At 44.0% G+C, this 67,430-nt stretch overlaps 3 protein-coding genes across 3 annotated transcripts; all 3 read right to left on the bottom strand.

The window, feature by feature from the left end:
* Window positions 1–6,980: 6,980 nt before the first annotated feature.
* LOC145352011 (putative G-protein coupled receptor 139) lies at window positions 6,981–14,050 on the bottom strand. Its single transcript, XM_080201882.1, has 2 exons — window positions 13,981–14,050; window positions 6,981–7,885 (listed from the first exon to the last, which is right to left on the bottom strand). The coding sequence occupies exons 1-2, from the start codon at window positions 14,048–14,050 to the stop codon at window positions 6,981–6,983; spliced, it is 975 nt and encodes a 324-aa protein (XP_080058008.1).
* A 7,360-nt stretch (window positions 14,051–21,410) lies between these two features.
* On the bottom strand, window positions 21,411–38,115 carry LOC145352009 (NACHT, LRR and PYD domains-containing protein 3-like). Its single transcript, XM_080201879.1, has 10 exons — window positions 38,052–38,115; window positions 37,245–37,411; window positions 33,194–33,365; window positions 33,034–33,099; window positions 26,208–27,999; window positions 25,611–25,697; window positions 25,222–25,392; window positions 23,837–24,007; window positions 21,653–21,820; window positions 21,411–21,513 (listed from the first exon to the last, which is right to left on the bottom strand). Exons 1-10 carry the CDS (start codon window positions 38,113–38,115, stop codon window positions 21,411–21,413), a joined length of 2,961 nt encoding a protein of 986 aa, XP_080058005.1.
* A 15,643-nt stretch (window positions 38,116–53,758) lies between these two features.
* Window positions 53,759–59,756, bottom strand: LOC145351392 (beta-1,3-galactosyl-O-glycosyl-glycoprotein beta-1,6-N-acetylglucosaminyltransferase 3-like). Its single transcript, XM_080201001.1, has 2 exons — window positions 58,989–59,756; window positions 53,759–54,325 (listed from the first exon to the last, which is right to left on the bottom strand). The coding sequence occupies exons 1-2, from the start codon at window positions 59,754–59,756 to the stop codon at window positions 53,759–53,761; spliced, it is 1,335 nt and encodes a 444-aa protein (XP_080057127.1).
* Between the last annotated feature and the right edge of the window lie 7,674 nt (window positions 59,757–67,430).

Here is a 67,430-nt window from a genome sequence, read left to right as displayed (position 1 = left end):
GAGGTATTTGACAAAAGATTTGTACTGACATGTGGGCACTAAATAAAATTAATTTTAACCAATGAAAGGTGGGGAATCTGATTGAGGAAATGTTCTGTTTTTACTGATAACTTCAGAACTGGATGCGTCTCCTTGAATAGGTGAGAATCGTCACATCACTACCCACAGTTAGGAAGGAGTTTTGCGTCCAGTCGCCGGATACATAAGCTGACCGATACATAAGAACATAAGAACATAAGAAATAGGAGCAGGAGTAGGCCATCTAGCCCTTCGAGCCTGCCCCGCCATTCAATAAGATCATGGCTGATCTGTTGTAGCTCAGTTCCACTTTCCCGCCCTCTCCCCATAACCCTTAATCCCCTCTCTTATCAAGAACCCATCAACCCGCTTCTTAAAAATATTTAGCGAGGCAGCCTCCACCACTTCAACGGGCAGAGAATTCCAGAGATTCACCACCCTTTGAGTGAAGAAGTTCCTCCTCAACTCCGTTCTAAACCGCCTCCCCTTTATCTTGAGGCTGTGCCCCCTAGTCCTACTGTCTTTTTTGAGCGGGAAGAGTCTCTCCACCTCTATCCTATCCATCCCATTCATCATCTTATACGTCTCAATGAGATCTCCCCTCATTCTTCTAAACTCTAACGAGTACAAGCCTAGTTTATTCAGCCTCTCCTCATAGCTCAATCCCCTCAACTCCGGTATCAGCCTAGTAAACCTCCTCTGCACTCCCTCCAGGGCCAAAATATCCTTGCGCAGGTGCGGCGCCCAAAACTGCACACAGTACTCCAGCTGCGGCCTCACCAATGCCCTATACAGCTGCAGCAAGACCTCCCTACTTTTATATTCAATCCCCCTCGCTATGAAGGCCAGCATCCCATTTGCCTTCCTGACCACCTGCTGCACCTGCAAGCTGGGTTTTTGCGACTCATGCGAATCTTTACACCTAACCTGCTGTTCAAGTCCTAAAGTGGCTGACAATGTGTGTGGAAGGAGCACTGATCACAGTTTAAAGAGATGTGTATTGTCTCCAGACAGTACAGTAAGTGAGGTTTTGCAAACCCAGGCAAGTCACGGGGGTTACAGATAGTGCGACATGAACCCAAGATCCCTGTTGAGACCGTCCTCATGTGTGCGGAACTTGGCTATCAGTCTCTGTTCAGCGACTCTGCGCTGTCGTGTGTCGTGAAGGCCACCTTGGAGAATGCTTACCCGAAGGTCAGAGGCTGAATGCTCGTGACCACTGAAGTGTTCGCCAACAGGAAGGGAACAGTCTTGCCTGGTGATTGTCGAGCGATGTTCATTCACCCGTTGTCGTAGCGTCTGCATGGTCTCATGTCACACTATTTGTAACCCCCGTGACTTGCCTGGGTTTGCAAAACCTCATTTACTGTACTGTCTGGGGACAATACATATCTCTTTAACCTGTGATCAGTGCTCCTTCCACACACATTGTCAGCCACTTCAGGACTTGAACAGCAGGTTAGGTGTAAAGATTCGCATTCTAATCAGTAATCTGTAAAATGTCTGTGTTTTATATAAGAACATAAGAACATAAGAAATAGGAGCAGGAGTAGGCCATCTAGCCCTTCGAGCCTGCCCCGCCATTCAATAAGATCATGGCTGATCTGTCGTGGCTCAGTTCCACTTTCCCGCCCTCTCCCCATAACCCTTAATCCCCTCGCTTATCAAAAACCCATCAACCCGCGTCTCTGAGGCCAGAACTCTCCATTCACCTGAAGAAGAGGGAAACCCCTCGAAAGCTAGTGAGTTTACTATCAAATAAATTGCTTGGACTAAAATCTGGTGTTGTCAGGCTTTTTACGTTGTAACCTTGACAGGCACAATGCGTAACCACCTTCAGAGAGGAACAGTAGATAAGCAGTTGGCCCCAGTGAAAACTCCTGAGGACGAGCTTAAAGCTGGGTCTTTTACCACCAGAATTTCTCAATTACGGTGACCATTCTGTACGTCCTGTGTGAGCTAATCTATGATATATCTGTGACAAGGTAGTTTGTTTTGCTTCTGGAACAATTATTTCCCCTTTCCCCTCCAAACGCCTTCCTGTCTTTTTTGCGCCCGCCCCCCCCGCTCCTCCTCACCCTTGCCTCCTCCCGTTCTGTTTTTCGTCATCTGAGGTCTGTTCTTGAATCTGTTTCACATCAATGTCTGCAATTTCATTGGCGCGTAATGCTGCTACCTGCCTGTTTTGGGTTGCACCCAATTCCTGTTCGAACAATCCTTTGGCCGCTTTGTCAACACCGGCGTTCCCTTATTGAGCCTGGCTCCTAAACTTCTTGTGTGACTGCGCTTTTATTACAAATGCCTCCAAGGGACTTTGAGCTGCTTGAATTTCATTTCTGATTAAATGCTCATGTTGGACATGACCACTGATGGAAGTGATAAAACCACGTCGGTCCCGAGCTGTCATATGGTCATGGACAACGCCAAAAACATATCGACTGTCTTTGTAAACAGTTATGTCGCTGGGTACTGGAACACATATCTATTCAGCTTGGCAGTGAGTCAAGGGAACCAACACTTTGACCTTTGCCTTACTGTAACGAGGCGACGGGCAAGTAGCTTTCGCCAAGAAGAGAGTTACGTCCGTGTTTTAATGGACGAATGAGAAACTATCATGCTGGAAAGCACAACGCAGTTGCCTGAGGTATTTGACAAGAATTGTATTGACATTTGGACACTTAACTAATAAAAGGCGGGAAATCTGATTAAGATAATGTATAGCTGTTCTGTTTTGACTGGCCGCTTCAGAATTTGTCCGAGCTGTCCGGGTATGTTTTTTCTGTGACTGTCGAGATAACTTCTCCCACTTACCACTTTTGTAAAAAAGTAAAGTTTAACCTTTATACTATGACCTTGCTTCCCTGAGTCTAATTGCCACCTTATCGAAAACTCCACGAACAGGAGTAAACTGGAGCAACCGCAGGGAACCCACGCAGACATGGGGAAAACGTGCCAAATGCAGTCACTCAATCGAAGGTCTCTGTGAGGCAACAGTGCTAACCACTATCCCACCGTACTGAGCGTTTTCTTCACTTTGAACATTTCGCCTTCGAATTCACAGTGAGAGTTTCCACCAGAGGGCGCACTTTCCTTCCTCACTCCTCACCTCACATACAGCCTTTCGCCTTCTCCAGTTCTTTCCTCCTCAGAGCCAATCTGTAATTGATTACATTTCCATTTGTCTGGTTTCAACGCGGTTCCTTTTCCCCAACAAAGGGCGTTTATAACCTAGTTTCTAAAACCAAGACCTTTCGATCTCTGGATGGTCGCACCCCCGTTGACAATCCCAGCAGGTAGTAGCGGACCACTCTGAGGTCCTGAGTGTATAGGAATTGCCTGGAGAATTGAAACTTCTGATAGTTGCTTAATCTGCACTTGGCGCTGTCAGAAAGAAGTCTCCAACTCCGAGTAAAAGTCAGAAACCTCGGATACTTCAACAGTTACCCAGGAAACGTTAGGAAGTTCTAGCTGCTGGGTAACCATATAACAGTCCTTCCAACTCACCTATCAATGATTTCCCCCGTTTCCACGCCCCACCACCGCTGACCACTGATCAGATGTTACGCACCACCCTACTACTTTACACATCAACCTTTCATCCTTACCATTCAGCCCATTTGTCAGCTACCCCTCACCCACCAACTTGCAATCCTAACCCTTAACCACATACCTGCCACTATACCACCTTCGGACTCCACAAGCCCTCAATCACAAAGCAGAAACAGGCAGCGGTTTCTATTCTGGAAGCACACTCCTATCACTTTGAAGTTAATTGCACAATTGCGCAATTGTGTGTCAGTTACATTTAATTATTTACTGTTAGCTCTGCCAGTGCCTGTATGCTGTTCTAAAGTCATAAGAACATAAGAACATAAGAAATAGGAGCAGGAGTAGGCCATCCAGCCCTTCGAGCCTGCCCCGCCATTCAATAAGATCATGGCTGATCTGTCGCTGCTCAGTTCCACTTTCCCGCCCTCTCCCCATAACCCTTAATCCCCTCTCCTATCAAAAACCTATCAACCCGCGTCTTAAAAATATTTAGCGAGGCAGCCTCCACCACTTCAACAGGCAGAGAATTCCAGAGATTCACCACCCTTTGAGTGAAGAAGTTCCTCCTCAACTCCATTCTAAACCGCCCCCCTTTTATCTTGAGGCTGTGCCCCCTAGTCCTATTGTCTTTTTTGAACGGGAAGAGTCTTTCCACCTCTATCCTATCCATCCCATTCATCATCTTATACGTCTCAAAGAGAAAGTCTAAGAGAAATGTAGAATAATCGCTTTCCTACTCCCCTTCTTGCCATTCGGCTAGTCCAAACTCCAGAAATGCAGCATTAGGAAATACACATGTGAAGTCATTAGATTAGTCAACCTTGATTGGGGATGAAGTCTTACACACAGATCCAGGGAAGAGTTACCGCAGAACATGTAACATAAACAGTTGGAAAAGCGCAAGATATTGGCGTCGACCTGAATGAATGGCAGCCAAGTCATCTGACCATTTCAAGACAGTGACGAGAGAGATGGTTGTCAGATAGAGCTGGGTATCAGTGCCAACTGAAGCATTAAAATTGTTCTATTGTTTTCAGATGATTTTGCTGAGATACAGAATGTAGATGCCCATTGGTGCATGCAGATCGCCATGTGTGCTTGAATTGTACAGGGAATATAAGAACATAAGAAGTAGGAGCAGGAGTAGGCCATCTAGCCCTTCGAGCCTGCCCCGCCATTCAATAAGATCATGGCTGATCTGTTATGGCTCAGTTCCACTTTCCCGCCCTCTCCCCATAACCCTTAATCCCCTCTCTTATCAAGAACCCATCAACCCGCTTCTTAAAAATATTTAGCGAGGCAGCCTCCACCACTTCAACGGGCAGAGAATTCCAGAGATTCACCACCCTTTGAGTGAAGAAGTTCCTCCTCAACTCCGTTCTAAACCGCCTCCCCTTTATCTTGAGGCTGTGCCCCCTAGTCCTACTGTCTTTTTTGAGCGGGAAGAGTCTCTCCACCTAAACCTGTGAAAGCAGGAAGAGAAAACATTACAGCTTTAGTATTGAATGCAAACAATTTTTTGCAGAGATATCTGGTGATTGTGGTAAGTTTATTGAGTTTTCACCGCTGTAGACGCCTACTTTTTTTAGTGTTCTAGACGAGAGGCACTAGTCACTAAGTAGGTGGTTCCTGCATTTCCAAACATAATTTGATTCAAGTCTGTCGAATTAAAAATTATTGCAACTACTAAATCTAAACTATTCCTATAACAATAAAAAAAAGAACGTTATTCAACCAGGGATATCAACTAAATCTTAGTAAGGCGGATATCCGTGCGTTCAGTTGTCAGATAATTTGTATCTAGTGCAGGACCCAGTCACCTCAAACATATGCTTTCCTACCCATGGATCTGTGTTAGCGGATGTTCTTCTGTGGATCTTCACACTTTCCACATTCTAAGTGAACTATCTTTGATAATTCTGATTCTCTTCAAGCAAAAGTGAATCTGTCTCCTCGGTATCTGCTCAAAGTAACGTTCTCCAACTGAGTTTCGCCCTCATTGGGCGAAAAGGTTCATTCATTTTCCGCGTCTCATCATTCCTTGGAAGAGAAGATCAGGATTTAGTCTCTAAGATGATTTCAAGAAATAAACAAAGAAACTACTTCAATTGTTCACCTTATTTATTAATGGCACGGATATTGGCATAACAGATCATGTAGCTAGATTTTCTCATGATACAAAATTAGGCGGCGTTGTGGACAGCATAAATGATAGCATAAAATTGCAACAGGATAGTTATAGGCTCGATGTATGGACAAAACGGTGGCAGATGGATTTCAACCTACCCAAGTATGAGATTTTTCGTTTTGGGTGAAAATAAGGATAGATCAGAGCACTTTCTAGATGATATGAAGTTAATTACAATAGGTGTCTCAAAAGACTTGCGTTTTCAGATGCGCAGAAATTTAATATGTCACAAATAAGTGCAGAAAGTAATCAAGAAGGCTAATAGAATGCTGAATTTTATATCCAGGGGACTTGGATGAAAGGATATATAAGTTATGTTGCAGTTATACAAAAGCCTGGTTAGACTCCACTTGGAGTATTGTGAACAGGTATGGACCCCACACCTTAGGAAGGGTATATTGCCCTTCGAAACAGTGCAGCAAAGGTTTACAAGAATGATACCTGGATTTCGGGGGTTTCATTATGAGGAGAGATCATACTAATTAGACCTGTTGTCTGTAGAATTTAGAACATTAAGAGGTGACTTGATCGAAGATTTCGGGATACTAACAGAAAAAGACCGGGCAGAGAAAGGTGTTACCTCAACTGGTTGGACATTCTAGAATATTGGAGCATCGTCTAAAAATTCGGACCCGATCGTTTAAGAGAGATGTTCGGAAGCACTTCTACACATAAAGGAGTTGCAGAGATTTGGAACTCGTTTCCACAAGCGGCAGTTGATGCTGGATCAGTTGCTATCTTAAATACAAGCTAAGTACATTTATTATTAAGCAAAAGTACTAACGGTTTGAGGCCAAAGGCCACAGATTTGTCAGGGTTTCATCAAGTGTCGGAACAAGTTCGATGGACTGAATGATCTATTCCCGTTCCTATGTTCCCTTTCATACAATCGCAATAATGATTCTTCCCTCTGGTATACATCGAAATGGAAGTTGCAATATTAACAATGAATAGCCGAGAGCGAGTGTTACTGTGCAACAGTTATTTTTAAATAAATTTACATTAACCTAATCCAATTCCGCTATCGGATCCTTACTGAAGCTGTTAAACAGGTGAACGCTGAAAATATTAATCCTTTTCATCAGAGTTCATTACAGTTTATTTCATATCATTTCCCAATATCTCCCTTTCAGATGATTAGAAATAAACATAAACACATACAGGGAATGAGTTACAATTCCGCTTTGGAGTCGAGATCATGCTTCGTTTGACTGGGCGTTTTTTTTCATTTTTTCACTAATTTGAGAAAAAGTGTCCAGGGATATTTTAGGATATTCTTCAGTTCGTCTCTGAATTTGGTCTGTGTAACTCCATAAATGCAGGCGTTTGTACAGGAACTCAAGTACATGAGCAGATATCCTGCTTCCGTGGCGATATATTCAGGATTAGAGTAGCCGCCCTGATAATAAACGGTGCTTGACAGCTTGGTGGCTGCAAAACTCCCAACTGCTGTTAACCACAAGAATATCAAACTGCCGGATATGCTGAAAAGTAAAATGATGGATTTCCTACGGTTCTTCAATTCTGGATCACTCTGACTCCCATTGTTCTTACCCTGCAGACCCTTCCGGGCTTTGTTAGCTATTAAAATACGCCGTACGGTCAAACAATTAAACAGTGCCATGAAAGCAAAGGGAATCGATGGGAGTGACAGAGATTGGACCCAGCTGTAGGCTGCCCACCCGGGCATTGTGAAAACATCAGCTTTTGTCCGGCAGCCCCATTGAGCATTGTTAATTATTTGCTCAGGTTCGTATGAAAACAAAGCTGGGATACCCTTCAAAAAAGTCAGAACAGACAGTGTTAATATAACTACGGTTGCGGTTTTCTTGGTGCAGTACTTCACTTTCAACTTCTGACAGCAGATCGCTACAAAGCGGTCAAATGCAAATGAGGCTGTGAACCACACTGACATATCCAAGTTGGTAAACGCTATGTACAGAATGAACCTACAGACGGCTGTGTAGGACAGAAAAGAATATGGAAATTGATAATTAATTATTAAATACAATATAACATTAAATAACATGACCAGTAGATCTGCAACTGCCATGGCCACCATGTAGACAGAGATACACTTGGAAAGACCACAGTTTTCTCGACAGAGGATCATAATTATCAGCACGTTTGCTGGAAGACATAAGAGAGAAGAGGAAAGTTAAAGGCCTGGAAAGGATTTGTTCTGCTGTATTTAAAAAGAAAATCATGATATGTGAATGTCGCCGGCTAAACCGGCGTTTATTGTGCCTCCATATATATATTTTTTAATTCATTCGTGGGACGTGGGCATCGCTGGCTGACCAGGATATTGCCCATCCTCAGTTGTACTCGGAGGGTATTTGAAAGTCAACCACATTGTTGTGACTCTAAAGTCACATGTAAGCCAGACAAGGTAAGGACGGCTGACTTGCTTCCCTAAAGGGCATGAATGAACCAGATGTGTTTTTTTTCCCGGTAAATTGACAGTGGTTTCACGGTCATCAGTAGATTCTTAATTCCAGATTTCTTTTTTACATTGAATTCAAATTCTACCATCTGCTGTGGTCGGGATTCGAACTTGAGCTGAGTTTCTAAATTACTAGCTTAACAATAATATCATTAGGCCATTACGTCCCCGAGAAACTTGCGCTTGAGGAAGTGGTGATGAGCTGGCCTCTTTAACCCGGAGGTGTAGGTACACCCACAATGCTGGTGGGAAGGGAGTTTCCGCGACATTGGAAGAACAGCGATATTGTTTCAAGTAACATAGAACATAGAACATAGAACATTACAGCGCAGAACAGGCCCTTCGGCCCACGATGTTACACCGACCAGTTAAAAAACAATGACCCACTAACCTAAACCAATCCCTTTTCGTCCATAAACCTATCCACGGATCTCTTAAACGCCCCCAAACTAGGCGCATTTACAACCGCAGCAGGCAGGGCATTCCAGTCCCTCACCACCCTCTGGGTAAAGAACCAACCCCTGACATCCGTCCTATAACTACCCCCCCCCCCTTAATTTAAAGCCATGCCCCCTCGTGCTAGCTTTCTCCATCCGAGGAAAAAGGCTATCACTGTCCACCCTATCTAAACCTCTAATCATCTTATATGTTTCAATAAGATCCCCTCTTAGCCGCCTTCTTTCCAGCGAAAACAACCCCAAATCCCTCAGTCTCTCCTCATAGGACCTCCCCTCCATACCAGGCAACATCCTGGTAAACCTCCTCTGCACCCTCTCCAAAGCCTCCACATCCTTCCTGTAATGTGGGGACCAGAACTGCACACAGTACTCCAAGTGCGGCCGCACCAGAGTCTTGTACAGTTGCAACATGACGCTGCGACTCCTAAATTCAATCCCCTACCAATAAACGCCAAGACACCGTATGCCTTCTTAACAACCCTATCTACTTGATTCCCAACTTTCAGGGATCTATGTACACATACACCTAGATCCCTCTGTTCATCCACACTATTCAAAGTCCTCCCGTTAGCCCTATACTCAACACAAGTAGGGATGCAGAGTACACTTGAGAGGAACTTCCAGATGGTGTTCTCGGGTATCTGCTACTCTTGTCCGAGGGGATGCTGGTCGTGTGTTTGGAAAGTGCTGCTTAAGGGTTTTTGTGAGTTCCTGCAGTGGTACGCATCGCTGGTGAATGCTTGTGGAAGTGGTTGTAACTAAGTGGGCTGCTTTGTCCTGGATGGTATCAAGCATCTTGAGTGTTGTTGGCGTTGCACTCAACCAGACAAGCGGTGACTACTCTATTACATTATATATGTGTGTGTCTCTATGTATGTTTGGGTCCCTGGCGCTGTGAGACAACAGTTGTACCTCTGTGCCACCGAGCCGTCCCTTCTGAATTTATTAAATATGATTTGCTGGGGCGACATCTCAATGGCGAGCTTAATGAGAAATATAAAATTAAGCACATGATAAAATGTAAACACATTGCCACGGGGAGCAAAAAGTGGCAACATTAGCGGGCTGCAAGGTGAGGATGACTAATAGACAGGCACTTATCTTTTCATACTCTTTCCCTCTTCCTCCAATTCATATACTCCTGCATAAGAGTCAGAAGCCCAACATATAAAGGCTTGGATATTGACACTTGTGTAATTTTCCTATATCACACACTGGCAAAATTGTATGTGATGGCGTAATTCTTTGGATTTAGAATATACTATTTGGAAAAGAGACCTATAAAATGTGAGCATCTGAAGCGTTACATCAAGTGGGCAGGAAGTGAGTGAATTGGTTCAGTTTTGAAATTCCAATCCATACACACAACGGGATAGATTAGACACAAATGATATTTTCCCCAGATGGAGGTGCAAAATAGCCCGTTTTGTTCAGTGCCTGAATTGAATTCGATTTCATGTTGTGCATTTCAACCCCCGTCGAATTTCTACACCACCATTTTGACACTGCAGACTGAAACCTTCATCTTGGCTTTACTCACGGTTTTTACAAATCCAGGCTGGTAAATTATGCACTGAACTGAGGTCCTAGTGAAGTGCTCGTTCGAAATATTAGTCCCATGTTGCCAAGAAGTGTTGATTTTTTGGTTGTTTTCTTCTGCTGCAGCACAGCGGACTCACCACTGCTTGAAGTGAGACAAAGGATAAATTGGAGCACTGGAGGCGCCAATGGATTATTTCCTGAAGTGAGGAGAAGGGGCAAATACTATCATAACTTATTATGGCTCCTGTTGTGCCCAAAACATCAACTATCTCCAGCAGTGAGGATGACGTGTAGAGGCTGCAGAATCAATCGTCTCTTGAGGAAGGACTTCTGGAAAAAAATTGTGCAGACACTATGGAGTGGCGATAGAGGTTTCATGTTCTGAATTTCAGAGCGTACGAGAAATCAGGGAACGTTAATGATATCATTGTCACCTATCGTGGAGAGTGTACTGGGGGGTCAGATGTATGTACGCTTGCATGAAGCACATTTAGCGTCGCAGGAAAGGCACAACGGAAGGCAGCATTGTGCCTGACGGAGCTTGATGGCCAACTATCACCACCTAACATGGAGGGCGAGGCAGAATATTGAGCGTGTTCAACACAGTGGACATTGATGGTAATTCCAAATGTTTAAGGAGAGACTTAATTTTGCTGAGCTCCCTATTGGGCTTCCTACACTGCGATCCACCAAGACAAGCTAACTTCAAGTATATAAATTTGAGAAGCTACCGTTCTCAAGTGAAGCTAAGCTGAATGTTATGCCCTGTGTACATCTTTGGTTGAAGTCATACTCGTCACACAAATTTCAGCTGGCCATACACAAAAAAAAAATCGCGGGAAGTCCAGACCACGATCTATTCTATAATGTGCAAGGGAATTTTAGGGCGGCATACAGACCCCTGAGAATCCCTTGGAGATAGTTTGCGTCAAGATTGTCAGTGCTTCAAAAAAATATTCCGCAATGTTCTTTGAAATTTACTTGAGCCGAAGTCTTCTGCTGTCCAATTAATGAACCACATCTTAGCTGTGCCGTATTGCAAGCAGATTCAGCCAAAGGTGCCGACTGGACTAACAGGTTAGCCGCCTTTTATCCCCAGCCTTACATATGTGAGGGTTCAGCTAATTCCATTCACTCTACGCTATTTAAAGAAACGATTGAAAACACGGTATACGCCAAAATCTGTGCGTCCTGACAACATCTTTTCATCCATCACAATGCACTGTACCAGAATATTGTAGCAAACACATTGAAGCAATTCACTAAGGCACTTTCAGTAGCACGTTTTATATCCAGGACATCTACCACCGAGAAATATAGGAGTAGCAGAGGCAATAAAACAAAAAGCTGTAATTTCTCTTTTAAGCTGCATATCATAAGAACATAAGAACATAGGAACATAAGAAATAGGAGCAGGAGTAGGCCATCTAGCCCTTCGAGCCTGCCCCGCCATTCAATAAGATCATGGCTGATCTGTCGTGGCTCAGTTCCACTTTCCCGCCCTCTCCCCATAACCCTTAATCCCCTCCCTTATCAAGAACCCATCAACCCACTTCTTAAAAATATTTAGCGAGGCAGCTTCCACCACATCAACGGGCAGAGAATTCCAGAGATTCACCACCCTTTGAGTGAAGAAGTTCCTCCTCAACTCCGTTCTAAACCGCCTCCACTTTATCTTGAGGCTGTGCCCCTTAGTCCTACTGTCTTTTTTGAGCGGGAAGAGTCTCTCCACCTCTATCCTATCCATCCCATTCATCATCTTATATGTCTCAATGAGATCTCCCCTCATTCTTCTAAACTCTAACGAGTACAAGCCTAGTTTATTCAGCCTCTCCTCATAGCTCAACCCCCTCAACTCCGGTATCAGCCTAGTAAACCTCCTCTGCACTCCCTCCAGGGCCAAAATATCCTTGCGCAGGTGCGGCGCCCAAAACTGCACACAGTACTCCAGCTGCGGCCTCACCAATGCCCTATACAGCTGCAGCAAGACCTCCCTACTTTTATATTCAATCCCCCTCGCTATGAAGGCCAGCATCCCATTGGCCTTCCTGACCACCTGCTGCACCTGCAAGCTGGGTTTTTGCGACTCATGCACAAGGACCCCGAGGTCCCTCTGCACCGTCGCCTGCAGTCATGCAGTCTTCCAATTCTATCGGCCTCTCTTCAATGCCCTTGCATTAAATTCTTCCGAACAGCGTCATGGATGTACCTGCAGGATTCGCACAATAGTAGTCTAAAGGGCAGCACTATGCCACCAGTTCCCCGCCGGCACTTAGAGATGAGCAACCACTGCTGCCCTTGCCAGCAATTCCTCAAACTAATAAAATAAGATGAATCAAAATCAGAGTCACAGTTACATTAGAGCCAATATGTAGTGAGAAACCTACTATGCTTTACTACCAGAGGGTTCAGTTCCTACGCTGCACTGAGTCTAAGAAGCGGGATGTCATGTTTCAGCTTTATAAAACTTTGATTAGGCCACACTTTGAGTATTGCGTTTAATTCTGGTCGCCACATTACAGGAAGGAGGTGGAGGTTTTGGAGAAGGTGCAGAAGAGGTTTACTAGGATGATTCCTGGATGAGAGGGTATGAACTATAAAGAGAGGCTGGAAAACTAGTGTTGTTTTCTCTGGAGCGGTGGAGGCTGAGGGAGCAGCCTGATATATGAACTTCTACAGATGCACCATATAAACTATTCATTCGGGTTGTATTGGAGCTTGGCGTGACTCCTTCTCTACCCACACAGGAAGTTTTATAGATGCGCCATAGAAAGCACTCTTTCTGGTTATATCATAAGTTGCTATGGCTCCTGTTGCGCCCAAGATCGCAATAAACTACAAAAGATTGTGAATGTAGCCGAATCCATCACACAGAACAGCCTCCCATCGGTTGACTCTGCCTACACTTGTCGCTGCCTCGGCAAAGCAGCCAGCACAATTAAGGATCCACGCAATCCGGACATTCTCACTTCCGCCTTCTTCTGTCAGGAAAAAGATATAACAGTCTAAGCACGCAGACCAACCGACTAAAGAACAGCTTCTTTAAACTTTTGAATGAACCTAACTCGCATTAAGTTGATTTTTCTCTATACCCTAGCTTTAACTGTTAACAGTACATTCTTCACTCTCTCGTTTCCTTCTCTATGAACGGTATGCTATAACGGTATAGCGCACAAGACACAATACTTTTCACTGTGTACTAATACATGTGACAATAATAAATCAAATCAAATAAAGATAAGTCTATAAAATAATGTGTGGCATCGATAACATTGACTTCTTTTTCCCAGGGTTGAAATGTCTGGTACTGGGGGACATGCACTTAACGTGAGAGGGGAAAATTTCAAACGAGATGTGAGAGATTTTTTTTTACACAGAGTGTGGTAGACACCTGAAACGCGCTGCCAGAGATGCTGGTGGAGACAGATACAATAGGGGCATTAAAGGGGCTTTTAGACTATCACATGAATATGCAAGAATGGAAGGATATAGAGCCAGAGCAGACAGAATAGTTTAATTTGGCACCATGCTCAGCATAACATTATGGGCTGAGGTGTCTGTTTCTGTGCTGCACTGTTCTGTGTTCAATGTCCTATTGCCAATGATTGGCATGGTCCCTCACCTGCCGCGGGTGGTGATCGGAATAAACTGAATGCTTACAGTCATATTCTCTGACTCTGTGATTTTACAATCGTGGTATGATTGGAATTTTATTTTCATTTTGATGAAAAGCCGACCAATTATCAATAAGAATTATTAAACACAATACTCTTACTTACCAGGAACGCCAAATGTTGCTAGAAGTGGATAGTAAACGTTCTTTACCAGTAAGATTGCTTCTTGCACCATGTTAAAAGAAACTGGCACTATCTACTCGCACTCGGAGTTTTCAAATTAACCTGAGTTTTATAGATGACCCCATCTTTATAAAGCGATGGGCAGTCAAGTAAGAAAACCACGTTACATCATATTTGCCATTAGATGCTGTCAATACACAATTCACGGGTGAGTTTCTGCTTCATTACAGAAAGGTGCTGCAAATGGAAAATTGTGCACCTCTACCCATGAATCTATTAAAATGAGCCAATCCCAAAGGAAATACTCTCTGGGTAAAATTTCCAATTATTCAAGCAAAAATCTCTCCGGATTTTTAAGATTAAGCATGTTTTTAACTGATTACAGAATGAGTACTAACTGTTAATTTTTATCGATAATTGGTAGAATTTTACACGTAGCTGCCCTGAAATAAAATAATTGGAATTGACCTAATTCCAATGCTGGTGAAGCTGATCCATTATTACCAGTGTTGACCCAGCCCTAATATTACTGGTGCTAAACTAACAAAGGCAAACAAATCATTTGCTTTATTGCTTCACCCACATGTTTCCTTACAGAGCTCCGTGAACAAGCACACTATTTGGACATCACCACTTCCTCTCACTATTTTAGAAATGCTTTGCCTTTCCATTTCTTTTACTACCAAAGTGGATAACATTACACTTATACCCATTTTATTCAATCTGCCACATTCTTGTCCATACATTTTGCCAGTACAAAAGTACCCTTGAAACTTCCTTTCCTCCTCCTGACAGTTTACATTCCCAGCTAATTTTATCAGGTGAGGTGACAGCACACATAGAAGTAATTATATAAAACCTGGTTGCCTTTGCAGCGGCGTGGCTGCAGCATGACAAATACTTGGACCTGAGTATACCCAATACTGATGATATCTCGAACTGGCAGGAAGCTCAGCGAAGTTGAAGGGGTAGTTTTTTTGATTAAGAATAGCATCGGTAGAAGTGAGAGAAGGGGTGAGCTTACTTCTGAAAATCAAAATGTAGGATCAGTTTAGTTAGAAATGAGAGGTAGTAACAATTAGATGTCATTGTGGGTGTTGACTTTAGGTCCCCAGAATTACAAATGATTTAGAACTGTGATTGCAGGAAGATATAATGCGAAACATTTAGTTATAACCATGAGCGATTTTATTGTATACATTGATTTGACAAATCGATTGGCGAAGGCAGTCTAGATGATGGGTTCATAGGTTCTTTTTTTCTCTGATAGTTGATTCGAACAGTGTCAGCCACAGATCGGACTGTACTAACTCCGGTATGTTCTCAACTTAAATAGAGACAAATATAAGGGCATGAAGATAGTGCTTGATAAGGTAAGCTGGGGAAATAGGTCGTGATAGGTCACTACAGTTGCAACGGTGGACTTTTGAGGAAATATTTCAGGAGGCATAGCAAAGATATATTTCAGTGAGGAAGAAAGAATCTAAGAATGTGCACTCTCTCATTGATTAACTGAGCACATTAAAGATAGTATGAAAATTAAAGAAGCGCATAATTCTGCTAAGGTGAGTAGCAGATCAGGAGATTGGCAGAAACAAAGAAAACAATGACTCAAACATTAATTGGGGGAGGGGGAATAGAGTACAGGAGAAAAACAGCTTTTAACATAAAAACAGAAGTTAAGAAGTGTTGGCGGGTTTTCTAGATGTATAAGAGTAAGTGAAATGATTGCTGGTCCTGTAGTGAATGGAAATTTGGGAAAAGGTGAATAGTTAGTGCAAAAATATTTTCACTCACTTTCCTGTGGAAGATGTAAATAAGTCACCGAAATAATTGCGAATTAGGAGCTAAAATAGCGGGAGGGACTGAGCGCAGTTGCAATCATCAAGTAAAGGATGCCAGAAAAAGTTAGAACTGAAAGCTTTCAGATGGACTTCATCCTTGAGTCTTAACAGAAATTGCTGCTGAGAGAGTAAATACAGTTGCTTTAATTTTTTTTCCAGAATTCACTAGGTTCAGTAAAGGCTCCAACAGATTGAAAAATAATAAATGCGACTCCTTCATAAAATAAAGGAATAACAGGGGAAAATTAACGTCTATCGGAGGGAAATTGCTAGAATGTCTTATTAAGGGTGTTATAAGGTGCAGTCAAGTAAATCTCAATGCAAACGAACAGATTCAAGAGGGATTTGTGAAAGCATGCTTGATCAATGATTTGGAATTATTTGGGGAGGTAACAAACAACGTGGATAAAAGTGAACTTATGGATATCTTTCCAAAATTCCATTTGACAAAAAGCCACATCAAAGGTTATCGCCCAAAACAAGAGCTTTTAAATATATAGAAGTGCATAGAAGGAGTGTAGAAGGATTATATTATGTGTAATATAATAATCATAAATTACAATATAATATTCGGCATATGAAGTAGGGAATAACATAAAATCATGAAATATGATTGTTTCGCTGACAAGAAGCAGAATGTAAGGATATATTGATTTGTTTCTGTTTGGCAAAATAACTGCGGTAAAACCTGGGGCGTCAAAAGTTTACAGTTTATACCAATGACTTAGAACAGCAGACGCAATGTATCGTGGCTCAATTTGCCAAAGAGACCAGGATAGACAGGAAAGTAAGTTGCTGAGTTGACATGAACAGTCGGCAAGCACACTGTGAGTCGCCAAAATTGGGCAGATGGCGTATAATATGGGAGAAATTAACTTTTCAACTTAGGCAAGATTAATAGAAAAACCGCAAATTGTTTCAATTGAGAATGATTGTAGACCAGCGAGGTACCCAGGGATATGGGCGATCTGGTAAGTTAATCAGGAAAATGTTGGTAAGTTGGAAGAAAAGTGATTCGGAAGGCAGATGGAATGTTGTTGTCTGTTGCTAGGGAACTGAAAAATTAAAACAGGGATGTACTGTCGTAGTTGAATAGGGTGTCGGTATACTTGTGGTCTCCTTATTTTAAAAGGATGTAAATACGACTGAAGCACTTCAGAAAATCCTCACTGGATAGATTCCTGGGATGGTGCGAGTGGGAGTAATATTCATAAGAGAAAAGGATGTGAACCATACTACTTTCCGTTCAATTCGGCTATCCATATCCAAAGGCAAACACACAAACCTGTTTCACAACACATCACAGCGATATTGGGGAAATACTTAGGCATATAATATTTTGCCACACGAAACATAATATTCTAGTCGTTCTTAGGTGCAGAGGCAGTTCTGGAAGTCTAGCTAATTTGAAATGCTACACATTTGTAGCCAGACAGTTTGTGGATGTGAAACCTTATAGAGACGATAATTCTGGACAAAATTAGCAGTCAACTGGACAATGGGAATTTATTAGAAACATAGAAGATAGGAGCAAGAGGAGTTCATCTGGCCTTTTGAGCCTGTTCTACCATTCATCAGAATAATGGCTGATCACCCAACTCAATAGCCTAATATTCTCTCCCTAACCTTGGACCCAATTCGCCCCAAATAAGGAGGCCATTCGGCCCATCGAGCCTGGATCAACAACAATCCCTCCCAGGCCCTATCCCTGTAACGCTACATATTTACCCCCAAAAAACCCCATGGATTTGTCAATGAGGAAACATTTTTAAATAATCTTATTGAGCGTTTTCATGAGGAAACTGAAGTAGTTGTAGAACACAATTGGTTTGATGCGGTGTGCATTAAAATCCAAAATGTATTTGCTAAGGCACCACATTAGAAACTTGTCAGCGAAGTGAAGGCCCATGAAATAAAAGGGAGTGTCACAGCATGAATCCGAAATTGGATGAGTCACAGATGGTTTTAAATGTTTGCTTCAGACAGGCAGATGGTATAAAAATTGTTTCCCCAGAGATCGTTGCCAATGCCCCTGCTTTGCTTGTTCTATATGAACGATCTCAGTTTGTCTGTGCAGGCCACAAATACAAATTTTTCAGTGACACAAAACGTATAAGCATTATGAACATTGATGTGAATTGTTACGGTAGGAAGCCAGACTAGATCACAGCAAGTTATTTTTGGCAACGATGTGAGAAAAGGATATTTCATTCCAGGCATGATTCCTATGGCAAAATAGGGGAATTTTATATGGAACAACATTTATTTATAACAAATTAAATATCAAGCCAATAATGGAAACAGATTACCAACCAACAGTTGAACATTACTTAAAATTGAAAGGAAAACAATGTAATTGCTAACTTATCACGTTTCCAGTTCCAAATAAGCAACATTCAACTACACACGGAAAAATGCCATTTTCAAATACAGTTAGAAAACAAAGATCTTCGTACTGTAATATGGGTGGATAGTCTGAACGTTTTCAGAGAGAGAGAAAAATGGGTGACACAGTGACACAGCAGCTTGCATATCTGCCTCACAGTGCCAGGGATCCGGGTTCAATTCTAGCCTTGGGTGACGGTGTAGAGTTTTTACGTTCTCTCTGGAACTGCATGGGTTTCCTCTGAATATTTTAGTTTCCTCCCACAGTCTAAAGTTGTGCAGATTGTGTTGATTGACCATGCTAAATTTCCCGTTGGTGTCCCAAGATGTATAGGTTAGGGAAGTAGCAGAGTAAATAGTGGGTTTACAGGGATAGGGCCTGGGTACAACGCTATGATGGAGAGTCGCTGGAGGCTTCCTGGGCCGAATGATCTCCTTTCACACTGTAGTAATTCTATGAAAACAAGTTTTTTGTTTAAAAGCCTGCTAAATCCTCCTAACTTCAAGCAAACTCCTAATGAACGGCAATTGAAACCAAAACCAGCTCCAAATCCCTGCCATCGAACTAGATCAAACAACTCCCAGAGAATCCCTTTTTTGTAAACAGAAGTTAATTATCTCTGCCTAAGTAAACAAAATGGGTAGCTGAAATGAATAATTATCCAAGCTGATACAATCCTTCAGCTGAATGATTTCTAGACACACTGCCTGTGGAATGAACCTGAATGTTAAGTATTTTCCTGAAACATAAAAGAACTATGTGTAAGAACATAAGAACATAAGAAATAAGGGCAGGACTAGGCCATCTAGCCTCTCGAGCCTGCCCCGCCATTCAATAAGATCATGGCTGATCTGTCGTGGCTCAGTTCCACATTGTCGCCCTCTCCCCATAACCCTTAATCCCCTTGCCTACCAAAAATCTATCAACACGCGTCTTAAAAATATTTAGCGAGGCAGCCTCCACCACTTCAACGGGCAGAGAATTCCAGAGATTCACCACCCTTTGAGTGAAGAAGTTCCTCCTCAACTCCGTTCTAAACCGCCCCCCCCCCCTTTATCCTGAGGCTGTGCCCTCTAGACCTACTGTCCTTTCTGAGCGGGAAGAGCCTCTCCACCTCTATCCTATCCATCCCATTCATCATCTTATACATCTCAATGAGATCTCTCCTCATTCTTCTAAACTCTAACGAGTACAAGCCTACTTTATTCAGCCTCTCCTCATAGCTCAACCCCCTCAACTCCGGTATCAGCCTAGTAAACCTCCTCTGCACTCCCTCCAAGGCCAAAATATCCTTGCGTAAGTGCGGCGACCAAAACTGCACACAGTACTCCAGCTGCGGCCTCACCACAGCCCTATACAGCTGCAGCAAGACTTCCCTACTTTTATGTTCAATCCACCTCGCTATGAAGGCCAGCATCCCATTCGCCTTCCTGACCACCTGCTGCACCTGCAGGCTGGGTTTTTGCGACTCATGCACAAGGACCCCGAGGTCCCTCTGCACCGTCGCCTGCTGCAGTTTTTCGCCACGTAAATAATAGTCCTTGTGTGTCTGTGTTTGTATGTGCACGCACGCCTGTCAATGGCACACGATCATCACAGGACACAGATCATCCCCCTGAAATTTTACAGTGAGATGAATGAAATTGATGCCGAGAAATATGAAGAGATACATTTTGGTGGAAGACTGTGGGAGACTATTTGAAAGAAAGGATGCAATTCGGAAGGAGATGGAGATCCAGAGGGGACATTTGGGTATATTGACACACTCATTGCAGGTGACAAGATGATGCACATCCTTGTTAATACTTGATGACAAGGTAATCAGGATCATTAATGTGATGTGGCAGAGAGTTATAAATATAGGCACATAATTCAAACCTAAGGAATGACGAACACGTATAGGCAGTAGATTTGGGACACGCTAGTGCAAGGTGCCCATTTTTGGGTCCATGCTTTAGGAAAAATCCAAAGACATTAGGGATGGTACAGAATTCTTTTTTTATCGTAAGTATTCTCAGCTGGGGAACTAGATTTCTTCCGGAAAATGGAGTGTCTGGACTTCTCTCCATAGATAACCGACGGTTGAAAGTAGATTCAAAATCATAAGGGTGCAGGATAGATTATAAGAAACTGTTCCTCTTGACAGGAACCTGAACATAAGAACATAAGAAATAGGAGTAGGAGTAGGCCATCCAGCCCCTCAAGCCTGCCCCGCCATTCAATAAGATCATGGCTGATCTGTCGTGGCTCGGTTCCACATTCCCGCCCTCTCCCCATAACCCTTAATCCCCTCGCTTATCAAAAACCCATCAACCCGCTTCTTAAAAATATTTAGCGAGGCAGCCTCCACCACTTCAATGGGCAGAGAATTCCAGAGATTCACCACCCTTTGAGTGAAGAAGTTCCTCCTCAACTCCGTTCTAAACCCCCCCCCCCCTTTATCTTGAGGCTGTGCCCCCTAGTCCTACTGTCCTTTCTGAGCGGGAAGAGCCTCTCCACCTCTATCCTATCCATCCCATTCAACATCTTATACGTCTCAATGAGATCTCCCCTCATTCTTCTAAACTCTAACGAGTACAAGCCTAGTTTATTCAGCCTCTCCTCATAGCTCAAGCCCCTCAACTCCGGTATCAGCCTAGTAAACCTCCTCTGCACTCCTTCCAAGGCCAAAATATCCTTGCGTAAGTACGGCGACCAAAACTGCACACAGTACTCCAGCTGAGGATACTGATTTAAGCAAATTGGCAAAGAACCAAAGAGAACTCGATGAATAACTTTTTCACAGAAGGACTGGTGAGAATATGAATGCCCTGCCCTGGCGAATGTAACAGGCAAATGCCGTTGCTGCTTTCAAAAGACAATTTGAAAGGAATGATAATAAGGACACATTGTAGGTTGCTGTGTAAATGTAGACAGTGGGTCTAATTGAGTTGGCACTTGCACAGACGGCGTGGGCTCATGTGCTTTCAGGAGTGTGTGATTCCATCATTCATGAGCTGTTGATACTTCCTGGAATATGACAGCAGAGTCAAGTGATCGTGATGCTGATCCTCAGATGTCAGAATGGAAGATAGCACAGACTCAGATCTAGATGTGAACAGTTCACTCGGGATAGGACATGAGGCTGAGACGTCCAAAGCTGAGAGTCAGACAGTCGCAGAAACTGTCCATGCGATGAATGTTTATGAAATAAAATCATCCACTCCCACCAGTAGTCTGAGTCTGGATTCCCGCAGTGACTTCAGATCTCTCTTTCCACCTTTACTGAACTGATTCCCCCACAGCCTGAAACACATAGAGCAGAAAATAAGTCAGTTTCACAACAGTTTAAGTAATAAGCAGGCTTTGTCAATTTTTTTTAAGTAACTGCAGATACATATAAGTCATAAAACCGATGTTACGAACAGCATTTACAGATACTAACCCCACCCGCTCCAGGCTCTTGCAGGTCAGAATGAGGCGGCGAAGAGCAGGGATGGATCCGTCTGTGAAGAAGTTCGATTCCAGGGACAGCACCATCAGCGAGCGGTTGGTACTAAGAGCCGAGGCAAGAACCTCGGCACAAGCATCTGTAAGAGCGTTTTCATCCAAGCTGGGATCAGACAAAGCGAAATAAAATGAATTATGTCAATGTTTGGCAGCCCGTTAAACGTATGTTCCCTTAACCATTAAAGCAAGAGAAAGCGATGCGGGTCATATACAAGATTCACTGTAGTAACTCACTATGGGTGTTCTTACAACACCAAAACTTGCGCCATCTTTCACCTGGAAAATTAAAGGCAATGAATGCATAGGAGTAATGCCTCCTACAGGTTGCACTCTAAGCAAAGCCGCGTCCTGAGTTGGAACAACAGTGCCATTCCATCACTGGAGACGGGCCCAGCTTATTTTGTGGCTGTACCTACACCAGATGGGCTGCAGTTGTTGAAGTCAGTTGCTCACCCCCCCACCCCCGGCAGCAGAGACACATTCCGCTCTCTCCCTCGACGCTCACTTGACATGGAGGAATGAAATAAAATGCGCAATATTTCCTCATTGTGCCATTATTGGCGCTGAAAGTAATGCTGATGGTCTGTTCTTCGCACGTAAACAGAATGCAGCTAAAATATCCCTGAAAGTGTATCAAATATGACATCTGCTGACCGTTTATAGAGCTTTCCTACATTTCTCGTCTCTTCTGGGGCGCCAGTGATATGAATTGTGCAGTCTGTGGAAGTGGGATGGGGGGCGCGGGGAGTGGGGGGGGCGGTGGGGCATTGCCTGTCCGGGGGTTTTGGGATACACTCAGCTCGATGCTCACTCAACTTTCGGTTAACACTGCTACTGATTTCTCCTGTAAAACCCATTGGACACTAAATAGGCTCTCAAAGTATGTTCAACATCGCTGCAATGTGATCTATAAACACGATTATGCCATCTCAAATTACAGTGATGCCCACACTCAAGGTTTCATTTGATGATATGAAATCTCCCTTATCTTTATATACTTGCAACTTTTATCGAAGGCTGTTCACCAATAGGCATTTTCGAACGACCTATAAAGTCTGCACCGACTGTATGAAAAAGCATCTTAACCAGTTCTTTTCTCCGCCCTATCCCCATGGCCAATCCACCTAACCTGCGCATCATGGACTGTGGGCGGAGACTGGAGTACCCGGGAGAAAACAGATGCAGAATGTACCAGCCCTAGACAACCAGTCACCCAAGGTGGGTATTGAACCAGGTTCACTGGAGTCATGAGGCAGCAGTGCCAACGACCCATCAAAAGGCAAGTCAGATGCTGGTTGCAGTGTGCAGCAGGGTACATAACTTGCTTATCCCGGGTCTTCATGTGTCTATTGTGTCAGGAATGTCTATTTTGAGGAAGCTCGTTGACATTCATGTTATTTTCATCAAACCAATCTGGTTTTCTTCAGGCTCTGAAACCAATCAATTATGTAGCTGTTTAATGTAAGACGGATTTCAACTGTTCCGTCTGCTCTGCTGCGTTACTTGCTTATTCATTTTGCACCGTGACAGGAGAGATCTATCGGCTGTGTCATGTCAACCAGGCGACTTAAGACAAGTAGCGTTTGGATTATCTATTCAAAGCCTTCATTGGGAGACAACAATGCAATATCAGGCGGAGAATGTTTGGCCACTCATAGTGCTGCGGGATGTCTCAAGTCAACTGACAATTAACACATGCTACTTAATCCTACATTCAGTTGAAGCTGCTGCTTGAGTGCAATGTTTTTGTCACACTCGCTCCTCTCCTCCGAGCTGAATGGCTTTTATTCCCATCCACGTTGAGCCTTTAATAATCCCAGCATGGGAACTTGGCATATTTCAACTGCAAACAACTGGTAGAGGCAAATCCACATATGAACAACCAATTTGAGGGTAGACTCATAACGAAAGACTAGGAGAAGGGCATTCCTAAATAATACCAACAACTTTGCAGTTACTACTACTGCTGCCACATCAGCCTGCTGCGCCGTTGTGGGGAAACAATTTGCCAAACGTAATAGTGTACTATGTTTACTGATAACAATAACAACAACAATAATAATGTATACTGTCAGTTATTCATTTGCTCAAAACAATATGACTTTTATTTGGTACTTACCGCAGATCCTGTATTATGCATTTTGGATTCCTTAGAGCTTCCGATAATAGCTTTATTCCTGAATCTCGCAGTTTATTGTAACTCAAGTTCAGAACCGTTAGTGACATATTTACGCTGAGAGCAGAGGAGAGATCCATGGCACAAGAATCTGTGAGGCCGACCACAGTCAACCTGGATATCGGACAGGGAGAGAATTATTAAGACAGTCAGTAAAATCATATTGCCGAGTTATAAGAACATAAGAACATAAGAAATAGGAGCAGGAGTAGGCCATCTAGCCCTTCGAGCCTGCCCCGCCATTCAATAAGATCATGGCTGATCTGTCGTGGCTCAGTTCCACTTTCCCGCCCTCTCCCCATAACCCTTAATCCCCTCTCTTATCAAAAACCTATCAACCCGCGTCTTAAAAATATTTAGCGAGGCAGCCTCCACCACTTCAACGGGCAGAGAATTCCAGAGATTCACCACCCTTTGAGTGAAGAAGTTCCTCCTCAACTCCGTTCTAAACCGCCCCCCCCCCCCCGCCCTTTATCTTGAGGCTGTGCCCCCTAGTCCTACTGTCTTTTTTGAGCGGGAACAGTCTCTCCACCCCTATCCTATCCATCCCATTCATCATCTTATACGTCTCAATGAGATCTCTCCTCATTCTTCTAAACTCTAACGAGTACAAGCCTAGTTTATTCAGCCTCTCCTCATAGCTCAACCCCCTCAACTCCGGTATCAGCCTAGTAAACCTCCTCTGCACTCCCTCCAAGGCCAAAATATCTTAGCGCAGGTGCGGCGCCCAAAACTGCACACTACTCCAGCTGCGGCCTCACCAATGCCCTATACAGCTGCAGCAAGACCTCCCTACTTTTATATTCAATCCCCCTCGCTACGTAGGCCAGCATCCCATTCGCCTTCCTGACCACCTGCTGCACCTGCAAGCTGGGTTTTTGCGACTCATGCACAAGGACCTCGAGGTCCCTCTGCACCGTCGCCTGCTGCAGTTTTTCGCCACGTAAGTAATAGTCCTTCCTACCATTATTCCTACCAAAGTGGACCACCTCACACTTGCCAACATTAAATTCCATTTGCCATTTCCTGGCCCATTCGCCCAGCCTATCTAGATCCTTCTACAGACTCTCCACACCCTCCGCACAATTTGCCGTTCCCCCAATCTTGGTGTCATCAGCAAATTTCGACACCCTACACTCAGTTCCCTCCTCCAGATCATCTATATAAATGGTAAAAAGCTGAGGCCCCAGCACCGACCCCTGGGGCACTGTAATACTGTAATACCTGTAATAACTGTAATACCCTTCATAATGTATAGCCACCATTAATGAATGATCAACTTCACATAGCTGATCATTATGAATACACCAGCACAGTTTATCACTTACTGTAGTTCCTGTATTTTACACTTTGGGTTACTTAGAGCCCCAGACAGAAACTTCACTCCGGAATCTCCCAGTTTATTAATACCCAGGTTCAGGGCAGTCAGTGATCGGTTTGTGCTGAGAGCGGAGGCGAGATCCTCGGCACCATAATTTGTGGCAGCAACAGATTTCAGCCTGTGGATCAGCGAATTGGGAAAAAATAACGGAAGAATGAACAAAAGAGTGTTTGATAATGACACAATCGTTACTATAATAGTGTAATGCTAGTTTATTAACATCAATGATATTTATAAGATAGAGGATTTGATAACCACTTGACCAATTCTAACATTAATACATCAGTCTAAACAACAAATTGTAATAAGTAAAATCCCACTCAGCCTGGTACTTACTCCAATTGTCTTATTTTACAGTCTGGGTTCCTGAGAGCCGCAGACAACATTTTCATCCCGGAATCTCCCAGTTCATTGTTACTCAACCTAAACACAGAACAAAACAGTAAGGAACTGCATGCGTCAATATCCACTCTCTTGGGAAAATCTCTGGCTCAGTTGCCACAAGAAAATTGAAAGAAACATACTGAAATCAAAGTACTGAACGTTAAGCTCAGTGGTGATCTTATGGTCTAGTATCAAAGTTGTAGTTTGGGATCTAAAAGTTCCATCTCGAGTTAAACACCTCGCGTGATTCCCCTCTTGGTTAGTTGTAGGAGAATGAAAAATTAGCCTAGTGCAAACTGATTGACTGTTCACACTCAGTCGTCTCAACTTATTGAGGAAGATTAACTTCTCTTCTCTCTATATTTACGAAGATATTAAATTATTTATGCAATAGTTGACCCTGTCGTTCATATTAAACAGGAAACCGGTATAAAGATTAACATGCTCAGAGTTTTTGAATGGAATCCTCATTTTCCACAACAAAATGTTAACGAAGCAAATTACCATGTTAAAATAGGATTAAAGCTACATTAACGTATAAATGGTTACCTCAAAAATTGACACTTGTACAGTACCGGTTCCAGCCGTTGGAGTACTTCATACTGAATGTAACAGTTCTGCAGGTCAAAGGAGTCTATTGTATCACGTATTCCAATAATTGGAGCCAACACTGCACAGTCAATGGGAGTGAGTCGTAAAGAATAATGTGGGTTTGAGTCCCCAAATTTAAGTTCTTGTATGGAACCCACTACAGCACGAGCCAGGGCATTGTTCTGAGACTCAAATAGATAATGCAACGCATTCAGGAGTTTCCTTTTATCAATTTTGCTCTCTGCACTTCCTATATGTGCTAGAAAATTCTCCTTCACCCAGTCGATCATTTCACACTTTGCCTTATGTAAAAAGGGACCCAAAATTTCCTCCAGAGGCCAAGCTGACTGCGGGGAGGAGAGACCAGCAGCAAAACGGAGAACTACTTCAAATCGTCCATCTTCCTTGCTGTGGGGTTCCTGGAGCAGCTTCTGGATGTCCCTGGGTTCTGTAGTCAGGAAATGTGCGAGTGCTGCTACAAACTCTTGGATGGTGATGTGCGGGAATGTGTAAACTACACTCTGAGCAGAATTATCGGTCTCCAAAAGTTCCACGAGGAACCCAGACAGGAACTGGGACGGCTGCAAATTATGCTTGATGAAGTCTTTGTCTCTGAACACAATTTTCTTCTCGGAGATTCCTGTGAAGGCCATCTTACCAACATTCCATAAGACATCACGGGGACATGCACTCTCTCGGCCGTGGTTCTTCAGAATGTTGTAAATATAATAGGAATATAGTTGGGTGATGGTCTTGGGAACTTTCTTTTCGTTCCTATCTTTCTGTGTAAAGAATGGGCCCAGTGATAGCCCGAGGATCCAGCAATAGGAAGGGTTGTAGCACATAGTGTACAGGATCTCGTTGTCCTCCACGTGTTTGATGACAACTTCTGCCACTGCCTGATGCTCAAAAAACTTGTTGAAATATTCTTTCCGTTCTTCACCAACAAATCCCAGGATTTCAGCCCAGACACTGATCTCAGCGTTTTCCAATAAATGCAATGCAGTGGGGCGGCTGGTCACTAGCACTGAACATCCTGGGAGCAGCTTGTGTTGTATTAAACTGTACACAATTTCCGACACATCAGTAATACAGTCCGGATCTGAGCACGTGGACTGAGGTTCTGTAGTTCTCCTACTTTCAGCAAAATCAATACCGTCCTTGAATTCATCCAACCCATCAAATATAAACAACAATCCCTCTGGGTTCTTCCAAAGCTCACCCAGAAAATTCTCGAAGTGGGGATATTGATCCAGTACCAGTTTCTTCAGGTTTGTTTTGCCTTTAATCGCATTCAAATCCCGGAATTTAAAACTGAAAATAAATTGAAACTGTGGGTATATTTTTCCAATGGACCAGTCATAAACAAGCTTTTGCATCATCATTGTTTTTCCTATTCCTGGTATCCCACTCAAAGCCGCTGAAATGCCAGAACTCGATCGCTGAAAGAAATGCTTCATTTTCTGGAGCAAACTCCCAAATTGGGAAAAACTGCTCTGAAACAATTGATCAATTCGGATTTTTTCCAGTTCTCTCCGGAGATGCTTCTCTCTCCACTCTTCATGGTCTCGGCCTCGCGCCAGCAGTTCATCTTCTACAAGCGAGCGATCTCGAACAGTAGAAATGACCGTCAGCTCAACATATCGATCAACCAGCTTGAACGTTTTAACCCTCGCTTTCATTAAGCTAGTGTTCATTTTCAATGTTTCAGTTTGTAGCCGGAGTGTCTCCTTGTGTCTCTGCTGAACACCTTCGATTAGAAAGGAAATAAAGTGTTTTTCACTGTTGCTTATGAATTTTAAAAATCATTTGAAATGCGGCTTTTCACTGCAGGGAGGTACTAAGTGACAATTTAATTCATGCTTTTGGTAGCCAGGAGTGCAGAATCTTTAAAAACAGTGGATGCGAAATGTGGGTGCCAGACTTGGTGCAATTTAATTGGCTGATAGTACAAAATGGGGATTGTTGGGTGGTACTATTTATATTCCAATTTCGTCGTTACAATTAATATTCAATCACAAATGTTTCTAACCTTCAGATGATTCAATTACTTGTCAAAAATGAAGAGGTGGATCAATGCCACATTTCCTTCGGAATATAATTGCATAAAGTTAGACAGCTTATACAACAGCAATTACGGCCAATTACTTCATTTAGCGCATTTTGGCACCGATCCTCCAGTCGAACATATTTCCATTTCCACATTTCAACTCCTTTAGTAGAACCCTCTTTTTTTTTGCTTTTGCCTAGCTTTGCAAAGAATGCAAATACCACTTACTAATTTACTATTGTCAGGGAACGGATCAGAAACCCCAAATATATTATGAAGCCCGAAAAGCCTCCAACAGATTTTATTTTCCATTTTATCATTAGCGTGAATGTAAGGTGTTTCACTCGTGGTGTGATTTTATTGGCACACTAGGAAGGTTTTGTCAAAATAAACTTTAACATATACGGATGGATCAGCTTCACTTTTACCAATTAAAATACTTAAAGATGACAGATGGCTCAGTGGATAGCAATGTTGCCTCACACGGCCAAGGTCCTAAATTTGCATGATTTGTTTGTCTACGTTAGTCGGAAAGCTTCATGCATTTAGATACAAAGACTTTGGGCTTGCTTTTTTGCCATTGCTAATCATCGTAATTTTTCTTTGTAGTTCACCGTTTTCTTTAAACCGGTCACCCTTGATTCACTATCTACCGTTTTTGCATTTTTGCTGTTTTTTTCTTTCATTCCTGCCACTTTTTCTCTTTCCCTTGTCACCCTTCTTAATTTCCTATCACGCTGCCATTCTGGTTTCAACCCTCCCCAACCACACTTGCAAATACTCGCCCGAGGCCATCAATCCAGTTGCTGCCCAGTTTTAACCCATCCAGGTTGTAATGTTCCCACCTCCCCCAGAACCGTTCCAAATTCCTCAGGAATTGAAACCTCCCCCTTGCACCATCTTTCCAGCCCAGCATTCATCTCATACATTCTGATATTTGTAATCTAAGTAGCATTGGCACTGGCACTAATCCCTTGATCATTACCATTGAGATCCTACTTTTTAACATAACATAAGAACATAAGAAATAGGAGCAGGAGTAGGCCATCTAGCGCTTCGAGCCTGCCCTGCCATTCAATAAGATCATGGCTGATCTTTCGTGGCTCAGTTCCACATTCCCGCCCTCTCCCCATAACCCTTGATCCCCTCTCTTATCAAAAACCCATCAACCCGCGTCTTAAAAATATTTAGCGAGGTAGCCTCCACCACTTCAACTGGCAGAGAATTCCAGAGATTCACCACCCTTTGAGTGAAGAAGTTCTTCCTCAACTCCGTTCTAAACCGCCCCCCCTCTATCTTGAGGCTGTGCCCCCTAGTCCTACTGTCCTTTCTGAGCGGGAAGAGTCTCTCCACCTCTATCCTATCCATCCCATTCATCATCTTATATGTCTCAATGAGATCCCCCCTCATTCTTCTAAACTCTAACGAGTACAAGCCTTTTTTATCCAGCCTCTCCTCATAGCTCAACCCCCTCAACTCCGGTATCAGCCTAGTAAACCTCCTCTGCACTCCCTCCAAGGCCAAAATATCCTTGCGTAAGTACGGCGCCCAAAACTGCACACAGTACTCCAGCTGCGGCCTCACCAATGCCTGATACAGCCGCAGCAAGACCTCCCTACTTTTATATTCAATCCCCCTCGCTATGAAGGCCAGCATCCCATTCGCCTTCCTGACCACCTGCTGCACCTGCAAGCTGGGTTTTTGCGACTCACGCACAAGTACCCGGAGGTCTCTCTGCACCGTCGCCTGCTGCAGTTTTTCGCCACTTAAGTAATAATCCTTCCTACCATTATTCCTACCAAAGTGGACCACCTCGCACTTGCCAACATTAAATTCCATTTGCCAATTCCTGGCCCCTAACATGGTCCCTAACTACCTATATCTGATTTTTCGGATCTTATCCCCCTTTTTGACATGTGCCATTGGTTCCGATGTGTACCACCAGCACTAGCTGTTTATCCTCATCCTTCAGGATGTCCTTATCCAATCAGACACATCTTTGATTCTAGCATCTCGGAGGCAACATAGAACAAAGAACAAAGAGCAACACAGCACAGGAAACAGGCCCTTCGGTCCTACAAGCCCGCGCCGCCCATTTTAACACTCAGCGAGTGCCTCATTTCAATCCTCCTTCTACCTACGACTTTTGTCTACATCTCATGGACTCCACAATAAAGGGGTGCAAATTTAGAGAATTATATGTGCGCCAGATTAAGGGAGGTCCAATTTAGGAACAATTTATTAACACCAATCAGCCTAAAAGCACGTTTTTTGGGTGTGGGAGGAAACCGGAGCGCCCGGAGAAAACCAACGCAAACACGAGAAGAATGTGCAAACTCCCACAGGCACCGACCCAAGCCGGAGATCCGACCCGTGTCCCTGTAACTGCACAGCAAACAGTGATAGTCACTGAGCTGTTGTGTTGCCCGTCAATTGGTCCAGTGCCAGCGTGCACTAATGACGTGAAGCACTAGGCAACTCTCGAAGCAACATCCAAGAGCAGTCCTCACACGACCCACCGCGTGTATGCCCCTTGTTGGCCAACAAGGAGGACCGAAACATACCACCCTGGTGACTTGTCGGCGACGACAGAAACGCCTATCTATTCCTCTTGCCATTGAATCACCTATCACTATTGGATTCCCAAATTTTGTGTCCTCTCCTGTGCAGCAAAGCCAACCGCAAGACAACAAGTTGAACTGTTACTCCTTCCTCCTGCGAGGCCATCTCCTCAGCAGTATCCATAGGGGTATATCTATTCTGCAGGGGAATGACCATAGAGGTATTCTGCACTAACTACTCAGTCCTCTTATCTGCCTGGTGATCACCCACTCTCTTTTTGCCTGTGGTGTGGCCACTTCTCTGTACGTGATATCAACGATACACTCAGCTTCTCAGATGCTCCATACTATCCCCAGGCTTTCAGGAGCTGCAGCTGGTGACACTTCATGCACATATGCTGGCCCCAGCCACTGGAAACATACCGGGCTTCAAACATGCAATAGGAAGTAGCATTGGCACTGACACTAATCCGTTGATCATTACCATTGAGATCCTGCTTTTTAACATGGTCCCTAACTACCTATATCTGATCTTTCGGATCTCCCCCCGCCCCCCCCGCTTTTAACATATGCCATACAGATGTGTACTACCAGCACTAGCTGTTCATCCTCATCCTTCAGAATGTCCTTATCCAATCAGACACATCTTTGATTCTAGCATCTAGGAGGCAACATACCACCCTGGTGACTTGTTGGCGACGACAGAAACGCCTATCTATTCCTCTTGCCATTGAATCACCTACTACTATTGGATTTAAAGCCAGGAACGTTGAAGTATCCTGCTACGACTGGTCCTCTAAATTACGATTTAAAATCATTTATTCGAAGGTCACTCCTTCTGGATCCTTGTTAGTATAAAACATACAACCTATAGGCCACAAAATAACTTGCAAACTGTAAGGGATCGATGTAGGAAATTCTTACGTGACATTACCCACAACCAAGAACCATTGAAGAATCTCTGACAAAGACTTAACCAATTTGTTGAAACAATTCTCCTGATTTACACTTGATACAATTTTCTTGTGTAAGTTTTGGAAATTAAACCATTGTTACAATTGATCTGTAAATTAGGCGAAATGGGTTCTGAAACTAAGTACTGATCTCTTGCCCACTTTCACTACTTCACTGCCATCCCACATAACATTGTAAAGTGTAAATGTGCTAATCCGTACATCTTTCCAGTTGCATCAATTTCTGACAGCTCTTTCTCTTCAATTTTGCTTATTTCCCGTATGGCTATTTTTAATCACAATTTACTTCCGTAAAAACATGCTTACACAGAATATGACTGCTATGTATCAGTGGCTAGGATTTTTTGAGCTCTGACCTTTCACAGATTGTCAACCTCCTGTATGTTGGAGTTCACGATGTGTTATCAATGAACAGTTCTGTATGGGGATTTGGGCCAATGTGATTGGGAATTCAATATTTAGAAGGATACCGACAGTTAAGACAGGTATGTGTGCCATTCCACAATGTGTAGCGAACTACACAAATGATATTTAGGATAGTCAATTGTCTCGTGGTATTATTACTCAACTGTCAAAGAGAAAGGACAAAGAACAAATAAAATTACAGCAGGGGAACAGGCCCTTGGGCCTTCCAAGTCTGCACCAACCAAGAATGTCATTTCAGAAGTTCCACAAATGCTTTCGGGACCGGGGTTCCACTCCCGCCACGGCTGATGGTAGATTTCCAATTCAATAAAATATATCTGGAATTAAGAAACTACTACGGACGATAAAAACATTGTCGGACAAAGCCATCTGCTTCACTAATGTCCTTTAGGAAGGGAAATCTGCCGTCCTTCTTTGGCCTACCCGCATGTGACTCCGGAGCCACAGCAATGTGGTTGACTCTCACCTTCCCTCGGGATGGGTCATACCTGATGGCTAGCCAGCGCCCCTCCTGCCCCACGAATGAATAACATGTAAAGGGGAACCTCACAGCTAAAACTGGAGCAATCATATATCGGCAAATCTACAATGAACCTCTGAATTATCTGTGCTCTGGGATTTAACTGTGCACAAAACATTTGATATTGCAACAGGTCAATGCATGTCCATTCAGTCCCCTGAACATCAGAATCAGATATTATGTCCATATTTGGAAAAATGGACAGGTTTACTCATTTAGATACCCCGTTCAAAATCTTAATCGCATGATTTACCTTTTAATTGCTCTGGAACTTCAGACAGATTTTGTGTGAGATTTAAGTTTTCCAATGCATCAAAACCTGTTAAAACCAATTAGACCTCACGTTACCAGCTATAAACAATGGTGCAGCAATGGTTAAACATCAAATGGAAAGCAAAGGAATTTTGCCGTACCCATTTCTTCCAGCTCGTACAGTATTTTGTCCAACTTCGGAACCGCGTGGCGCATTTTTACGAAGGATTTCCACATCACCCTTCTGGCCCCAGCGCCCTTCTCCATCACCAGCCTGAGTAGAAGTTTGGAACTTTCCGCCCTGTTTCCCTTCCCTGCGAGCTCAGTGATTTTCTAGGAAGAACCATATCATTGTATGAATGAGAGAGCAAATAAAGCACATTGAGCACAAAAGGAAAGGATTTGTTCCTTGATCGGATTTCTCAAATGATCATGATTCTGTTGCGAACACATTGAAGGAACTAAATAGTGCGCTATCATTTTTGTGCTCTTTGCTGCACAAAGGCCTTTATCGCGAGGGGGGTAGAATATAAAAGTAGAGAGGTCTTGCTGCAACTGTGCAGGGTACTGGTGAGGCTGCAACTGGCGTACCGTGTGCAGTTTTGGTCGCCACATTTGTGGAAGGATATATTGGCCTTGGAGGGCGTGCAGAGAAGGTTCACTAGGCTGATACCGGGGGTTAGCCTATGAAGAGAGATTGAATAGATTGGGTCTGTACTCCTTGGAGTTTAGAAGGCTGAGGTGGGATCTTATAGAGACATATAAGATAATGAAGGGGATGGATAGGGTAGAGGTAGAGAGATTCTTCCCGCTTAGAAAGGATAGCAGGACTAGAGGGCACAGCCTCAAGATAAGGTGGGGGGGGGGGGAGCAGTTTAGATCGGAGTTGAGGAGGAACTTCTTCACTCAAAGGGTGGTGAATCTCTGGAATTCTCTGCCCGTTGAAGTGGTGGAGGCTACCTCGCTGAATATATTTAAGTCACGGGTAGATAGGTTTCTGATAGACAAGGGAATTAAGGGTTATGGGGAGAAAGCGGGAAAGTGGAACTGATCCACTTCAGATCAGCCATGATCTTATTGAATGGCAGGGCAGGCTCGAAGGGCTAGATGGTCTACTCTTGCTCCTATTTCTTATGTTCTTATGTTCAACGATTGCTGGTCGGTGGTATCCAAAGATCTCAGTATAGAGTAAAATTATGCTAGTTTTGCCAACTGACTGAACTGTAGCACAAATCAATACTGCAACATGATAGACATACAATTTAACTACATATTAACATGATAACCATTTTGAAATGCGCACGGAGCTATGGTAAATCGTGTTCGTGCACTACAGGTGGGGATACTAATAAAATCGGTGATGAACAAGAGACAAATTTGAAGGAGGGAAGAACTGTGGAGTTTTATATAGAAGGTTATAGAACTGGCAAGATGAGCAGAAGTCATGGAAGAATTTGAAAACAAGCATGCACCTGTTAAACTAGAGGAATTATATAACCAGAACAACCAATACAACTCAGAGACTAGAGAGATAATACATGAACAGAACTTGGGGATTGTCCTGATGTAAGCCGCAATACCACGGCTGAGCTTAAACATATGGGAGAGCGATGATTCTTTGGTGGTCGGATTCAGTCCCACACAATTCTATTGGGGTCAATAGGGTAGTTGCAGGAGAAATGATTCCTCTGGTTCTGGTGACTAGAAATAGAGGACACTGAGCTAGGGAAAGTGGTCATTCATTAGGAACTGATTCTATATGATTCTATTATTCTGAGGTCAGGCGGACTTGCCTCACTCAGAAGATGGTGAATCTTTTGAATTCTCTGCTACAGAGGGCAAAGAACAAAAAACAACACAGCACGGGAAACAGGCCCTTCGGCCCAACGAGCCCGCGCCGCCATTTTAACATTATGAGTGCCCTCCTCTACCCATGACCTTTGTCTACACCTATTGGGGAAGATTGAGGGAAGGCTAATTTAGGGACAATTTGTTACACCAATCAGCCTAAGAGCACGTTCTTTTGGGACGTGGGAGGAAACCGGAGCACCCGGAGAAAACCCACGCAAGCACGGGGAGAATGTGCAAACTCCCGCAGACACTGGCCCAAATCCGTGTATCTGCACAGCCAACAGTGATAGTCACTGAGCTGTCGTGTTGCCCGTCAGATGGTCCAGTTGGCAGTGGAGTCTCAGTTGTGTAGTTTGTTCAAGACTGAGATCTGTAGATTGCTACATATTAAAAAAAACGTGGAGGGATATGTGGATAGTGCAAGAAAATGGCGCTTGAAGTAAAACATTAGCCATGATCGCATTGAATGGCCGACAGGACTCAATGGCCGATTTCTGCTCTGATTTCTTATGATGAGAATTAGGGCAGGAGAGCAATCAGATCTAGAGTGAACGAAGAAGTAATATTGGATGACCCGAAGCAGTTGCGATGATGGTTGGTGTTAAAATGGTCGAAATGGGCTCTCTTAGTGATGGTGTAAATATGTCACAGTCTCCTTTGCAGAACACACACTAATCACTGTTCCGTAGAGTACATTAAACTAATTGTAAAACACGATGATCAACTGTTCTATGCGGCACATTGTAGGAAATGCAGAATACGATCACAGCACATTGTATAGATGTACAGCACAAGGCAATCGTTATAGGCACAATTACCCACTTCCTGCTGCAGTGCGTTGAACTATACGTAGAATATAATGTTCACGTCCCTGTGATTTAAGTTAAAATAACTACAGAATATTAAAAAAAAACTTTGTGCAGTGCATTCAAGCAACTGGAATTCGCAGAGATTTGTGCTCTGCACTGTACTCGAAACTAAGTGTGTTGAACGATGAGCAATGTTTTGTGCTGTAAAGTATTGCAGGGCAGAAGAATCAATGCTCCGCACTCTCCGTTGATCTGCAGATGACGGTAATAACTTCGCTGAATCATAAACTAGCTGTAACACAATAAGCACAATTCTTAACGCAGACTGGCAGAACCTCAACAATAAGTTACTTATGCTTTCCGCTCTGTTCTGCATATTTTGTGTCTGAACTGCCAGCAAGGAATTAATTTGACAATAACATCTTTTCACGTTCTAATGCCTGCACTTTTTTTTCTAATTCAATCTAAACTTTCCTTTATTCTTCTCTTAGTTTTTTTTTGCATGCCACATGCATTTTGCTGGAGTCTTGATACTTTCAAGGATTGTTTATTGTTCTGGATTGAGCTCCACCTTATTGTTATTCTAATAACGAATTTTATATGATGCAAATTGACATCACACCCAACTCTACAACCTTCAATGTACTCTATTTCTTGATCCTGTTCATTCACTAACAGCCTCAGAGTAATCTGCAGGTTGCTTAGCGAATTGACTTTCCTCTGAAACTTACTCTTCTTTCTCATCATTGATGCTAGTCCAATTTTCCTTGACTTGTTTAAATCTCCACTGAGTTTGCAGTAATGCTTGTACGAGGAGCATTAACCTCAAAGCTAGTGTGTCGGTGCTTATGAAACTGCTGCATATTTTCATGGCTTTTATAATGTAAGAGTTGTGGTATTTAGGATTACCTATCTTTCTACTTTATATTTTATTTTTCTATAATTCATGGATCCAATGCCTTGCCTTCATCTTGAAACTACTTTCATTCTTTATATTTCAATGTTGCTAAATCCAGAAACACTCTCTTTATGACCCGGGTACAACTCCCACCTCGAGTGACTGTGTGGAGCTTCACATTTTTCCCGTGTCTACGTTAGTTTGCCCCGGATGCTCCTGTTTCCACCCACAATCCAAAGATGTGCGGGTTAGGTGGATTGGCCATGGTAAATTGCCCCTTTGTGTCCAACGATGGGGAGATTAGATAGATAGGCCAGGGTAAATTGCACCTTAATGTCGCAAAGCGTGTAGGTTAGGGTGAATTGGCCACACTAAATTGCCCCTTGGTTTTCCAAAAATGTGCACGTTATGTGGGCATGGTAAATATGTGGAGTTACAGGGATAGGGCTGGGTGAGGGGTGGAGTGGTAGTGATTGTGAATCGCTGTGGACTCGATGGGCCAAATAACCTCCTTTTGCTCTGTAGTGATTCTGTGGTGATTGTTTTTTTTTTCCAAATTTGACATTCTTGCATTTGTCCTGATGAGTGCAGGATACAAAGTTTCGTCAACATATCACTTGCTTGTTCGTCACATTTATTTTCCCTCCTGCTTACCCGATGCTCTTGTCCATTGAATTGATCCTCATATGTCAACAAAGAGCTGACTCCATCCACACCCTTTTCAATCGCCTGTTCCAGTCTGTCCCTATAGAATTTCGTCAGCTGGAAAAGTTGGTAATCGTTGCACTTTTTCAGAATGTCATTGATTGAAGAGATCCGCTCTAAGCGAACAAAATAAAATGAACATATTCCTTAAGTTTTTTTTCTAGGACCTTGGATCTTAATGCAGTCTTTTCATTTGTGTGTTTCCACTGTAACATATTCATATTCTACATTGCACTCCTATAATTACCAAGTAAAATATCAGTCAAATCTACATTAAAATACTTATTGGGAGATCTCAGGGGTGTATCTGCAGTTCCCAATTCAAGCCTGTGGAATGTAGTTTGCCGCAGTCATGGCATTAGCCTTGCCACAATGCAATCCATTGGCCTAGCATCGCACATCTATCGACATGGTGGCCCCTGCATTGCAAACAATGCTACCAATATTTCCAACTGACTAGCCGTTCCATGCCCTTCTACCGTTATTCCCGTGTCCTGCTGAAGACCTGAAGCCTATAGAACATGACTGAAAATGAACGTTACAAATGAGAGAGATTGTGATTTGAGTACATCAAAGGAAAGTGAAAATTACATTACGGACGATTGCTCATGTCTCTGCCAAATAGAACTCTGAGTTGGCTTACTGTGCCAGTGCCAATGTAAAACATATTGATGAGCTGTATTTGTGTGGGGGTTGTTGGTGATGACAGAACTAACAATTGAAACGTGCTTCTTTTTCTTGTATTATTTTTCTTACCGGTGACTTTGCTTGTTCTTGATAGAAATCTCACGTTTTTGTTTCGATTCGGGCCTTCAGCCATTGTCGCAATAGACCTTCTTGTCTTCTAATACACTGACATAAATGTAATTGTTATATGACATTTAACTCAACGGTTAAAATGAGAAGTATTTTAATTCACCTGACCTCGTCAGTGGAGAAACTGTTTTTTTTATGTATTCGTTCATAGAATGTGGGCATCGCTGGTTTGATCAGCATTTACTGCCCATCCCTGACAGTATTAAGAGTCAACCACATTCTTGTGGACCTGGAGTCACGTAGCCCAGACTAGGTAAGCAGGACAGATTTCCTCCTTAGTGAACCAGGGGTCATTTATGACAATCGATTCATGGTCATCAGTAGACTTTTAATTCCACTTTTTTTTAATGAATTCAAAATTTTACCACCTGCTCTGGTAGATTTGGACCAAGGAACCAGGGTCCCTGTATCATTAGGCCAGCAATGAAACCTGGGACGAGGGATGCCGAGCGTTCTGATCCTTAGATGACTCACCTACTTCAGGGTCAGCCCAAAAAACCGCAGTATGAAATCAGATAAGCCCCCAATGCCACAAGGAGTTAATCGGGTGAAGCCCTGAACAGCAGTGGGGTTCAGTGTAATTTCCTCCAGAAGTGCAGGCTAGATCTCCCCACCCTCTCCCCCTCCCCCTCGGCCTCCATTCCCAGCCCGTGAAGAAACTAATGCTCTCTGTGGAGAGATGGATTAATATGATTGCAGAAACAAAAGTATTGTAATATTGTATCTAACCCATAATTTATTAAGTTCGGAGAGGTTGTTGACAGATGTGGACACTGTTAACAGACTGTTTGTAAATATCGAGGTATTACAACAGCCGCGAATATTTGACTTAGACTTATCAACGGCTGAAATTGAAAATATCCTAATTTCTTCGAAAACACTCAACGTCCCCTCGAAGCAAAATATTTCGCCTGAATGAGACGAATTAGAGGACAATTGCCAGCCTGAACCCGACACTCGATTAGGCATTAAGGAAAATCATCTTAGTGCTGAAGGGAGTCATGATTAGTTGTGATTCATGCTGTATTATCAGACTGAAATAGAACAAAAAGACTTCGAGGAAAAATATCTGGAACAATTGTTTTTTTTAGGAAGACATGCTACATATACAGGGTAGGTGGATTGCAGCAATATTGAAAGAAAAGGGAACCAAAACCGGCTCTTCTTTGAAAACGAGAGGGATAGGGGACACAATGAAACAAAAGAGAAGTGTATCATTAATGTTAATTGTTCTTTTTTTCCAAGCAAGAGCCAAGCCAACAGTAAATAGGTGAATTAAAGAGGAAAGTAATACAGGAAAAGCAAACATGTGAGACTAGAGTGGCAAAGAGATCCCAAGGTATTACTTTCTCATTTCAATATTAAGAGATACTCAGAAGGGTGTTGGGCGGCCCTGTTGAGGGTAAAAAAGATGATGCAGGGCAAGGCTAGATTAAGTAATACATTTTTCTATAGGCTTTGACTAAAGGCAAGTTGCTGCTGAAATCGCAGAACAGCACTAATTTCTATGAGTTACAATAGAGTCACAGAGGTTGACAGCATGGAAGCCGGCCCAACTTGTTCATGCCGCCCTTTTTTTCAAACCCCTAAGCTTGTCCCAATTCCCGCATTTGGGCCATATCCCTCTATACCCATCTCATCTATGTAACTGCCTAAACGCTTTTGAAATTGTACCCGCCTCTGATACTCCCTCTGGCAGCTTGTTCCACACACTATGAAAACATTGCTCCTTTGTATTTCCCCTCTCACCTTAAAAATATGCCCTCTAGTTTTAGACTCCCCTACCTTTGGAAAAGATATTGGCTATCTAGCTGATCTATGCCCCTCATTATTTAAATGACCTCTATAAGATCATCCCTCAGTCTTCTACGCTCCAGAGAAAAATCGCAGACTATTAAGTCTCTCCTTATAACTCAAATTATCAAATCTTGGTGGCATCCTAATAAATCTCTTCTGCACTCTTTCTAGTTTAATAATATCCTTTCTATAAGGTAACCAGAGCTTCTTAAAAATATCCCAAGTGTGGCCTTACGACTTCAACAAGACATCCCAGTTCTTGTTTTCAATGTTCTGATCAATAAAACCAAGCATGCTGAATGCCTTCTTCACCACTCTGTCCACCTGCAACTCCACTTTCACGGAGCTTTGTACCTAAAGCCCAAGATCTCTTTGTTCTGTAACTCTCTCCAATGCCCTACCATTAACTGAGTAAGTCCTGCCCTAGTTCAATCTACCTAAATGCATCTCCTCACAGTTATCTAAATTAAACTCCATCTGCCATTCGTCAGCCCACTGACCCAATTGATCAACATCCCATTGCAATCCGAGATAACCGTTTTTGCTGTCCACTATATCACCAAACTTAGTGTCATCTGCAAACTTACTAACTTGCCTCCTATATTCTCATCCACATCATTAATATAAAATGACAAATAACAGTGGACCCAGCACAGGACCCTGAGACACACCACTGGTCAAGGCTTCCAATTTGAAAAACAACCCTCTACAACCACTTTCTGGCGTTTGTCCTCAAGCCAATTGTGTATCCATGTAGCACCTCACCCTGGACTCCATGAGATTTTACCTTATGCAACAACCTACCATGTGGTACCTTGTCAAAGGCCTTGTTAAAGTCCATACAGACAACATCAACTGCACTGCGCTCATCTACCTTCTTACCACTTCAAAAAGCTCAATCAAATTTGTGAGGCATGATTTTCCACTCACAAAACCATGCTGACTGCCCCAAATCAATCTTTGCATCTCTAAATGCCCGTATATCCTGTCTCTCAAAATGTCTTCCAACAACATACCCACCACAGACGTGAGGATCACCGGCTGTAACTCTCAGGCTTTTCACTGCAGCCCTTTTTGGACAAAGGGACAACATTTACCAACCTCCAACTTCAGGCACCTCACTTGTGACTATCGATGATTCAAATATCTCTGCTAGGGAATCCTAGCCTAGCCTCCCACGATGCCTTGGGATACACTTCATCAGGTCCCGGGGATTTATCTACCTTGATGTGCTTTAAGACTTCCAGCACCTCCTTCTCTGCAGTATGGACACCCCTCATGGCATCACTATTCATTACTTCAAGTTCCTGAACATCCATGGTTTTCTCAACAGTAAATGCTGATGAGGAGTATTCATTTAGGACCTTATCCATCTTTTGTGGATCCACAAGTAGATGACCTTGATAACGGTGCAGAGGGACCTCGGGGTCCTTGTGCATGAGTCGCAAAAACCCAGCTTGCAGGTGCAGCAGGTGGTCAGGAAGGCGAATGGGATGCTGGCCTTCATAGCGAGGGGGATTGAATATAAAGGCGAATGGGATGCTGGCCTTCATAGCGAAGGGGATTGAATATAAAAGTAGGGAGGTCTTGCTGCGGCTGTATAGGGCATTGGTGAGGCCGCAGCTGGAGTACTGTGTGCAGTTTTGGGCGCCGTACTTACGCAAGGATATTTTGGCCTTGGAGGGAGTGCAGAGGAGGTTTACTAGGCTGATACCGGAGTTGAGGGGGTTGAGCTATGAGGAGAGGCTGAATAAACTAGGCTTGTACTCGTTAGAGTTTAGAAGAATGAGGGGAGATCTCATTGAGACGTATAAGATGATGAATGGGATGGATAGGATAGAGGTGGAGAGACTCTTCCTGCTCAGAAAGGATAGTAGGACTAGGGGGCACAGCCTCAAGATAAAGGGGGGGCGGTCTAGAACGGAGTTGAGGACGAACTTCTTCACTCAAAGGGTGGTGAATCTCTGGAATTCTCTGCCCGTTGAAGTGGTGGAGGCTACCTCGCTAAATATTTTTAAGACGCGGGTTGATGGGTTTTTGATAAGAGAGGGGATTAAGGGTTATGGGGAGAGGGCGGGAAAGTGGAACTGAGCCACGACAGATCAGCCATGATCTTATTGAATGGCGGGGCAGGCTCGAAGGGCTAGATGGCCTACTCCTGCTCCTAGTTCTTATGTTCTTATGTTCTTATCCTTACTCCGCTAGTTATTCTCTTGGCCTTTATGTAATTGTGGAGGCTCTTTGGATTCTCCTTTGCCCTGTCAAAACAATCTCGTGCCCCCCTTTTGCCTTCCCGATTTCACTCTTAACTCTGCTTCTACACCTCCTATATACTTCAAGGCTTTCATTCGACCCCCGCTGCCTTTGCATGTCATGTGCCTTCTTCTTCTTAACCATTGCCTCAATATCCCGAGTCATCCAGGGTTCCCTACTTCTACCAGCCTTGCCCTCCAGTCTAAGAGGAATGTGCTTACACTGAATCCTGGTTAACACACTTATGAAAGTCTCCCACTTATCAGACGTCCCTTTGCTTTTCCCCAATTAACCCCTGAAAGTTTCTGCCTGACACCATCAAAATTGGCCTTGCCCCAATTTAGAATTGTAACTTTTGGGCCCCACCTGTCATTCTCCATAGCTATTTTACAACTAATTATCTATTAGAACAATCCACCAGAGTAGCTGAAGAGGACAGCACCAATAAAAGCTGTCACAGTTAACTCATTCTAAAGCATTCATCGCTGGCGCACTGGGCATAATGCGTAATTGGCCAGCTTTAACTTACGAAAAAAAATCGACACAGCTTATTTTCTGCCAATTATCTCCCAAGCAGCCACCTAAAATGACCAGAAACTTGAGAAATTGACTCATCAGAAGCGGCAGCGAGTGCCAGCATTCATTCGACTATGAGCTGCTCAAGGCCCCCTGCGTTGATTGCAACTGAGATTGTTAAATTCGGACTTATTCACAGATGAAAAAGAGGCAATTGCAACGTTCCCTGACAAGATGGCAACATTGCACTAACTTTGGGACATAAAAAAAAAACTGGGCGTCTTGATCTCGCTCGGGCTCGGAGAGTGACTCATCACCAGCTCTTCCGCCGCCCCCTTACTAATTACACCTTCCAGTAAACCAACTTCCAATTTTTGATTTCAGAGAAGGAAATGGATTATTTACTGAAGAATTGTAATGTCGAACCATATATTCAAAGATATTCATTGGGTCGTATTTAAATGCTATTTACAGCATTTTTGAGAGTCCAGTTGTATTTTGTGAATTAAACATAACAAGAACATAAGAACTAGGAACATGAGTAGGCCATCTAACCCTTCGTGCCTGCCCCGCCATTAAATAAGATCGTGGCTGATCTGAAGTGGATCAGTTCCACTTTCCCGCTCTCTCCCCATAACCCTTAATACCCTTGTCTATCAGAAATCTACCTGCCCGTGACTTAAATATATTCAGCGAGGTAGCCTCCACCACCTCAATGGGTATAGAATTCCAGAGATTCACCACCCTTTGAGTGAAGAAGTTCCTCCTCAACTCTGATCTAAACTGCAATCCCCCCCACCCCCGCCCCCTTATTTTGAGGTTGTGCCCTCTAGTTCTGCTATCCTTTCTAAGCGGGAAGAATCTCTCTACCTCTACCCTATCTATCCCCTTCATTATCTTATATGTCTCTATAAGACCCCCCCCCCCCCTTCAGCCTTCTAAACTCCAATGAGTACAGACCCAGTCTATTCAGTCTCTCCTCATAGTCCAACCCCCTCATCTCCGGTATCAGCCTAGTGAACCTTCTCTGCACTCCCTCCAAGGCCAATATATCTTTTAGCAAATGCGGCGACCAAAACTGCACATAGTACTCCAGTTGCGGCCTCACCAGTACCCTGTGCAGTTATTGGCGCTGTTTCCAGGAAGTTTTTTTTTGGTAAAGTATTTTCACCTTATAGTTACATTAAACAGGAACACACATAAAGGAGAGTGAGCCCGTTCCAGTGAGCTAAAATATTGGAATTCTGCTCAGATAGACTCACGGATTTGCTTCCCAGGGAGTCGATAAATTAACGTTGCCTGTCTTGAACACGGTCTGGTTAAATGCCAGTTAAAAATGCACTCACAACACCTGACCTTCGCACTCATGGTTTACAACAGCAGCCAGCTCTGATTGGAGAAACGATTAATGGGAAACTGAAGCTCTGTCATTCGATTGAAGAGAGAATTGCGATTAATTGCGGTGTCATTTGGCATAGGGCATGAAATACTGACTCACCGCCTCCGCCCCCACCCCCATTCCCCCCCCACCTATCCCCACACAACACCCACCCTAAATTTTCCACCTATGTTTACAGATCCATGTCGTTAAACTGATTTTACTTTTCAAAAGCATTTTTTTTTATGACAGGTCTATAAAATGAGGCAAATAGATTTTACAAAGATCGCTGTCATAAAACAGCAGAGCAAAGGGCACAGCTAACTGGGCCCATTCTTATGACACATCGTTGAAGTGATCGAACAAATAGCTGCTTCGTGTACAAATGTAACTCACCCTCACCCCCTGGGGGGGCAGGGGGGCGCAGTTTAGATCGCAGTTGAGGAGGAACTTCTTCGCTCAAAGGGTGGTGAATCTCTGGAATTCTCTGCCCATTGAAGTGGTGGAGGCTACCTCGCTGAATATATTTAAGAACATAAGAACATAAGAAATAGGAGCAGGAGTAGGCCATCTAGCCCCTCGAGCCTGCCCCGCCATTCAATAAGATCATGGCTGATCTGTCGTGGCTCAGTTCCACATTCCCGCCCTCTCCCCATAACCCTTAATCCCCTCGCTTATCAAAAACCCATCAACCCGCGTCTTAAAAATATTTAGCGAGGCAGCCTCCACCACTTCAACGGGCAGAGAATTCCAGAGATTCATCACCCTTTGAGTGAAGAAGTTCCTCCTCAACTCCGTTCTAAACCGCACCCCCCCCTTTATCTTGAGGCTGTGCCCCCTAGTCCTACTGTCCTTTCTGAGCGGGAAGAGTCTCTCCACCTCTATCCTATCCATCCCATTCATCATCTTATACGTCTCAATGAGATCTCCCCTCATTCTTCTAAACTCTAACGAGTACAAGCCTAGTTTATTCAGCCTCTCCTCATAGCTCAACCCCCTCAACTCCGGTGTCAGCCTAGTAAACCTCCTCTGCACTCCCTCCAAGGCCAAAATATCCTTGCGTGAGTGCGGCGACCAAAACTGCACACAGTACTCCAGCTGCGGCCTCACCAATGCCCTATACAGCTGCAGCAAGACCTCCCCACTTTTATATTCAATCCCCCTCGCTATGAAGGCCTTTTGGGATGTATTTAACTGTCCCCCACTAGTGGGTTTGAAGATGACAAGGTCGTTTAAATTGAGCAGATGATCTGCCCATCCCTGTTCCGACCATAACTGTGCCAGTGAGTAGATCAATTGAGGCTGTTGAGTGGTCAGTTAGTTCCCCGGGGGTTTCATTGCATCACTGCGATTTAACCAGCGGTTGGAGAGGACTATACCAAGTGCCCAGTCTGGCAGGTTTCCTTGTGCAGGCATGCTGGCAGGTCTCCCCTTAGAAGGTTTTCTCAACCCATTGGGGAGCACCCTCAATTAAGGGTGTAAACCATCTACGTTACATCCCCATCCCCCACAATGTCTCATCTATCTTTCCGCTCTAATAGAGACCTAGTATGTAAAATCTTACAGACATATGATCTAGGAGCAGGAGTAGGCCTGCTCTATCATCCAATAAGATCTAAGTCACGGGTAGATGGCACCAAGATTGGGGGAACGGCAAATTGTGAGGAGGGTGTGGAGAGTCTGCAGAAGGATCTAGATAGGCTGGGCGAATGGGCCAGGAAATGGCAAATGGAATTTAATGTTGGCAAGTGCAAGGTGGTCCACTTTGGTAGGAATAATGGTAGGAAGGACTATTACTTACGTGGCGAAAAACTGCAGCAGGCGACGGTGCAGAGGGACCTCGGGGTCCTTGTGCATGAGTCGCAAAAACCCAGCTTGCAGGTGCAGCAGGTGGTCAGGAAGGCGAATGGGATGCTGGCCTTCATCGCGAGGGGGATTGAATATAAAAGTAGGGAGGTCTTGCTACGGCTGTATAGGGCACTGGTGAGGCCGCAGCTGGAGTACTGTGTGCAGTTTTGGGCACCGCACCTGCGCAAAGATATTTTGGCCTTGGAGGGAGTGCAGAGGAGGTTTACTAGGCTGACACCGGAGTTGAGGGGGTTGAGCTATGAGGAGAGGCTGAATAAACTAGGCTTGTACTCGTTAGAGTTTAGAAGAATGAGGGGAGATCTCATTGAGACGTATAAGATGATGAATGGGATGGATAGGATAGAGGTGGAGAGACTCTTCCCGCTCAAAAAAGACAGTAGGACTAGGGGGCACAGCCTCAAGATAAAGGGGGGGGGGCGGTTTAGAACGGAGTTGAAGAGGAACTTCTTCACTCAAAGGGTGGTGAATCTCTGGAATTCTCTGCCCGTTGAAGTGGTGGAGGCTGCCTCGCTAAATATTTTTAAGTCGCGGGTTGATGGGTTTTTGATAAGCGAGGGGATTAAGGGTTATGGGGAGAGGGCGGGAAAGTGGAACTGAGCCACGGCAGATCAGCCATGATCTTATTGAAGGGCGGGGCAGGCTCGAAAGGCTAGATGGCCTACTCCCGCTCCTATTTCTTACGTTCTTATGTTCTTATGTAGATAGGTTTCTGATAGACAAGGGAATCTTGTCTATCCCTTTATTGTTTATTCCTTGATAGACAAGGGAATCTTGTCTAACTAATCGGACGGTTAGTGAATTGAATGTATGGATTGTGCCGTGATTTAGAATTGAGGAGCGTTAGGTGAGACCTGCACAGACCAGCAAATCACACTGCTTGTTGGGAAGCAGAAGTTTCCTCCAATTACATATTAGGAAGACCGAAATCATGAAAGATTAGCGAGGACGAAAAGCTAGAAATAATAATGGGATTCACCACCTTTCATAGTTGACACAATAAAATACCCAACGAGGAAATCATCTCTGTGTCAGGGAGCTGCCGATTAGAGCACCGACCGGAAATTGAAGAGAATTTTCTGTTTCCTGATGGAGAGTGAATGGGATCAGTAAATAAACAACAGATGGAAGGATGAATAGCGGGATCCTGAATGGCTGCCGTCCATAAGCAGAATAAATGGTCCACATTACAGTAAATTCACTAAACTGCAGCATTTTCTTTCCCCCAATGAGCACTTTCGAGGTATCCGCCGTTAGTGTAGTGGTTAAATTCTGTGCCCTCTACGCTGGGAAACGGGGTTCAATGCGCCGTCATGGCGAGCTTTCATCACAACTAAAGACGACACGAAATTAAAAAATGTACATTAGAATTGAAAATTCGTCGCGATATTGAAATATATAATATAAGAAATATATAAGAAATAGGAGCAGGAGTAGGCCATCTAGCCTTTCGAGCCTGCCCCGCCCTTCAATAAGATCATGGCTGATCTGTCGTGGCTCAGTTCCACTTTCCCGCCCTCTCCCCATAACCCTTAATCCCCTCTCCTTTCAAGAACCCATCAACCCGCTTCTTAAAAATATTTAGCGAGGCAGCCTCCACCACTTCAACGGGCAGAGAATTCCAGAGATTCACCACCCTTTGAGTGAAGAAGTTCCTCCTCAACTCCGTTCTAAACCGCCTCCCCTTTATCTTGAGGCTGTGCCCCCTAGTCCTACTGTCTTTTTTGAGCGGAAAGAGTCTCTCCACTTCTATCCTATCCATCCCATTCATCATCTTATACGTCTCAATGAGATCTCCCCTCATTCTTCTAAACTCTAACGAGTACAAGCCTAGTTTATTCAGCCTCTCCTCATAGCTCAATCCCCTCAACTCCGGTATCAGCCTAGTAAACCTCCTCTGCACTCCCTCCAGGGCCAAAATATCCTTGCGTAAGTGCGGCGCCCAAAACTGCACACAGTACTCCAGCTGCGGCCTCACCAGTGCCCGATACAGCTGCAGCAAGACCTCCCTACTTTTATATTCAATCCCCCTCGCGATGAAGGCCAGCATCCCATTCGCCTTCCTGACCACCTGCTGCACCTGCAAGCTGGGTTTTTGCGACTCATGCACAAGGACCCCGAGGTCGGCAGGGTTCAGGTGAAAATTTTGTGTCAACGAGCACCTTGATTGACAGCAATATTCATTCAAAGTTCAGAGACCACTCTGAGTTAGAACAAAGAACACAGAAAAATACAGCACAGGAGAAGGCGCTTCGGCCTTCCAAAGCTGTGCCGAAATGGTATCCTAACTGAACACAAACAAAACCCTTCTGCCCTTGGTCGGTATCCCTTGATCCCCTCATCATTCATATTCTTTTAAAAGTTGCTAATGTGTCTGCTTTCACCAACTCCTGTCGCAGTATGATCCAGGCACATACCAATCTCTGTAAAGAATCCTACAGTGCTGAAAGAGGCCCTTCGGCCCATCGAGTCTGCACCGAACACTCAGGCCCTACCCCCCACATATCCCACCCAGTAATCTGTCTAACCTACACATCCCTGGACACTAAGGGGCAATTTAAGCATGGCCAATCAACCTAACCCGCACATCTTGGGACTGTGGGAGGAACCCGGAGTACCCAGAGGAAACCCACGCAGACACGAGGAGAACGTGCACACAGACAGTGACGCGAGCCGGCAATCGAACCCGGGACCCTGGAGCTGTGAAGCAGCAGTGCTAACCACTGTGCTACCATGCCGCAAATCCTCCCCGGCGCATCTCCCTTAAAATTTCGCTCTCTCACCTGTGCCCCTCGTAATTAACACTTCCGCTCCTAGGAAAAAGGCTCTATCATGTCTATGCCTCTCATATTTTGTAGACCTCTATCAGGTCTCCTCTCAGCCTCCATCTTTCCAATGAAAACAATCCCAGTTTGTTCAACCTCTCCTCATAGCCGACACCTTTGAGGCCAGACAACTCCTGTTGAACCTTCTTTGCATTCTCTCCAAAGATTCCAAGTTGCTGACCAGAACTGCACGCAAGGCGCAAAATGTGGCCTAGCCAAGGTTTTATATACCTGCAACCCTTGTACTCAATAAAAAAAACAGAAACGGGACTGCAATAGGAAAGCGGCGATGATATGCTGACATTTTCTCAATGATTCGTAAGAGCCCAGCTTCAATATTATCACCCAGCCCTCCCTTTCTCTGTACCCTCCTCAAGCACAATGCATTTTCCACATTTCTGCTCTTCTGCAACCTTGTGCGTTCCCGATTTTAATCTCTGCAGCATTGACAGCCATGCTTTCAGTCCACCTGTTTTAAAAATTTGGACTCCCTCCTTAAAACGCCCCACTTCTCTAGCTCCATCCATGTCGAAAACGCCCACTTCTCCATCTCCATCCATGCCTAAAACGGCCCACTTCTCTAGCTAAATCCACGTCTAAAACGGCCCACTTCTCTAGCTCCATCCATGCCTAAAACGGCCCACTTCTCCATCTCCATCCATGCCTAAAACGTCCCACTTCTCCATCTCCATCCATGTCTAAAACGCCCCACTTCTCCATCTCCATCCATGCCTAAAACGCCCCACTTCTCTAGCTCCATCGATGCCTAGAGCGGCCCACTTCTCCAGCTCCATCCATGCCTAAAACGCCCCACTTCTCCATCTCCATCCATGTCTAAAACGGCCCACTTCTCTAGCTAAATCCACGTCTAAAACGGCCCACTTCTCTAGCTCCATCCATGTCTAAAACGTCCCACTTCTCCAGCTCCATCCATGTCTAAAACGGCCCACTTCTCCAGCTCCATCCATGTCTAAAACGTCCCACTTCTCCATCTCCATCCATGCCTAAAACGGCCCACTTCTCCATCTCCATCCATGCCTAAAACGCCCCACTTCTCCAACTCCATCCATGTCTAAAACGCCCCACTTCTCCAACTCCATCCATGCCTAAAACGGCCCACTTCTCTAGCTAAATCCACGTCTAAAACGGCCCACTTCTCTGGCTCCATCCATGCCTAAAACGGCCCACTTCTCCGGCTCCATCCATGCCTAAAACGGCCCACTTCTCCGGCTCCATCCATGCCTGGAACGCCCCACTTCTCCGGCTCCATCCATGTCTAAAACGGCCCACTTCTCCAGCTCCATCCATGTCTAAAATGCCCCACTTCTCTGACTCCATTCATGCCTAAAATGCCCCACTTTTCTCGCTCCATTCATGCCTAAAACGCCCACTTCTCCAGCTCCATCCACGTGTAAAACACCCCACTTCTCTGGCTCCATCCATGTCGAAAACACCCCATTTCTCTAACTTTTATTTCTTCTTTTAGATGCTCCTTCAAATCCAATACGTTGATCAAGCTTTTGTCAATTGACCGAATATCTCCTTCTCTGCCTCAGCATAAACTCTGCTTGACATTTAATAATAACGCGTTCATTACCTGCCTTGGGACGGTATGCTGTGTTTATGGCCATTTTAGTGATATAGTCGCAAGCATCGCTACTTTCGGAGCTGTTGTCCCGGGATCGATCCCCAGCCATCGCTGTCTTTTCATTTTTAAACCTCTCAAATAAGAAACCTCAAGCTTGGAGCTAAATTTAGTCCGCTTCGGTGAGATTTTGCTTCGAAAACATACGCGGGTGTAATTAAAATGATCAGATTTCCAAACTCCATTTAACTTGCATTAGGAATGCAACTCAGCCTTCCGTCCTTATTGCTGATAATGATGGTTTTCCCTGAACAGTAGCGTGGAGCTGAGATAGTATTATCCGGATTCAGCAAATAGATTCTTTGAACGTTTTCCCGCTGTTGCTTCCCATTTCTTATTTAATATTCATTCCCTCACAAGAATTGTGTTATTGTTCAGAAAGTGACGAATTGCTCACGCCCGGAATCTGAAATATTAACAGTAGGCGCTGCGACACTCAGCAGACCTAGTGACATCTGTAGAGAGGGGAAGGGACGGTGAACATTGCAGATCTATGCAAGATTTAAAGAATATCCCCGCTAACGGAAACTGACAGCGCTGCCGAATTTTCACATTTCCTTTCTACTTGAGACTACTTTTCCTCTGTGTGTCCATTTTCCATTTGAGCCTTTCCTGTAAAAATGTTTGTGTTGCACTCAGGTCTTTGTCTTTTGATGTTTCATTTGAACTGGTGTAGACTACTGAGAAATCAAACGGAAATAGTGCTCAGAAATAAAATACTGCTGTTGTTGGAAATCTGAGTGTAAATATAAAATGCTGGGAAAAACATAATTAATTGCAAATAATTAATAGCAACTGTGGAGATAAACTGATTTAATGTTTTAGGATGATGACTTTTCATCCCTTGGCTACATGGCAATGCTGGATTGGGTAGGGCATGAGCAAGGCTTTCCTATTACAGATGTGGTTGAATACAATTCTGCTGTTACAGTTGGCCGGCAGCACCCCATCGATGCGCAATTTTAATGAGATATCTTTTTTTTCTGAATCTACACCAATAAAATCAGAAAAGAACGGGGCAAGTTCCAGTTAACGCAATCAAAATGAGAGGTATGGAGACATGACAAGTGTTTATGGGTTTTGCAGGTGGACTTGGAGACATTTCGACGTAGACGATAGAGCGATGGATTAGTTCATATTGATGGAAGTTAGCTGTATTGGCCTTGATAAATTGACCCTTAGTGTCTCGAGGTATGTAGGTTAGGTAGGTTCACCATGGTAAATGCGCGGGGTTAAAGAACAAAGACTGGGAGGGTGGGGGGACGGGGTGTGGGGTGGGGGTGGTGGGGAGGGCAGTGTTGCTTAACATGTTCTGTTGGAGAGTCGGTGCAGGCTGGGTCGAATTGCCTCTTTTTGCACTGTCGTGATTTTACAGCTCTAAATTCCAGGGCTGTCCAGAGTGTCTGAGTTGGCGAAACTTAAGCAGGATTTGGAGTCGCTGAATCTGCATGAAGCTTAAATAATTCTCAAGAGTCTAAATTGAAATAGAGGCGATGGAATATCTTTCTCTTTGTCGGCATTTTTTTTAGGCTGCAATTTCGATTTGCAATATTCTAGTGTAAAGAATAGGGAACTGTAGCAATAAGCAGGTCTTTTGTGTCCCTAGGTTAAGCGCAAAGTGCAAAATGTAATAAGGGGATTAATAAGTGAAATAAAATAAAAGTGAAGCGGGTCATGATGAAAAATTCAGGACAGAGCTAACCTTACATTTACTGTTTAAAAGCCTGTAGAGCGCTGGTGCAGGCAATATCTTGCTTCTGCATAGTAAAACTAATCGATTATCGACTGACTCCGTATGCCAAAAACCCAGGTGAAACACTTGCTCTGCTCAATTGATTCGCAACAGATATTTTTGCCCTCACTTTCAAACTGGAAGTGCGATATTCATCTGTTAATTCTTTATTTAATTCCATGCAATACAATTCACAAACAATTCGATTGATCATAATTGCAAGCGTAACATGTCCGATGATTATGAAATTCAAATCTTTCAGTGCATACAGATTGTAATTGTATGTTTGTCCTGCAGAGGGAAGCCATCAGTAATTGTTTGAAAGTTGACTCCGGGGGAGGAAAAAGATAAAGAGATACATGAACCGTGACATGCCGGTTTGAAAAATATAAAAACGCAATATGAGTGATTATTCATTAATTTATTTTTGTTTATTCATCAGTGTCACAAATAGGCTTACATTAATACTGCAATGCAGTTACTGTGAACATTCCCTAGTCGCCACACTCCCGTGCCTATTCGGCTGCACTGAGGGACAAGTTAGCAGGCTGAAACACCGAATCAGCACATCTTTAGGACTGTGGGAGAAAACCAGAGCACCCGGAGGAAAGCCCCGAAGACACCGTTATAATTATGGATCATAATTATAGTTAATGTTCACACCAAGCTGTGTTTGCAGATTTATAATTGGAAAGTCCAATATAAAAAAAAGGAACAATAACGAGCGCAGGAGGCACTATTTCAAATTACCTTAAAATTTAAACACAACATGAAACATAAAACAGAATGATCGGGGTAGTTATAGGACGGATGTCAGGGGCAAATTCTTTACCCAGAGGGTGGTGAGGGACTGGAATGCCCTGCCTGCTGCAGTTGTAAATGCGCCTAGTTTGGGGGCGTTTAAGAGATTGGTGGATAGGTTTATGGACGAAAAGGGATTGGTTTAGATTAGTGGGTCAATGTTTTTTTTTAAAAATAAGACTGGTCGGCGCAACATTGTGGGCCGAAGGGCCTGTTCCGCGCTGTAATGTTCTATCTTCTATGTTACGTGTTTGTGATTATATTAAAATTGAAAATGCCGGTTAAAGTGATTGTTTCAAACCTTTTACTTTAGCCTTGTATAGAAATTGGTATCGCAAGCTGAACTGTATTTCATTCCAAGCATCTGGACGGAAATGCCTTCACAATTTATACGCTAAAGCAGATTTTGAATTGGTTTGATGTGCAATTTTCAGTAGTTGAGTTGAGGATGAAAGAGTTGAATTGAAGAATTCAATTCATGGGCACGCCATGATTTGAATTAACGTCGTCTCCAAGTCAACAGCCCAACTATTGAGAATGCTCTAGCTTTAAAACAACTCTTTCTAGGTTTGGGGCATTCGGATTCAGCCAATGCTTATCACGGATCCCTAATCGCTATTGAGAAGTGGGTGGTGAGCTGTCTTCTTGAATAGCTGCAGTCCATGTGATGTTGACACACCCTTCGTGTTGTCAGGAAGAGAGTGCTTGCATTTTGATCTCTGTGAAGCTTATATTAGAGCTTCTTTTTTCATTTTTACACTTTGTGTCACAGGTCACTAGAGGCTGCATTATTATTCAGCAGATTGCCTTAATTAATTTGATATATTCCGTGTTCTAATCTTGATATATTACGTATTCATTTATGTCACTGAATTGGCAACTTTCTGTTTCATTAATCGCTTTGAATCGGACGTATTCCTCCATACATTGCACCGCTGTATTGTCTACTTGAGGGTCAAACTTATTGGCGAACATGCGGTCCTGATGGACAACCCAGTTTAAGTCTCCTGACCCATAAACACAGACTAGGTGGCGGTTCTTCCCAGTGCAAGGCGCGTATGGGGCTCCTTTCGCTACATCACCAGCGATAAAAGACCATTTCACTGCTCTGGTAGCGACTGGGTCAGACTGGTAGTTCCCTGGAATGTATGGCATATAGCCGGGTATCTCGGGCATTCTCTGCAGGGTTGCCCAGACGTGTTCGTCGGGACTGTAGGTATCCTCGGACCACTTGAAAAACGCCTGGATTTCAGGGTTTCCAAATAGAGCACTCACGAATTTTCTAGTGACAATAATGTATGCACCCCCGGCATACACAGGACCGCGTATGGGTGGAGGACTCTTCTTTATATTTGTTCTTTCGACACTCTGATCGACGTTATAATGAAATTCCCATCGTCTCTGAAAGTAAACATAAATAATTAACATTTTTCCCCCTCATTTTCCAGTTGAATCTTTATTTTCTGACCACATCAGTACTAGCAACAATAAATATAAGCGAGTTTCCATTCGATAGACTTTATTTGTTCCTATGAAATGTGCCATTTTGCTAAGGAAATGTTGAAAAGTGGAATCATAGTGTATGCCACGCGGTTGTGGCACACGTTACTGTTAGTAATGAAGAACAATCATGCAAAAAGTGACACCACTGAGCCCAGAGTTGATTCTCATAACTAGAATAAAATAAAATAAACCATTATCCATTAAACCATTTATAACCATAAAATAAAATAAACCATTGTGGCCATTTCAGAGACATGGATAGAGCAGGGGCAGGAATGGTTGTTGCAGGTTCCGGGGTTCCAAATGCTTCAGTCGGAGTAGAGAAGGAGGTAGAAGGGGGGGAGGGGTAGCATTATTAGTCAAGGATTGTAGCACAGTGTCAGAGAAGAAGTTCGATGAGGACTTGTCTGTTGAGGTAGTATGGGCTGAGATTAGAAATAGGAGAGGAGAGGTCACCCTGTTGGGAGTCTTTTACAGACCTCCTAAAAGTTCTAGAGAGGTTGAGGAAAGGATTGCGGAGACAATCCTGGATAGGAATGAAAGTAATAGGGTAATTGTTATGGGGGACTTTAACTTTACTAATATTGATTGGAATAGCTATAGCTCTAGCTCATTAGAGGGGTCAGTTTTTGCACAAAGCGTGCAGGAAGGTTTCTTGACTCAGTATGTAGATAGACCAACTAGAGGTGAGGCTATATTGGATTTGGTGCTGGGAAATGAGCCAGACCAGGTGTTAGACTTGGAGGTTGGTGTGCATTTTGGTGATAGTGACCACAATTCGGTTACGTTCACCTTAGTGATGGAAAGCGATAGGCGTGAAGCTCGAGGCAGTAGTTTTAGCTGGGGGAAGGGTAATTATGAGGCTATTAGGAGAGAATTAGGAAGCATAGGTTGGACTAGGAGACTACAGGGGCTGGGAACGTCCGAAATGAGGAGTTTTTTCAAGGAGCAGCTACTGCGAGTCCTTGATATGTATGTCCCTGTCAGGCAAGGAGGAAATGGTCGAGCAAGGGAACCGTGGTGCACTAAAAAAGTTGTTTCGCTGGTTAAAAGGAAAAAGGAGGCTTATGTCAGGATGAGACTTGAGGGCTCAGGTAGCGCACTGGAAAGCTTTAGATTGGCTAGGAGGGAGTTAAAGAGTGAGTTAAGAAGAGCTAAAAGAGGACACGAGAAGACTTTGGCTGATAGGATTAAGGAGAATCCTAAGGCGTTGTATAGATATGTTAAGAACAGAAGATTGGTTAGGGCAAGATTAGGGCCAGTTAGAGACAGCAGTGGGAAGTTATGTGTGGAACCGGAAGAGATTGGAGAGGCATTGAACTAATATTTCTCTTCGGTATTCACGCAGGGAGACATAAATGTAGCTGTGAAGAACACTGGGTTACAGGGTTGTAAACTGGATAGTATTGCAGTTGATAAGGAGGATGTGCTAGATATTCTTGAGGGTTTGAAAATAGATAAGTCCCCTGGGCCGGACGGGATTTACCCTAGGATTCTCTGGGAGGCAAGAGAGGCGATTGCAGAGTCTCTGGCTCTGATCTTCAGGTCGTCGTTGGTCACAGGTATAGTGCCAGAGGATTGGAGGATAGCGAATGTTGTCCCATTGTTTAAGAAGGGGAACAGAGACTTCCCCGGGAATTATACACCGGTGAGTCTTACTTCTGTTGTGGGCAAAGTTTTAGAAAAAATTATTAGGGATAGGATTTATAGTTATTTAGAGAGTAATGAATTGATTGGAGATAGTCAGCACGGTTTTGTAAAGGTAGGTCGTGCCTGACTAACCTTATTGAGTTTTTTGAGAAAGTGACCAAAGAGGTGGATGGGGGTAAGGCAGTTGACGTGGTATATATGGACTTTAGTAAGGTGTTTGATAAGGTTCACCATGGAAGGCTTCTGCAGAAAATGCAGAAAATGTATGTGATTGGGGGTGATTTAGTTAATTGGATCAGGAATTGGCTAGCAGATAGGAGACAGAGGGTGGTGGTTGATGGAAAGTATTCGTCATGGAGTTCGGTTACAAGTGGTGTGCCTCAGGGATCTGTTTTGGGGCCACTGCTTTTTGTAATTTTTATAAATGATCTGGATGAGGATATAGTTGGGTGGATCAGTAAATTTGCTAATGACACCAAAGTCGGAGGATTGGTAGATAGTGAAGAGGGGTGTCATAGTTTACAGAGAGACTTGGACAAGTTGCAGAGCTGGACCGAGAGGTGGCAGATGGCGTTTAATGAGGAAAAGTGTGAGGTAATTCACTTTGGCAGGAATAACAGTTGTGTAGAGTATAGGGCTAACGGTAGGACTCTGAATAGTGTTGATGAACAGAGGGATCTAGGTGTATGTGTACATAGATCCCTGAAAGTTGGGAATCAAGTAGATAAGGTAGTTAGGAAGGCATACAGTGTCTTGGCGTTTATTGGTAGGGGGATTGAATTTAGGAGCCGCAACGTCATGTTGCGACTGTGCAAAACTCTGGTGCGTCCGCACTTGGAGTATTGTGTGCAGTTCTGGTCCCCACATTATAGGAAGGATGTGGAGGCATTGGAGATGGTGCAGAGGAGATTTACCAGGATGTTGCCTGGTATGGAGGGAAGGTCCTATGAGGAGAGACCGAGGGATTTGGGGTTGTTTTCGTTAGAAAGAAGGCGGCTGCGAGGGGACCTTATTGAAACATATAAGATGATTAGAGGTTTAGATAGGGTGGACAGTGATAGCCTTTTTCCTCGGATGGAGAAAGCTAGCACGAGGGGGCATAGCTTTAAATTAAGGGGTGGTAGATATAGGACGGATGTCAGAGGTAGGTTCTTTACCCAGAGGGTGGTGAGGGATTGGAATGCCCTGCCTGCTGCAGTTGTAGATGCTCCTAGTTTGGGGGCGTTTAAGAGATCAGTGGATAGGTTTATGGATGGAAAGGGATTGGTTTAGGTTAGAGGGTCATTGCTTTTTAATTGGTCGGCGCAACATCGTGGGCCGAAGGGCCTGTTCTGCGCTGTAATGTTCTATGTTCTATTATCCGTCACATTTCGAATGCCAGTGTTCGTAAATAATGTAATAGATAGAATTATGAGCTCTTGGGTTGCCCAGGAAGAGCAACTTTCATGTTCTTTTGTTCGTATTAGATGAAACCAATTAAGTATATGTTAAGCATTTGGACCAGGGAACGATATGTATTAACTCCAAATTTTCAGTTGACGTAATGTTGGCAGAGCAGGTGAGATGTGAGGACTAAGCAATGATCCTTTGGTGTGAATCGAACAGGCCGAGTGAGCGTGTGCATGGCATATATAATATGATGTGAATGAATGTGAGATTATCCACTTCAGCAGCAAAAATAGGAAGGCAGATTGTTATTTCAATAGGTGTAAATTGAGAGACGTAGATAAGCAGTGAGACAATTATGTCGTCATGCATGAGTTGCTGAAGGCGAGGGGCAGTGCTCCGAAAGTTCGTGATTTCAAATAAACCTGATTCATTACAACCTGGTGTGTGTGATCTTTCATCTTGTCCACCCCAATCCAACATCGACATCTCTTCATCAAGGCCACGGTCCACACTAGTGGAAAGGTTCTCCAGGAGGATCATGCACCCGACAAAGACATCAAATTCCTGCACTTCACCTGATGGAGGAGCTGTTCTCCTGATTTCAAATAAACTTGCTGGGCTATAACCTGGCGTCGAGGGACACCACCTTTCACCTTATCCACCCCAATCCAGCACCGGAATCCCCCCGTCATGATCAGAATGAATGGCAGAGCAGGCTCGAAGGGCCAAATGGCCTACTTCTACTTCTATTTTCTATGTACATTTCTATGCATGAGTAGTACAGTGGTCTCGCACTCCACGTTTAAGTGATGCCAAAGCAGTGAAAGTACAGCAAGACCACATGAAGGAGACGGTTTCAAAAAAACACGTGCTGAACCTGACACGGAAAGAAGACACTGAACTGCAAACAGATTAATTTTACATCGGCTGTGGGGAGAATGCTGAAACTTACTCCAAACGGAGTCTAAAAAATGTACCTGGGAAATCGTTTTACGATTAGAAAAATTGAACAAAAGATAAACCACGTTTGACAATGGTATTAGCAGTTTGATGACATATCGAATAAACCTACAACAGACACTCTGTTGAAGGAGGGATGGGGACATGGGGAGGGATGGAAGGAAGGGAGGGAGGGAGAGAAGACGGAGGGAGAAAGGGAGGGAGGAAAGAAGGAAGGAAAGAAGAATGGAAGGGAGGAAGGCAGAGAGGGAGGGAAGGAGAGAGGGAGGAAGGGTGGGAGGTAATGAGGGAGGCATTGGTGGATGGATGGTGGGTAGACGGGTGGGCTGATGGATGGAATGAAGGAAGGAATGAAGGAAGGAAGGAGAGAGGGGAGGGAGGCAGGAAGGGAAGGAGGGAGGGATGGAAGGAGGGAGGGAGAGACGGAGGGAGGGGTGAATGAATGGGTGGATGGATGGATGACAGATGGGCGGGTGGGCTGATGGATGGAATGAAGGAAGGAAGGAACGAAGGAACAAATGAACGAAGGAAAATTGATAGATGCATGAAGTGACCCATTTACCTGTTTGTATGTAGGTGGAGCTACCGAGTCCAAAATATTTGAGCCATTCTTGGCTATGAGAGTGTTGACAATTTCCCGATTGGTTTTTGTTGGAAAGTCCTGTCCGCAAAGATTAATGAAATATTTCCAGGGGACAGTGCTCTGCAGCAGCTCTTCCATACAATTCAGATCAGCCTGAACTCGGGACCATGAGGCATATACCACCGACTCGGATTTTCTTGCAACGAAGACATTGCTGAAACAGGATGCAATGGCCTGGACCGCTGAGCGAAATGGCTTTGGAGACTTCATATCCACGTGGAAACAGTAAATATTCTGCGGAGCATAAATGCTTCTTAGGAGTCTCTCAAACATCTCTACGTTCGAATGAATCACTATTGAATAGGCCAGCGGGAAATCTCTTTCCTCAGCACTTAAGGGAAAAGTGATATATTTGCGGTTTTTAATGAAATGGTTGCAGTCTCGGGTCATTGTTAAATAATCAGTTTCAGTGAGGACTTTATGCTTGGCTTCGATTGTAATGGCCTTTAAACGAGCTTCTCCAATGGCTTCTGGGTCGCCACTAATTATTTTCCAACAACTCGAGTTGCTTGTTTCCTGGTCCAAATGTTTACATTGCACATCACGACCCGATTTTACTTTAACTGGTGTCCAAAACTGAACGAATATGTTTGTTGTCCAACAAAAATATACAAAAAGAAAAGTCAGAGAGAGCCCGCTCATGATATAATGCACTTTCAGTGTGCAGCCAATAGATTGCCTCAACATTTTTATTATTCTGCCACTGTTATTTTAAATATCCTGATTTCCAGATATAATGTATGGTCAGGTATACTAATAAGGATGCACTTGGCTTTAAAGTTTCATCAGCAAGTTGAATATACTGAACCCGGAAATTGAAGAGAATAATGACGTGAAATCTGATGTTTCTGGTTAAGACAGGAACTACTTTTTCGTCAGAATTCAACCAGTCAAAGCTCCAACCTCGTCCTGAAGCCTGGTGCTTCTCTCTAAGGAGTCTTTATATTAGGTTCGACTTCCTCTCGCAGTCACAGTCCCTCTCGCCTTCGAATTTCTGATTTATTTAATGATTCATTTCCCTACGACTGTGATTCAATTCTTCCTTCCCAAAAACCTGGACAACAGTTGGTGTTCCCTTTATTTGGGTAGTGTCAATAAGTGTATGCTTTCCACGTTGTTTATTGCCTTTTTTTCTGCAAGTTGGATGTTACCTTTGAAAGATTTCAGGTCCTATTGGATAACTGGGAAAAAAATGACAATAATTTAATAAAGTCCAGAATTATGTGTTTCAATCTCAATATGACAAAACAAATATAGAATTAATTTCATTAATTTAGCCCGGCTGTGACTTTGTGCATCCAACATAGCTTTAAATCTAATGAAGCGCATTTGATATATCGCCTGTTTTAACTGCAGTACTCGTTACCTTCGCTAGGGGGAAGCACAGTGCACCTCAAAACCGAGCAAAGAATAGTGGCTCAGCCTCATTCATGGACATCCGGCAGTACAGCACATCTTCTGTTCTGCCCACATGAGTGAAGCCCATCCTCAGTGCTGCCCTCCTGATGGTGAAGCAATGTTTCCATACTGTCAGCTGACAGAACTGCTCTTCATCAATACTGTGATTCCAATGATATTGCATGTTTTCCAGACATATATTCTCAAACTACTGTACAGCCACAACGTTGACCAAGTTGCACTTAATCAACCATTGCTTCAGACCCTTCCAGATGTGCTGCCCCTCCGGTGGGTGCTGTAGAGAGCTGTGGAGGCTCAGTCGTTTAGTATATTCAATATTAAGTTCCGTACTTTTCTACATACAACACAAATCTGTGATGATACTGTGCCTTTAAGAAATCTATTTGTCATGTTTCTTGGACAGAATCTGTCTTAGCAGTTCTGCTTTTAATTATCATTGCTGTTCTGTCTGCATCCTATTCACATACTGTAGCAGCATGATAGCTCCTAATTCAATCTGGGCTAACAATCTGTTGTTCTTAGTGTTCCCCTAGGGATTTACAGAGTAGGGTTTAATTAGATGATTGACGGAGAACAAATCATCTGACTGGTGGATCAAAGCTTACACAGAGAAATCAACTCAGCTGCTTTCTGGCAGTGGCCAAAAGAAGTAGACCTGAATCTCAAATTTCTGGAGACTGGGATTGGACAGAGACTTGGTTTATATTTCTGACATACAGTTGTTTGAGGTTAAGCCTTTTACTGAGAATCTGCTGTGTGAAAGCCTTCTGGAGTTCATTCCAGGGCTGTAAGAGGGGTGAAAATCTAGCATTCAGCTGAGCATTTTTTTTCATGTTAACTGATTCTGAAGAAGGGATTTATGTCTATGGGATGCTGCTAAATGTGAGCAACAGAGATTGATAGAGTAAGAAGTATTTCGTCATGTTTAAGCATTTTAATTGGTTAAAAAAATTATGCCAATTAATTTATTACTTTGTAAACTATTACTTTAAAAAACTATTGTTTTGATAACGGCTCCCTAGTGGATCAATTGAATCATAATAGGAAGGAACAGCTTTACACTCACCCTAATGCCAAAATAAAAAAAACTTAATCTACTTGCCATTTCTAATCTGATCCTTATCATATCCAGGAATAAGTGTATCGTATCCCGATGAGGTAGTAAGGATAATTTGCCTCAGGTTAAAATTTACTTTTGCTATCTGAGGATTTCTCTTTTCCCCAGTTTCTATCTGATGCAGATAGAAATTGATGTTGAAACCCAAATGTTGATTCATGAACTAACTCAAAACCATCTGCCATTTCAACCACTACTGTTTCAATCTTATTCTTTTGTACTATAAATTATAATTTTACTTCCAGTTCCTGAAGTTCTTATTCTCTTTCTTTATTGTTTTTTTTTCCTGCCAGAGCTATTCTCTCTCTTTCACTTACCACTCTTTACTTCTCTTTCTATTGAATGTTCCCCTCTCTTTCCTTCTCTTTGGCAGCACTTATTTTTTCTCTCTCTCTCTTTCTGTTGCAATTGCCTTTCTATCTATCTTTGTTACCTTTGCATTGCAATCCAAATTGTCTAATTTCCTTGGTGAAACTAGCTATTATTTTCCTGTCCAAGTTTTTTTCACTTGTATTTGAATTTCAACCAGCTCAAATGGCACCCCAACGCATATATTCTACCCCTGCACACACGTTCTGCATTCTTACTCACATTCTGGCCCCCCGCACACTGACAATCTGACAAAACTCAAACTCTGTCTCTGCACAGGCATCTGGCCCTGACAGACACTCAGATTCCTCCTCTCCCCTCACACTAATTGAAACTCCCTCACCCACCTTAACGAGGTGGACCACTTTGGTAGGAATAATGATAGGAAGGATTATTACTTACGTGGGGAAAAACTGCAGCAGGCGACGGTGCAGAGGGACCTCGGGGTCCTTGTGCATGAGTCGCAAAAACCCAGCCTGCAGGTGCAGCAGGTGGTCAGGAAGGCGATTGGGATGCTGGCCTTCATCGCGAGGGGGATTGAATATAAAAGTAGGGAGGTCTTGCTGCGGCTGTATAGGGCATTGGTGAGGCCGCAGCTGGAGTACTGTGTGCAGTTTTGGGCGCCGTACTTGCGCAAGGATATTTTGGCCTTGGAGGGAGTGCAGAGGAGGTTTACTAGGCTGATGCCAGAGTTGAGGGGGTTGAGCTATGAGGAGAGGCTGAATAAATTAGGCTTGTACTCGTTAGAGTTTAGAAGAATGAGGGGAGATCTCATTGAGACGTATAAGATGATGAATGGGATGGATAGGATAGAGGTGGAGAGACTCTTCCCGCTCAGAAAGGACAGTAGGACTAGGGGACACAGCCTCAAGATAAAGGGGGGGGGGGGGGGGCGCGGTTTAGAACAGAGTTGAGGAGGAACTTCTTCACTCAAAGGGTGGTGAATCTCTGGAATTCTCTGCCCGTTGAAGTGGTGGAGGCTACCTCGCTAAATATTTTTAAGACGCGGGTTGATGGGTTTTTGATAAGAGAGGGGATTAAGGGTTATGGGGAGAGGGCGGGAATGTGGAACTAAGCCAAGACAGATCAGCCATGATCTTATTGAATGGCGGGGCAGGATTGAAGGGCTAGTTGACCTACTCCTGCTCCTATTTCTTATGTTCTTATGTTCTTATGTCATCAACACTCCACACTCACTCAACCCCTCACGCTCTGTCATCTACTTCACATTCGCTAATCCCCACAAACACTCTTCCATCACCCTCACAAATCCCAATCCCCCCCATCCCACACACACACACACATACACACACACTTTCAGTCTCCCCTATGAAATGTGATACATGGGATAATGGAATTCTACAACCAATTTCATTCCGCCTGCCTCACATTTCACTCCAGCCTTGGCACCGTTCCAAAGAACTTGCACTCTCTGCAAATCCCTTCCATTGGTACACCTCCCCCCTACTCCCTCTCAATCAGCCAAGCCTCCGCAGTTCCTGCTCCACACGCACCCCCTCTTCCACGCCCAAACGTCCACTCGTCTCCCCGCAACATATCCATATTTGAATCACAAGTCTCAAACCATAGGTTTGGCACTCAAATACAGCACATTCACCCAGCCCTCCAATGCAGATCAATAATGTGTCGGGCCCTGTGGCTTCACTTCATTTTTTTTTTCCATTCCCGTGATAACATAAATGAAGATAGAATATTATTCGAAAAATAGAATACGTTGGTCTTTCTGATGCAAAGCAAGTTTAGCTTAGAATTTAGAAGCTTAGAATTTAGAAGTTTAGCTTTTGGATTAGTAAATTTGCTGATGACACCAAAGTTGGAGGTGTGGTAGATTGTGAGGAAGGGTGTCATAGTCTGCAGGGAGACTTAGATAGGTTGCAGAGCTGGGCCGAGAGGTGGCGGATGGAATTTAATGCGGAGAAGTGTGAGGTAATTCACTTTGGTAGGAGCAACAGATGTGTCGAGTATAGGGCTAACGGGAGGACTTTGAATAGTGTGGATGAACAGAGGGATCTAGGTGTATGTGTACATAGATCCCTGAAAGTTGGGAATCAAGTAGATAAGGTTGTTAAGAAGGCGTACGGTGTCTTGGCGTTTATTGGTAGGGGGATTGAATTTAGGAGTCGCAGCGTCATGTTGCAACTGTACACTACTCTGGTGCGTCCGCACTTGGAGTACTGTGTGCAGTTCTGGTCCCCGCATTACAAGAAGGATGTGGAGGCGTTGGAGAGGGTGCAGAGGAGGTTTACTAGGATGTTGCCTGGTATGGTGGGGAGGTCCTATGAGGAGAGACTGAGGGATTTAGGGTTGTGTCCGTTGGAAAGAAGGCGGCTAAGAGGGGATCTTATTGAAACATAAAAGATGATTAGAGGTTTAGATAGGGTGGATAGTGATAGCCTGTTTCCTCGGATGGAGAAAGCTAGCACGAGGGGGCATGGCTTTAAATTAAGGGGGGGTAGCTACAGGACGGATGTCAGGGGTAGGTTCTTTACCCAGCGGGTGGTGAGGGATTGGAATGCCCTGCCTGCTGCAGTTGTAAATGCGTCTAGTTTGGGGGCGTTTAAGAGATCTCTGGATAGGTTTATGGACGAAAAGGGATTGGTATAGGCTAGTGGGTCATTGTTTTTGTAACTGGTCGGCGCAACATCGTGGGCCGAAGGGCCTGTTCTGCGCTGTAATGTTCTATGTTCTATGTTCTATGTAGAATGAAATGTCCTGGTCCCAGTGCTAGGCAAAGGGTTTACTGCTGAATGTTTTTCTATACTATTGAGCTGATGGTGCCCTGCTACATTCGATATCCCACTATGAAAAGTTCGGCGCCTTGAACACTTATAGTAGCCAACTGTATCACAAGACCAAGTGACACCCCTGTGGGTGGAGGCTGCTTACATGATAGGTTCACCACTGAAAGAACCTGGAGACAAACGGGTCTTCCAAACATACCCCAAATAATCAGGGTTTTCATAGAGGCCGGTGAAGAAGAAATGGTGAAGGTCAAAGGAATGGTGGTGAGGGAGGGAGACTGGGGGCGCCGGATGTGTGGATTGTGGGTGAGGGAGGAGGATGCAGTGCAGAAGGGGGATGAGGGAGTGAATGTGAGGTTTGGGATGAGGGGGGTGGTTGGGGGGATGAGAAAGAAGGGAAAGGCATTAGAGTGAAAGGATGTGAATGAGGAAAGGGTGGGGATGAGAGGGCTTTTGGTTGTGGAAGAGATTTGTGGATGAGAGAGGGGTATAGAGGTTTGAGTGAGAAAGTATGGGATGGGTGCAGGGGATGGTGGAAAGGAAGATTTTGGCTGAGGGCAAGGGTTGGCAGGTGAGAGAGGTGTACGGAGTGGTGAAGGAGGGATTTGAGATGAGACAGTTAGGATAAAGAGGGATTTTTTGGAGGGGTGAGCACTTGATTTGATATATTATTGTCGCATCTATTGGGATAGAGTGGAAGGTATTATTTCTTCGGCGCTATTCAGACAAAACATGCTATTCATAGAGCGCATAGGGAAGAAGAAAAGGAGAAGGTGCAGAATACAGTGTTACAGACATAGCCAGGGTGTAGTTTAATTCATGCAGATCCATTCAAAAGTCTGGTGGCAGCAGGGAAGAATCTGTTTTGAATTGGTTGTTAAATTATCTCAGTCTTTTGTATCTTTTTTTTCGGACAGAAGAAGGTGTGGCCGAGTTGTGTGAGGTTCTTGAGTATGCTGGCTTCTGTTCTGAGGCAGCCAGAAGTGCAGACAGGGTCAATGGATGGGAGGCTGGTTCGCGTGATTGACTGGGCGACATTCACAACCCTTTGTAGTTTCTTTGACTTGGTCATAGCAGGGGCCATTCTAAGCTGCTATGCATCCGGAAAGGATGCTTTCTATGGGCATCTGTACAATTTGGTGAGAGTCGTAACGGACAAACTGAGGAGAGGTGGGTGTGGAAAAGGTTTGTGGTCTGATGTAGATGAGTTAGGGGATGAGGATGAGTGAATTATGGTGTAAGGGTGGGGTGGGGCGTTGGCTGGCAGGTGAGGCTGTGGATCGCAGGGTGTGGCTGGGCGATGGTGGTGAAGTTGGGGGCAGGGGGCAGGAAATGAATCCGAGTGCCAGGGGTTGAGGGTGGTTGCTAGAGGTTGCAAAATGCTGACGGGGAGGTGAAGGAGTGGAAATCATGGAGGTGAACATAAGAACATAAGAAATAGGAGCAGGAGTAGGCCATCTAGCCCTTCGAGCCTGCCCCGCCATCCAATAAGATCATGGCTGATCTGTCGTGGCTCAGTTCCACTTTCCCGCCCTCTCCCCATAACCCTTAATCCCCTCTCTTATCAAAAACCCATCAACCCGCGTCTTAAAAATATTTAGCGAGGCAGCCTCCACCACTTCAACGGGCAGAGAATTCCAGAGATTCACGACCCTTTAAGTGAAGAAGTTCCTCCTCAACTCCGTTCTAAACCGCCCCCCCTTTATCTTGAGGCTGTGCCCCCTAGTCCTACTGTCCTTTCTGAGCGGGAAGAGTCTCTCCACCTCTATCCTATCCATCCCTTTCATGGAGGTACTTAGGAGATGAATCACAAAAACCTTACAGGGCAGAAAGAGATCATTCAGCCCATCGACCACAATCCCACCCAAGCCCTATCTCCACATAGTTACCCACTAATCCCTCTGGCCGACACATCCCAGAACACGAAGGGGCAATTTAACATGGCCAATCAACCTAACCCACACATTTCTGGACTGTGAGAGGAAACCAGATCTCCTGGAGGAAATTCATGCAGACACAGGGAGAAAGTGCAAACTCCACACAGGCAGTGACCCAAGCCGGGAATCGAACCCAGGTGCTTGGAGCTGTGAAGCAGCAGTGCTAACCATTGTACTACCGTGCCACCCAAGGAAGGACAATCCTGGTGGTGAGGGAGGGTGAATTAGGATTAATTGGTTAAAATAATGGCTCCCGCTGTCCGGACTGGAATTTATAAGTGTGCACCACCAACCCCAGAATCCTGGCCAAACTGCTGTTGCACACGTCCGAACTACAATTCCTATCAGGCACCGCAGGCTAGCTCTCCACTGATTGCATACTGCCATTCGCGACTGCACACGCACATATCGCCACAAGCCTCATAGGTAATGTGGTTCCAACTGTCGATTGTGCCATTAAAGAGAACAAAGAACAACACAGCACGGGAAATTTTAACATTGTCAGTGCCCTCTTCTACCTATGACCTTTGTCTACGCCCATTGGACTCCACAATAAAGGAACCATAACCAGATTGAGGGACGACTAATTTAGGGACAATTTGTTAACACCAATCAGCCTAAGAGCACGTTTTTGGGGTGCGGGAGGAAACCGGAGCACCCGGAGAAAACCCACGCAAGCACGGGGAGAATGTACAAACTCCCACAGACACTGGCCCAAATCCATGCATCTGCACAGCAAACAGTGATAGTCACTGAG

The sequence above is a fragment of the Carcharhinus amblyrhynchos genome, chromosome 13 (assembly GCF_965287045.1).
Source record: "Carcharhinus amblyrhynchos chromosome 13, sCarAmb.v2.hapA, whole genome shotgun sequence".
NCBI lineage: Eukaryota > Metazoa > Chordata > Chondrichthyes > Carcharhiniformes > Carcharhinidae > Carcharhinus > Carcharhinus amblyrhynchos.
Note: the sequence above shows the minus strand (reverse complement) of the source record. Positions and strands in the feature narration are given on the sequence as shown.

Bases quoted from the DNA above. Each gene is read 5' to 3' on its own strand.
- LOC145352011 (XM_080201882.1), bottom strand. From the start codon at position 14,050: ATGGTGCAAGAAGCAATCTTACTGGTAAAGAACGTTTACTATCCACTT. The intron at 7,886-13,980 runs GTAAGTAAGAGT...TATGTCTTCCAG, and splicing joins AGCAACATTTGGCGTTCCTG to CAAACGTGCTGATAATTATG.
- LOC145352009 (XM_080201879.1), bottom strand. From the start codon at position 38,115: ATGGCTGAAGGCCCGAATCGAAACAAAAACGTGAGATTTCTATCAAGA. The intron at 33,100-33,193 runs GTACGGCAAAAT...TGGTTTTAACAG, and splicing joins GTACGAGCTGGAAGAAATGG to GTTTTGATGCATTGGAAAAC. The intron at 25,393-25,610 runs GTAAGTACCAGG...GCTGATCCACAG, and splicing joins TGTAAAATAAGACAATTGGA to GCTGAAATCTGTTGCTGCCA.
- LOC145351392 (XM_080201001.1), bottom strand. From the start codon at position 59,756: ATGTTGAGGCAATCTATTGGCTGCACACTGAAAGTGCATTATATCATG. The intron at 54,326-58,988 runs GTAAATGGGTCA...GTTTACTTTCAG, and splicing joins CTCCACCTACATACAAACAG to AGACGATGGGAATTTCATTA.